Source organism: Columba livia, chromosome 1, assembly GCF_036013475.1.
Source record: "Columba livia isolate bColLiv1 breed racing homer chromosome 1, bColLiv1.pat.W.v2, whole genome shotgun sequence".
In the NCBI taxonomy this organism is placed as follows: Eukaryota; Metazoa; Chordata; class Aves; order Columbiformes; family Columbidae; genus Columba; species Columba livia.
This window is the reverse complement of record NC_088602.1, coordinates 81,877,870-81,949,958: the sequence shown is the minus strand read 5'-3', so window position 1 is coordinate 81,949,958 and position 72,089 is coordinate 81,877,870. Positions and strand designations below refer to the sequence as shown.

Genomic DNA, 72,089 nt, shown 5'->3' with positions numbered 1-72,089 from the left:
GCAATAAATCCTGAGAATCAAAATAGGTTTGAATTAATGTCTTCCATGTTGGAGGATCACACTGAGGCAAAACCATCCAGCTATAACATGGATAAATATCTATATTATATTGCATATGTGTGTGTGTATTAGTACTGAAGGCAGAAGAAAAATGAGAACAAAGGCCATTGGTCAACACCTAAATTAGATTTTAAGAAATCTACTCCTTTTTCTTTTATCCCATTCCTTTCATTTTTTCTGTCACAATCCTTAATGATTCCTTTCAGGTAGACTCACACAGAATAAGACAGATGTCATGAATATGTGGATGAAAGCATTTGCTTCCTAAGCAACAAAAGCCCAGAAACATCTCTTGAATTTTCTCTTTCCTTTCTACACTTCTGAATCCATTTGTAAACACAGTTTTATGTCAAAAATGGAACTGTATCTTCTTCAGTCTACTGTTCAGGTTGGAGACATGGGATAAAGCATTTAGCAGCTTGTTGTTTAAAACTATCTAGCTATCAGGAACTTTCTGGCCAATATGATCCCTGCTGCTTATCATGTCTCAGGAGGTCTCATGCAGGGTGAAAGAGGGGCAGGGTCCAGTGTAACTCTTAGTTTGAACTCACTGTACCATAGCATGTTTACAAATTTTTGTATATCAAAGCCACAGTTTATTTTGAAAGGCTCATCATCAGGATTTTCTGTAATTTTATTTCATTCTACACATAAGATTTTATGCAACAAGGGAGTGGAGCTCTGCTTAGCCTGCACAGTACATCATTGGGACTGCCCCAGAGAGAGATGCCTGACAAGTTGCTCCAAAATGACTGCCTGCAGGGTTTTGCAAGGACCTTCTGGGAACAGTGTGTTTCTTGCAGCATTTTTAAGTATTAGTGGTATATATGTTGATATATTAGCAAGGCGTTATTCTAGATCAAGAATTAGGGTCTTAAATTAAGCTGATCTGACCTTATGTAAAACTTCAGAGAAACAATAATTTCTATCATCCCGTAAATAAGTAGTCAGAAGCCTGCTTAAAAACATAATGCCAAAATTATTTTTTAGTAAACTTTCAAAGGAATACCTTTTTTTCTCACTTCTTGATTTAAAGAGATTATTGAAATGCAAATGTGCTAAAGAACTAAGTTTTTTATTACGCCTCATGTTATAGTCACTTGGACAATTCAGCAACTAAATTAATCTTTTGATAAAAATTCAACCATACAAATTGAGTTAGTGCTAAGATACGTCAGTATTCTGTAAAAAGACTATGTGAGCTTTACACAGTCCACAGAAAATGACAAGTGTCAATTAAAGAAGAAATTCTGTTGCTAAGAGATTAGACTCACAAGAAGACCCAATAAAGTTTCCTCATTTTAAATAGTAAATGGCTTAAGAAATAATAACTATATATTAACAAGAAATAAACCCAGGTAGGTCAATGAGTGGTTTTGTGTGAATTTATGGAAAATTCAATGCAAATGTAAAACATTTGGATCAAACTCTCTTTTATGCTTACTGCACCTGCATATACAAGTAAATACAGTGTAGACAGCAGATCCATCGTCATGTGTTGAATCTATGTTTTGATTTATATTATACCTGGCATTAACATCTTCAAAACTCTTATGGAAATGCAAGAGCATCTGGTACACTAAATTTATTACATTTTCTTATAAAATATAATAAAAATGAGAAGAAGAAAAATATTTCCCATTATAGACTTGGAAAAGTAGAACTAAATTTTACATATCAAAGTTAGAGATTCGCCAAAAAGGTTATTGTCTACACAATATTCAACATTTCACAACAGGTGAAAAAAGCGACTGTATAGAGTAAAGAATAGGTAATGTTAAATCCAAAAAATGTTATTGTCTCATTCCATTATACCATTTTGCTCCCATCTCACTTCCTTTAAACCTATCCAAAGTGCTTCAAAAAGCATTATTTTTTAATACAAATTTCTGCACAATCTCTTTTTTCCACTGTCTCTAAAATTTGTCTTTCCTTTTGAAGTGTATCTCAGCTTAACTTTAGTATCTGATTCATCTATTCATACTTACCTTCTTAATATTAGGTCCTAGCTCTCATTCTTCCATTTTTATTCTAACACTTGTTTTTGCTACCTTGATATCCAAGTGGCAAGAGGGAGAGTTCTCCTGAATAAAATATTGGTAAACCATGGGTTCACAATCTAAAACCTTTGATTTTGCCTGTGGAAAATTTTTAACGTTAACTGGAGAAAGGTATGTCATGAAAAAAAAACATATGTAAAAGATTTTACTATGGCTCTCTGCTGACAGCCATTTTGTGCAAATATTTATGCTTGCATTTCTAATATGTATGGTAGAGAACATATACTTTTTAAAAAAAGTTTGGAAAAGATCCCTGGAAGTCATCTAGTCCAACCTTTCTCTCTTAAGGAGTCAACTGCAACAGGTTGGGCAAGAGTCTTGTCTATTATTGGAAATACTTGCATTTCTGAGTGAAATTCAGCTTTCATTCTGTGGGAAATTCCAACATTTAAAAAAATGTTTTGTTTTTCCCAAACTTTATTTTTACTCATTTGTATACAGAACAAAAATTAATTTAAAAAGTCAATTTTGAACATCTGATTTAATATTTTCCCTATGTTAGTAACAGCAGAAGGATGCAAACACAGATAAGTTCATATCAGTGGGTCATTTACAAGAGTGCCTGCAATATCTGGAATACAGAAGCACCAAGAGTCTTCACCCTGAGAGCTGGGACCAGGGCTTCGGGAATAAGGAAATTCTTGTACAAATTTCTTGTATTGAGTTGAATATCACCTTGGACCAAATCCAGGCATTTGTAATATTGATGCTGCATTTAAATAATTACTTTTATATATTTTTATTAGAGAACAATTAAGGAATAGTTGAAAATAGGTAGGAACAAAATCCAAAATAATTGATGATTCCAATACACAGACCTGGCTATTGCACACTACAGTTACAATACCAATGTTTTTTTTAAGTTCCTTAAACTATGTTTATGCATGAGAATTTTTTTGTGTGTGGCCTTTGATCTTTTTTCTACTATATATCTGGGTTTTATAACTCATCCGTATGTGTTGAATCATGGTACAGTAACAAACTAAACACAGGAGAGCATTTATTGGAGTTCTGTCCATCTGGAAGCTTTTTGTGGCATGTTATCGCAGTTTGTAAATGGACTCCAGCATACATAAAGCATTTTGTCTATGCAAAATGACGTCTGTATAAATCATGACTCCAATAACATTTTACTCCTATATACCTATATCATTATACAATTTCATATTTCCAGGCCTTTTGAGATGTTTTTTACTGTTACTCATAAATCCTTTTGTACTGCAAAATGTTATGAATTTCATGAAGTAAATGAATGCTAGTTTTATCAAACATCTAATTCCCACTGTAGTAGTTTTACAGGCTCTGAAAGGCTCCCATATTCTACTCTATATTTTTTCTTTTCATTTTAAAACATGCTGTGATTTAGTATTCCCCACCCATGCCAAACTCATTTAAGGGAGAGCATTCACTTCCCCTTCTTCCCCTCTGAACTCTTGGTAGGGAAATACTATTCCAATTGATTAAAAAAAAAAAAAAAGTCTAGTCTTTAGAAGAAGCTGAAAAAATTATGGGATTTCAGAACCAAGTTTAGGACATGAAGATTATTCCATAGAGAGGGATCATCAGCAACAAGCTGCAAGCATCATGTGTTTTCCAATAACTTCATGCAGCTGACACAGTCTCGTGACTGGGATGTAACACAGAGGCACCTTGACTGATACCAGTTGTTCCTTACAATTGTGCATCATATCAGAGCTCAAACCCAACTTAGTAATGAATGTGAAATTAATATAAACGAGCAAAAGAGTCTGATATTACCAGGAAGAGGAGATGTACATGCCCTTGAAATATGGACCTGTTTCTATTGGAGTGCACTGGCTTTTATGACTCTGTGAAACTGTTACTGACAGAAATAACGATGTCTCCTGCTCACTACCTTGCCTAATCTGTTACTGCTATCTTTGATCTTCTGGCCATTTGAAATTTTACCCAGGTTTACACATATTTTTTAGTTTTGCTTATTCCTATTCAAATGTACTTGGTCTTTTCTAATGTTATCCTGTTTCATGGTACTTTTACTCTTGTTAGAATATATTTCTGATGCTTAGGGACTCTTGTAACTCCCTGATACCATCTCTGTTGGAATTCTTTTTTCCTGTAGAGCTACCCAGAACATATAACAGTAAGTATTACTTTTAAAATTTCACTTTACAAACTAGTAAAGCAGCAAGCAAGTGCAGATCTGTGGTGTCATCAATGTGGAGAGGACAGAACAGTCCAGCTCTCTTCTGTACCTAGTAATAGCATAAAGACACATTTGCCATTTATTTCTCCAGATTTAGCAAAGAATGAGCCTTGAATAAGATATTTTTCACAATAAACAAAGATTGCTAATGAAGTTCAACAATAGCATGCATACATGGCATGATCCTAACTCTTTTTATAAACAATATTTATTTTTTTCCAAACTTATTAAGTCTTGTATCAGCTATATACTATTATACATCACACAGGGCCAGGTGTAGGGAAGGGAAGATTCAGTCCCAGAACTGATTCAGATTAAAAAGTTTGGGATTGAATACCTGGATCAGGCAAGACAGAGAAGATTTAAACTTGAGTCTTCCACTTCCCTGAAGAATACGTGGTCAATTAATTTGTTAGGTATTCAGTAACAGCTCCTGCTGGGGTGTTTTATTTTCCTGTGGGAAAACCCATAAGAGCCTCTGGCCCATCCTTGTATTAGTGAGTGTTTTGAGGAGGAGAGTGGGGAGGACATATTTGCTACAGTGGTGAGTTGAGGGAATTTCTTACTCATATTTCAGCTTGAGAAGGCTCCAAATTTTTCCCAATATCAAGAGCCCAGAGAAGGAGAGGCAAGGAAGTGATGGGAGGAGGTGAAAGGCAATGGATAGTCACTTAGTTAAACTTCTGCTGCTGCAATCTGTGCAAGGTGCAAAATATGCCTTACTGTGCTAAGCCTAGCTGTAAGGTGCACGATTGGAGGAGCTCTTTAAGCAAAACCTGGCCTTTCAGGTGGAAGTCTTCCTTCCCCTCTAACCAGCTGGACAAAAGGATTGTGGATTTTTCTGTTTGTTTAAAACTCCATTTTGCTTCTAAAATGGAAGATGTGGTAAGGTAAATGGTTGCCTCACAAATGCAAACTAATTCACTAGACAATATCAATAAACTCTGTAATTTACTTCCTTTTTGAACATTGAGATTTACTTTCTACCTTCATCACAGATACACGGGTTCATCATGGTCAAGGTAGTAGTATTTCCCCTTAGGCAAGCTCTACTAGAGAGAGGTTGTGGATACTTCTCACTTCTCTGATCTTGCCACTGATTCCTGCAACAATGGCTTTTATTAATATTTATATCCCATCCAGTGAGACAACTTGTATTTTAGGAAAGGTGGTTGCAGTGAATAATCATTATTCATCTGAGCAGTAATTCACATCCCTTGTCTCTGAAGTTCAAGTGAAGAGTTGAAGGTTGAGTAGTAGAGGTGGTGTCAGCCTGAGGGAGTTTATTGACTTAAAAGATATAGACAGTTCCCATTTAAAGGGTAATTTATCCCCATGAAATCTAATTTTACTAATACATCTGAGGTCAAATAACATGTATTGGGTCAGTTTACATTTATAGGCTTCTTCTGACAACCTCAAGTGAATCCCCAACAGAGAAAAGCATAGGCTATGCTGGTAAGAAACAGCAAAGCTCTAAAGCAAATGATTAATAATTTACACAAGAGTTTATTTGGGGTTTTTTTACCTTTTCTAGTAAGCATTTTTTTTTTCTCCTGTTGACTGCTGCACCTGATGTATTTCCTGTATTGTTAAATGTGAGAAAGGTTCTCGGTAGTGTGGATACCGTGTAGTTAAGTACTAGATTTGAAAAGAAACATAGATGCTTTTGTTTATTAACAGAAGAGTAGATTAAGGGAACAGTATTTACTGTCTTAGTCATATGCATTATGGTTGTAGGAGTATAAAGCAATACTATTTACACTGTAACAAACAAGCAGAAGAATTTGACAGAAAACTGGCATTTTGATAAACCCTTTGTTTGTAAAAGTGGATGACATAATGCAGTATCTTTTTCCTATGACTGTGATGGTGTCTCAGGAGCTAAAATCCAGAAAGCCGTTCATGAGGATGAAACAAAACAAAAGACAATTTGCAACTAAAGCTTTCTAAATCTGTTGTGTATTTTGAGAATGTTTAATCTATCTGATTCTGAAAATGCAGTTCCTTCTAATTAATGCAACTGGTAGATAAGTCAGGCTTTGTATGAACATAAATTTAAAGACGGATGAGATAAAGAAGATAAATCAGATGCTGCTTTATATGCTGTCAGAATAGTCAATAAAACTGAAACACAACATAATACAAATTGGAAAAAAAATCCATTTTGCAAAACATTTAATTAGTCTGTCAAATTTGCTGCTGTGAGAGAAAGTTAATTACAGAAGCTTAGTGAGATTCAAAAGAGGGTATTTGCATGGATAAGGGAAGCATTTTTTGCTAGAGATGATGGAAAGTGGTAACTCTGTCTAAGAAGTTAGTGACTAAATGCCCACTACAGGACTTTTGACACCTTTTTATTCTAAAAAAACCCCACAACTATAAACTACTCTATCACCTAAAAAAATGTAAGTACCTTTATAAAAAATCTTATTTCGTTAAACCTGAGTTTCTTAGTAGAAAAATACTGTACACAGCAAGAAGAGAAAAATTTGCACTTAAATTAACAAATTGAGTCTCTTAGAACTACTGTGTATCTATAAAACTGACTAAAAATAATGTCTTTACCAGAGAACAAAAGATTACTTGGAATATGGCATTGTTTTTTGAAGTATTTTAATCTGAACAGCCTTTGCCTCAGTAAGTATATATTTAAATAAGACTCAAAATGCAATCAAAAGGTTTTTAACTTCTTGAATCTGTCAGTAGACTATGAAACAAACAAACAAACAGAAATCACAAAATAAACCCATAAACACGCCCAAACAGATAGCTTTTGCACATGAGAAGGTACCATCTTCCCTCTTCCCCTCCAATGGCACAATGGTTGCTTTTCTTTGCCTTTCTCCAGTAGAGAGAAAGAGCATCTGTCACATGCTATACCTTTAATGTCCAGAGTTTTTCAAGCTGTTTCATTTCTCATCTAAAAGATACTGTTTGAACAAATAAATGCTTGCATATTGTTCTGAGAATACTGCTTTCAAATAAACAACTAATCCAGCTGCCATAAGGCATTCTTTGGTTTCCCATCAGACAACTCAATTTCTGCTTAGTTATTGAAATCTCATGAATTAATAGAGTAAACCAATTCAGAGATAGCATTTCTGTTATTGTGCTAAAATTCAAAGTACTCATTTTGTGATAAGCAGTGAACAGACCAGGGTTGCAAAAAACTGTAGCCTGGAAGTATATTTGTAGGTTTTTCTCTACCAGAGGTAATTCTTCTCTCAGAGGACTCAGCTACGACTAGAGGTTTTGTCCATGAACTACAAATTATATTGGTTAATTTCTGAGACATTCTCAGCCAATACAGATAGAGTCATGCCTTCCAGATGCATGACGTACTGTTGTATTAATTTATGGCTATGTTTTCTAAGCAGAAAGTTTGCTTTGAATGAGAAAAATAAATAAAGGAATTAAGACAGTAATAAGACTAAGGATTATTTTCTCTTAATATGTTTATAGAGAGAACAACAACAACAAAAAACAATCTCCTTCCAAAGGTTTTTTTTCCTCTCTAAAAATGGGATTGGTTCATTGCAGTCTTTTCCAAGATCACAATCTTTGCAATAACAAATGTTTGAAAACCAATTTCTGGAAACAGATACGTATCTATCAACCCCTCTGGAACAGGATTGAAATGGTCTTGATTTTAATGAAAATCCACTGAAATTAATAAGCTTCTCAGACTTAGATGATGAGTGCACTGAAAACACGCAGTCATCTTTCAGGTGGTAAAGTCACCTTTCACACTGACAGAAATGCTGACTGGTATTTTTTTAGAACGGTTTACGCAGGACCGGGCAGGAAACCCAACAGGCTCATTTTATGTTTTTGCTCTTCTCTTTCTCTCAAAAAAACCCAAAAGACAGTAGCAATAATTTTATGAGGCTCTGCCTTGGAGCCAAATGTGAACATTTCCCTCTTCTGCAATCCCAAGGACACATATGACTAAAATCACATTTGAATATGAGATTTGAATTACACTCTGGTTTGCATAGCAGAACATTGATCTAAGCAGTCTGTCTATCTACACAGAAGTCAAAACCTGAGGTGTGTAGAGAGTCATCTTTTCTTCTGTTGAACAATGCTCTGTTTTGGCCTTTTACATGCAATGATAAAGGGAAGATCTTTGTAGTTATGGTGAATAAATAGAGGTCACAGATCTTCAGAGAAAACGGTTCAGCTGACCCAGTGAGTAGAGCTGGAAGATATCCAGCATCATACACATGTTTATATGGAAGCATTGGCCTGTACTTGAACATTCAGTTTTATGTCATTCCTATATATTTCATTATGTGGGTTTTGTATAGGGTTTGATTTTGGACTTCCAATGAAGAAGAGAAAGCTTTTATAATGTGTCGATATGTACACAGAAACAAATGAGTTTTTTTCATTCTCATTTCATTTTTCAGGTCTTTTAAGACTAAAAGAGTACTGTAGATGCTGCAGCATGGGATCTCAAAAATGTAAGATAAAACAGCAGGCAAGCAGGAAAATAAAATAGAAAGCCTGGCAAAAGTGGTTGAATATCCCCTCTTGGTCTGGAGGTATTTTTTTTTAAACATTCAGGCTTTTATTCTTTTGAACTACTGGCAAGTCACTGAAAAAGGTCCGTATTCAAAGATTGAAGTCGATGGAAAAATTGTCATTCACAATGAGATACCTCGGATTTGATTCTAATGACAGTATTCTGCAGGCAAACTGGTCTAGAAATAAAGACTACTATACAAAGTGTAAATGAGTTTCTCTTTGCTAAAATTCCTGTCTGACTTTGTCCAAGGACTTTCTTTTGCATCTGCAAGGTTTGCAAAAAAACCCCTATTTTTTATTTTTTTTTTAATCTATGCATACACATATCAGCCCTTCTGATCTAGTAATGGAATAGGTAGCCATACAGATTCAATTTTAATGAAATCTATTTCTTTCTGGACTCCTAGAACGTGTTTGTAAAACATATTCACCATTCAGCTTTCAAAAGCTATTCCATAAGCAGAGAAATGTGTACTTTATTAGAGTGTCCTTGACTGCAATCCTAACTCTAAGTGGGTAAAATATTATTTTTTTTTCTTCAAATTTGTCCTTTATTCACCAAAACCAATTGCATCTCTTATAACTGAAAAGCTAGTACAATTTTAATGTGTTCAATAAAACCGAGCGTTTTTTCAGTACATATTAAAGAAGAATGGAATTTTTCCTCAGATCTGCTTAAGTTATTTAGAGGAAGCAGATTCCCTACTAGGGCAGTATGTTCTCAAAGTCCCCCCAGAAAGTTGCCTTTACCTAAAGGCTATGCTGTATATACCCTTAGTAGCTCTGCAACATTTATTTCCTCAGACCAAAGTGCCAAGTACAGCAATGGGGAAACCATACTATCAAAGGCATTCTTGGTTTGAGGTGTTTTCTGATATATAGATCTGGGAAGGAAAAAGGAAAATGAAGAATGTTTTCATAGACATTAAAATGATCCTGAGCTTACTAGCCACTGGGTTCAGATAAAGAGATCACAGTCCTCTCTTAAGTTCAAAAAAGGCTGATCTGTACAGCTGACCCATACGGCTCTGGCTGGCATATCAACTTTTCTTAGGATATTTGGGTAGGCATGTTGACAAAATTAAATGAAATCAATTTATTGTGACTAAGCTCTATCTGTTCTCTGAAATAATTTACTTTTCCTTCTGAATTTCATCTTGAATTAGTATTAAACTTTATCAGTGTTTACAGTGAAGTATTTTCTACAAACCCTTCTTGCAAGTCTATAACGGAGCATGAAAAAGAGTGTTTAATGCTGACTTTTCAGTAATTTTTTACTTTGACTAATGACTGTTTATCCGGTCTCAGAAGAACAGATGTAACTTGTGTTACATGCTACAGACTTTACTGCTTTATTGTGATAACTTTGAAAACTTAACTAAAAAAGGCCATTTCTGTAGGGCAGAGATACTACAAGGTGAAATCAATCTTGCTGCTGATGAAAGGAATTGTATGCCACACAGTTTTCACTTTAAATTATTTAGAGCGTTAAGGCTTCCTTACCAGCAGACGTAATTGATTTGAGAGTTGTTTCACTAAAGACTAGCAAGATGCTATGTAAAATTTGCAATGCATTCTGTGTTGTCAGCTCACCGTGCTTCTGGGCTAAAGAAATTGCTTAGAATTGCTTTAATTCATAAAGGTGTTCTGGGCAAAGTCATTGTGACAAGAAGCACTGCAGAAATAAGATGGCCACTAGTGTTCCATGAAATACTGGAAACGGGCATTCAGTCTACTCAGTAGATTTCATGCTCACAACCATCCTTCAAACCACTGGCAAAACATCTCACAGATGCAGCTCCTGGAGCTAGAAGGAAAAGTCAGGCAATGATCTAATGAAACGGAATGAGGTCAGATATTTCTCTCAGGCTCATCCTGTCAATCTAGATGACTGGAACACTCAGCATGCTGTAAGTTATAACTCTTTTAAATTATTTCCTGCTTATAAAATTATTTGTCACCTTTTCTTTCTCATACCCCAGTAAGCTAGATGAAAAAAAGCATGTTAGTTCCCAGAAATCTAAAATAGCAAATGAGTTAGTCTTTCAGTCAAAAGAACATACTAAAGCCTAGCTGGTCACTCCAGCCTTTTGCTGATGAAAGTTTTCCCGTCAAGTGTCTGAACCAAGTGAAATAGAAACAAAGCCTGAAGACCACTCCTTTCATTACATTCACAGTACCAATCTCTATCTGTCTTGCCATGCAAGAAGGCCAAGAACATGTATGTTCTGTGACTTCTCAACAACTCGTATATAAACCATTTGTATGCTTGCCCGTGCTCTTGGAGCTGCTGCCATGTATTTGGCCCATCGAATCCAGCTGAATAGATTTCTACCCAAGAGTAAACAATTTAGATGAAAATAGTTGAAATCTAGTTTCATATCTTCTGACTGTGTGCTCATCAGCTGAACCATGCTGTTTGAAGACCTCTGCTCTCCATGTAGGAAAAAAATACATTTATCATTCTTTATTAAGAGGGTTTTCACTAAGTAGTCATGTGCTGGGCATGGGCTAAAACTATCAGTATTGCCCAACACTAGAAAGACAATAAATTATCCATAAACCAGTTACTCATTATTAGTCTGCAATAAATGCCATGCATTTAGGGAAGAAAACAGAACAGTGAAGACATTCAGTGCAGAAGGTCAGGTCTATGCATGGGTTCAAGGCTTAATGAAAGGCAGCAAAGCATTTCATGTCTGAATGAAGACTTCAAATAAATAATTTACTTATTTGTCCATTCTGCCTCATTAAATCTTCCTTCTTGTCTTTTCCTTGTGACAATTTTATTACTTCCACAATTTATTGTTTTTATCTGTCAGTCTTTATAATTGTCTTTAATTATTTTGACTGTTTTGCCAAAGTAAAACATACTGTGTTTTTTTCTTTAACAGTCAGCTGTATCACAGTGTTACTGGTGTGACCATCAGGTTTTTAGGTTCCTGCTTGTTCTAAGCAAAGTAAATTAACAGTACTTTTGAGATTAAAATGTAGCTTTTTTAATCAACCAAAAGTAGGAAGTAGCAATTGAAAAATGAACAGGTGGCAAATAAGACCTCTCCTTTGGTCAGTTAGTGTAATCTTGACATGTCGAGTTCTTAGAGGTCTGCTATAGGCATGAAGCACTAAGCTTCAGCAGGAAATACTGTTTCACAGCTCACAGGGTAATGTAAAGTGACTGCATCTGAATTTCTCTTTCTCATGCACACAGATATTCACATCCACATGCATACATACTCCAGCTAGTAACAGAAATTGCAAAAAGTGCTGCCAGAATTAATTAAAATAGTGTTGGCTGCATGTTTACTTTTCTGAATTATTTAATCATGAACTGATATGTTGAAAGCTACTTTAGTCATTAATTGCTGATTATCAGAAGTCAACCAAGGATATTTTTTTTTGCATTATTTATTAATTAACTACAAAAGAACATATGATGTGAATGCTGTGATATTTTTAAGGAATCTGACTCAGGTATATTTCTTGCCTTCATCTCTGTAACTTTAGGATAGAACTAACTTCAAGTTAACTTTTGTTGCATATCACACTGAGACCAAAATCCTTGCTTTAAGCTCTAATCTTCTTATTGTTAAAATGCAAAAATTCAGCTTTGGGCACCTCTACCTCACCTTCCTCTCCAAATGTCTCTGAAACCATTTGAATTCGTCCACTAAGAGTCAAATTTAAGCGTAATTGATAATAAAAGAGTTACAATGGTGCAAATCTATTTTAAACACCCTCTTTTTAATTTTATTATAGATCCTTTATCTTTCCTACATTGTCTTTCCTACCAAAGAAGAAATGAAAAGTTTTCTGAATTTATGCTGCATTATTTTTAATCCATGTGCATTTCTCATTTTGTGTGTGAACTTGTAGTTATAAGTATTTAATTGAGCTAATGATGGCCAAGGGACAGGCAAGAGCAGCGGGAAACAGATTCTACTAGCACAACCCGTTATGATTCAGTGATCATTTCAGATCACTGAAATGATCTGAATAAAAAGTGCCACTTAAAATTAAAAACTAAACCAAACCAAAAAAAAAAAACCAACAAAAAACAGAGACTAGTACGTATTGTGTTCAAGTCAGTCTTGTTCAGTTTAGAAATCATTGAGATGCAGGATTACTGTTTTCCTCTTACTGCTGCTGGAAGGGAGGGTCCTGGTTAGGCCACCATTCATCCCTTCACCCCGACTCTGCACAGGTCATGATTACTTTGAACGAATTCTCATGCTCATGGGACCTCTCTATGAGCTAATTTCATTAGCACATTGTAAAATTTACTTAGTGGAGTAACTAGGTAGATTTCTGCTTGGCTAGTGAGTTAGTGAGAAAAGACTCATGAGTGCCAGAGCTGGAGCAAGGCAGAAGTGTGTGTTGCTACTCTTCAGTAATTCATCTCGACTGCTCTAGTGAGCAGACTGGATACAGTGCATCTGGAAAGGGGAGACTACATAATCCAAAAGCATTGCCTAACTCACACCAGTTTTCCTGCTGCCTTGGAAAAGGGGTCTGACTCCTGAGCATGGACAGCAAAACTGGTATTTCAAGGACAAACGTGTAGTTACATTCTACAGCTGTGGATTAGTAGGGAGAACAGAAAGGTCTATCACAGAATTCAGCAGACCATTTTCTATTCTGTATCATCTGTGTCTGGAGGCTGAATAGCTTTCTGTAGATCAGGCAAAAGATAATGTCCATATAAGTGCTGCATATGTAATAGAGGAGAAGAGTTCTGGTAATGACTCCTGTTGCACTTGCCAAACATCATAGACATAGGACACCACTGAGAAGTAAAGGAAAGGTATAGGTTTTTTGTTTTTTTGTTTTTTTTTGTTTTTAAAAGGAGTACAAAAATGGTCAAAAGAAACAAAAATAAATAGATGTAGAGTCAGGGAAAGGGTGGCAGAAACTTAGTGCTAGTGGTGAAGCACAGCAGCAATGCTAATTCAGAGAAAGGTGGAGTAAGGATGCAAAAGCCTAAATTCTAAATCCCCCCTGCAAAAGATATTAAGAGAAAGGACAGAGAAAGAAATTTAGAAACCCATAGCCATGTTTACCTTTCTTTTGCATGATTTGTGAGTGTTTTGATCCTGGACTTCAGGTATTACCACATCTCCTTTCATGAACTGTTCTGTATCTTGAGGACTGGAACTCCATAGTGTTTTTTACACTGAACATTTTAGCTACATTTCTTCCAGTTGTTTTTGTCGGGAAAACAATAGAATCACAGAGACTTGGTTTTATAAATTAACCTTAGAGCAGATATCAATCAATTTACTCTCTTTTTTTTCATTGTGAGGCAATCATTCCTTATTAGGGGTAATTTCAGCAGGAAGACCAATTTAGGAAACCCTCTGCAGCTCTCTGCTCCATGCCAGGCTGTTCTTCCTTCCCCTTCCACACAGCACCCACCCATTTCACATGTACAAAAACTTGTTCCCTGAACTGCAGCATGAACAAGATAATGGAAATTATCTGAATGAAAAGGACTACTTAAAATGTGCAGCAAAAAAAAAAAAAAAAAGTAGGAAGAAATTATTTTTAAATCAAAGTTGTTCATCAATCAGGTTCATAGCTTTGCTCAGCAAGCCATGGTGCCATGCCTCCATATTGGGGAAACAACAGGCTACATCTCAGCTTATAATATCAGTGAAGATTTTGAGTTTCTTTAGGAAGCGCCAGGAGAAATATAGGAAAAAGAGGAGACTTTATCCTAAATAATAGTTCAAACGGAGTTTCTTCCAAGATTGACGAGGTTGGTATCTGCAGATTATTTGAAATTGACTTCTAATATACATGAAATTAAAAAAAAAAACAACAACAAAACTCAGTCTAAAACTGAAAAATATAGCATTAAATTCTTGTTTTCATAAAACAGAATCATAGAATCATTTTGGTTGAAAGAGACCCTCAAGATCATTGAGGCCAACTGTTGACCTATAACCAGCACTAAACCATGTCCTTAAGAAACTCATGTATGTGTCTTTTAAACACCTCCAGGGATAGTGACTCCATGACTTCCCTGGTCAGCCTGTTCCAATGCCTGACAACCCTTTCTGTGAGGAATTTTTTCCTAATATCCAATCTAAGCCTCCTCTCGCACAACTTGACGCCATTTACTTTCCTCATTTTCCTTATATGTTGTGTGAGTGCTGGTAAGAGACAGAAGGTGTGGGAAAGACACAAAACCTGTGTTTCCTCTTTCCCTAAGGCAGGTGAGAGATGATGTGGAGCCCGTGCAGCCCCAACCTCCTGCTGCCCCAGGGAGCTCCAAGGAGGAAATTGCCCTCTCAGGGGATCACACCTCTCACTGCTAAATAGTTTTGCGTGTTGATTAACACATATTTTTCACTGATGTCTATCCTTTTCCCAGAAAACACCTGTTAGGCCTGTCATCATGAGCCTCATACTACCTCACGCTACTTAGTTCACTATGGTGCACGTTTTACCCCTTTTTTTTTAAGGCAGGCATTTTCTAAGAAAGTGTCTGTTAACAGCTAAAATTTCTGAATGTGTAAAGGCTTCATAGTGATTAAGGACAGAAAAGAACATGAGATGATCTGGGCTGCTTTGCTATTACTCTTGTATGCTTAGGCCATTGAATGTCAGCTTTATCTAAAATCCAATAGTGTATGTTTTATTAAAGTATATAGTTCAGGAAGGCCCTGTCTGATTATGAAGCCATTGAAAGATGAAGGGTGCAGACCTTTCACTGTTTAGTTACCATCACTGTGTCCTGGTTTTGGCTTGGATAGAGTTAACTTTCTTTCTAGTAGCTGTGTTTTGGATTTAGTGTGAGAAGAATGTTGATAATACACTTCTGTTTTGATTGTTGTTTTGTAATCAAGGGCTTTTTTGGCTTCCAGTACTCTACCAGCTGTACAAGAAGCTTGGAGGCAGCAAAGCCAGGGCAGCTGGCCCAAGCTGGCTGAAGGGGTATTCCTTATCATATGATGTTGTGCTCAGTATATAAACTGGACTTCACCATGGGGGCAAACACTGCTGCTTGGGAACGAATGGGTTATCAGTGCTGCAGGCAGTGAGCAATTGTATTGTGTATTGTTTGTTTTGTGTATTCTCTTCTTCTTCTTTTTCTGATGATGATTATTTTTTTATCTTCATTTGCTGTCCTATTGAACTGTTATTATCTCCGACCATGTGGTTTTTTCCTTTTCCAATTCTCTCCCTGATCTCTCCATGAGGAGGGAGTGAACATGGAGCTGCATGGTCCTAGCTGCTAGCTGGGGTTAAACGTCAACAATTGTTATACATTTTAGATCACAATTTATAAATTATCTTTGTTGTGTAGGTTAAAGAGCTCATTAATATCATTAATGTTACAATTGTTTTTTGTTAGAAATTACACAGACTGACATCTTCCAGTCACTCACTAAACAGGCTTTTTTCCCCTGGCCCTGAATTTTTCTTCTGGTTGTTACCCCATAGTCGCTATTTATGGGGATCAGAGTGGTGTGTAGCGTTACATCATCTGTCTTACTGATGCCACAGACAAGCTAAAATCATTCCCCCATCCCTCTCATTACTTGGTTTGTATATCTGTTCATCTCTATTCCTTTGTGCAGCCTTATTCCACTGGGGAACTCTTGTTAGTTACTGCCTAACCCTCACCACCCTTAAATCCTTTCCAGGGTAATTGCTTCCCAGGATAGCGTCTATCTAGTTAGACTTGATGATCCTCGTGGGTCCATTCCAACTCAGGACATTTTATGATTCTATGATTCTCTATTTCTGTATGAAGCTACATTTTTTATGCCTGCCACACCTTAATTATTTCCAATTTATTTTTGTTACAAACAGTTTTTATTGCTTATTAATCATATACACTCAGATCACCACAGGAAGAAAAAGATATCAGATCCACTAAGCTCAATTAAAAATGCATAGAGAGGAAGGAGGCTTTTTGATTTCTCCACTTAAAGGCTTTTTACATGATCTCTCTGTCAATTCTTAATTCTTCAGCAGATGTTTTAATGCTATTTTAATCCATTTAGTACTACTAAGTGGAGCATCAAGTGACATTGAGATTACATTTTTCATTACATGCTGGCTTCCAAAAAATTTGAGATATTTCTGAACTTTGTTTATTTCATTGATACAGTTCACAAGGACCAATCTCAGAAAAAAAAAAATAAAACGAGGAGTGGTTAAAAAAATAGACAGAAAATAGTAAGTGGGAACAAGAAGTAAAGGGACAGAAAGGTGAATAATTTCATGCTAACTTTGCCATAAAATGCAATACAACAAAAAAGTGTTCTCCTCAAGTTCATGGCTGGAATTAATCGGATTAATCAAGTATCACTGTTTTATCAGTAACAAGATCATCCTTCTTGTGTCTTTTGAACAGCACTAGACATTGTTCCAATTTTCAGAAATATCTCTAATATTTCTTAGAGATAAACAACTACCATAGATAGTACTTTTACATCTTTGGAGATAAAATTATTCATATTTGCTAAGTTAAATATTTGTGTACAGAAAACCTTTCTTTTTTCTTGTACATATTTTTAACATTCTCTTTGATTACTAATAAGATGAAAAGTACTGAATAATCCTCAGTGATTAACAGTACAGAAGACACATATTTATTAAGAACTCCAATCATTCTAGTATCCCCATTAAAAATATTTTCATTTCCATGTAGCTATGGGTCCATACAACACACAATTGTGAGAGCAACTCTCATCCTTAAGTCCTTATTTTGCCCTGCCAGTGATGTATTTTTCCATGCTTTTGACTTTCCTTAGCCTAGTTAGGTACTGCATAGGCAAAAATCAATATAAATAAAGTGCTAGGTCCTGCTACTTTTTTTTTCCTTTGTTCTTTTTTACTTTTTATTCCTGAGTTCTGCTGCAGAGAGAAGATGGAATATTAGTCTCAGCTATTGTATTTGTCTGTGAATTGTGGGTTAATTGTCATCTAATTTGTTACTTTTTAATGAACTCCTAAATTTCATTCACTTTTTTCTTATTCATTTGTACACTATTGAGTATCAACAGCATCTCAAGTGTTCTGTAGAGGGGAAACAGCTATTTCTTTGAATAAATCCCTATCAGAACTTGCTTTCAAACAATTTTGTCTCTGGATTCATCACTTTGCGCTGGAGACCTTCAACCCACTGAAGGAAATAAAAGAAATGTGATCTATAAGGATAACAGAAAGTAAAAGGAGCTCTTCTGAAGGGATTGATTCAATAATGATCGTATTTTGCTTAGAACGATGATGCTATAAGAACACCTAAATTTATATAACAGAGGAAAAGAAAAACGACGAAGTTTGTTTTGATTTTGGTCAGCTTTCAATTCTTAAATATGTTAAAAAATGAGGAAAAGCATCTCAAGCTCAGCCAGCCATTTATTTGAAACATAAAAAAAAATGCAATCCTAAAAGTTAGCATTTCGTTGTCATTATTTAATAACTAGGAATAAAATCCTTAATATTTTAAATTGAAGTTTAATCAGCATTCAAAGTAAAACAGATCTCTGTTTTCCTAGATTAAATTCAGTTCTTTTTGGCTGTGTACAGAATTTGCAAAAAAGTGGGAGCATTTTTTTTCCTTTTTTTTAAATTCAAGACTTCACATTGTTTAAATTTAGCAACAATTTCCTACAAACTAAAATTTCCTTTAAAATTTTCTTTAATATTTTAATCATTAACTTCTGGAAACCTCAGAGTCCCCAGATTCCTGAAGGACTGTAGGCACTAAGCAGATTTAAAATTGGCATTGATTGGCAGTCTCTGAAAGTAAATTGCTCTATCTTTGTAAAAACTAGAGTCTATTTTAGGTTTCACTCACTTTGTATGTTCTGCTAGCCAGGACAAAAAACAACAACAACAATGACCAAACAAAAAACAAAAATACAAATCAAAATACAAACCAACAAAACAAAGAAACAAAAACCCAAACAAACAAAAACAAACAAACAAACAAAGCCCCACAAAACTAAACAAGCCTTACTCTAAATTACCTTTGGAAAAAGAAAAAAAAGAAAAAAGAAAAAATAACTTCAGATCACATTATTCTACGAGACTTGAAGGTGCTGGGGAAAAAAACAAAACCAAAAACCAAAAACCAAACCAAACCAAAATAACAAAACAAAACAAAAAAAAACAAACAAACAAACAACAGAATTCATTTGAAATCAAGAAATTACAAGACATTCTGCATATGAAAGAGAAAGTTATTCTGAAATATATCACTGGGTAGCTGGCAAAAATCCTGTGCTACTCTGTGTCACCACAGGGATCCACTGAATGCAGAAAGGTATAGGTATTGCGGTGAAGACGACATTGCATGCTCCTTCCCAAAACAGTGTCATAGCTGTGTATGAGTTAAGGTTTATGTGTACTAGAGTCTAGTACACATGTGTGTACTAGAGGAACAGTGATGTTCCTATTGTTATATTCCCTATTGTTATATTCAATTCTGGACTGATTTCAAAGATCATCGTAAAATATGAGCTGATTGTATAACAGTCAGGAACATAGAATCCTAAAAGAACATAGGTTGAAGGGATTTCTGGAGGTCACCTGGCTCAAGTCATATCACTATCAAGTCATAGCAGGTTGCTCAGTGTCATACTCAGTCAACAGCTGAAGATGGAGGTTCCACAACTGTCCTGGGCAACCTGCTGCAGTGTTTTGTCTTCCTCAGTGTGTGAATTTAATTTTTCTAATATCTAATTGGGTTTCACATGGTTGTACCTGTAGATTTGGAGATCCTAGGAATTTGGAAGCTAACGAGAATTTAGAGGAAAAACATTTTTAAGGAAAAAGCTCAGGAAAGAGCAAATTGATTATAAATAGAGAGCCACAATACCTAGTCAAAATCTGCAACACAGCTGCTATAGTTTTCCAATAAGTGGCTCAGGATCCATTAAGAATGAACACAGCACCTGGTTCCCGTAAGGACAGTATTATGAGGAGTCACAGTTCTTATAAGGGGTCATGTTACCTTTCCCTCCTTCTTCAGCGTGAGCTCAGGACTAGAGAGGACTCCTGAAGGGAGAAGCTCAGTTTTCCACATTTAATATTCTTGAGACCAGTATTTATATCTGTTTCTTCTGCAGCTGGAATACCCTAGAAAATTTTCTTTATGCGGTGGTTTGGGGATCCTGGAATATGCCATTGGTGGATAAAACCTTTTCTGGTCTTAGCATGTGAGAATTATATGGACCTCACACATCTTCTAAACACATCTCCATCCATAAGGAAGAATGCTTCTGTGAGGTAGGGAAGTGACACCCTGGCCCCTGGTCGATATCAGAAGAGTAGGCAGACTGACCCCTCCTCTGCTCGGGCACAGATTTCTCTGCACCTGGCTTCAAGGTATGGATCCTGTCTTATTATCATTGGTTAAAGATAGAAAAATAAAGCGCTGAGGGTGTTGTGTGGGTATTTTTATTTTTGTTTTTTTCCTGGGTTAACGGATAAAAATTCTAATGAGGGATCCATTTTGTCTACCTTTTTATTCTGACTGAAAAGGGAGCCTTGGTAATTAGATTTAACTGAATGTGTAATTTTTAGAATAACTTTCTTGTAGAGATTAAGGGTCAGAGACACGATGGTACTTAAACTTTCAGGTCCTTTTTTTAGGCAACTATCTCACATTGATTTTACTGACAGCTAGCTACCTGAGTAATTTCTGAAATTTGGATCTAATTACAGTGTAAAAATCACACGTGAAGTCTGTGGTGGGCCTTAACAAAGCAAGTATTTCAAGAAACATTACATATTCTCTTGGCTAACACCAGCAATGTTTTTAATGTCTGCTTCATTATTGGGATATAGTTAATGGAAGAACCCACTTTATGCTTGCATATTATAAAATGTTTATAATTTTTTAAAGGTATAAATAACAAATTTTTAAACCTAAAGTACTGTGAATTATTGCACCTTCCATGTCATTGTTGAAGGGAATGTTCCTACCCACCTTTCATTTATATTAACAGGAACCTATCAATAAATTAATAAAAGGTAATAAGTAGATACAAGGAGCACAAACTAATTTGTGTAACATTAGTTACAAACTCAGGAAAGTGCTTAGACACATGATTGCCCTTAATATGTCACAATTTTAATCAAATTTGATAATGTTCTTATTAAATCCATTTTACCAAATTAAGTCTGTAATTATATAATTTTAAATGTAAGTGACAAAATATTACATGTACTTCATGCAAGACCATTTCAACTTGTCCCACTCATTTTTAAAATTATATATTTTGAATATTAATTTAAACTCACTTTTTTGTGAATAAAATTAATCATTTACTCATTATCAAGTTAACTTGAACTACAAAGACAAGCCTACTTTAGCAAGTGCTATCCCCTACTGATTCTTCCTATTATATTTTACAAAAGCTGAGAAGCTGCTTCTAATGAATGTGAATGCAGATACATAAAAGTACACTATTTACACCTTTACAATAATAATTATTTCCCTATAGACTGAATGGTGTTTTGTTCTTTGTTTAAAGAATATAAATATCTTGCTATTTCTTGAATATATTAAGAGAAAATGTGATAAAAGGATAATATTCTTTAACTCAGTAGACATTCTCATGGCATGTGTCTAAACTAGTAAAACATCCAAAGTTAATTCATAACATATGTATGTTATTTAATAGTGATAAATTTGGTCCACCTTTTGCCTTTCTCAACATCAGGCAAAAGAAGATTTGTAAAAAGTAACCATCCAGCTTTGGAGATTTGTCTCTATTAAAGGGATTCCTGGAGCATTTTGAGTTTGGAAGCTGTCTGATTTTTCAGTGCTTTTCTACAAGGAAATTAGTGGCTTATGGTAGAAATACATTTATTAGATAAATTGTAGTGGCAGGTGAAGAGACTACTTTCCTCAGTCTCTTCGTGTTCTTCTGACACAGGTCTCCCCAAATGAGACTGCAAAAGACTTTTATCTGTTTCTTTGGCAACCAACTTCCTAGGCCAATTGGTCTTCAAATAGGAAGTAAAACCCTGTAGTGACAAAGATCAGAGGAGGCCTCTGTGGAGGGATGAATGACCTCTTGAAACAGTGAAAAATATCTTAAATGCTGAAAGCAAGCAAAGAAGTCCAAGGACCATCACCTTCCAGGGCCTGGAAAATTACAGCAAGTTCTACAACCAATTTGAAAGTTTGCTGACTCAGATGTTAATTTTGCACACTTCAGGAAAAGAAACATCGATTTAGATAAACAGACAAAAAATCAAACCCTCTTCTTTACTTTCAATCTGAAAATAAATCTCTCTGATTTCACTCTGTGTGAAATCTAAATTCTGCCTCTCACCACTCTAATAAGATTACCATATTTGCATATTTTATTAATCATGAAAACTTATTTTAACTTATATGGCTTCATTCACTTCCTGAATTAGTTGTATGATGGACTGTTAAAGTGTTCGTAGCTGGTATCGTCTTTATTAGGGCTTAACAGAGACAGTGCGTCAGAGACACAAAACGGAGAGGTAGAAAAATGGAAGAAAAGTGGGAGTCTGTACACTAAGACAATGCTTTGCTATCTTCGCTCCTGAAGGACTATTGGTAAGCATTCTGGACTTGCACAGGAAGAGACATGGAAATCAAGAGAAAGTTATTTGTGATTTGGGAGCATGTTCAGTTCTTACTGTATACTAGTGATATTAAGCTGTTGTCTCTTAAATGCTCTTACTAAGTTGCCCATAGGAGCTAAGTCACATTGTCCAATAACATCCTCTTCTGTGGAACACAGATTCAAAGTATTTTATTTTTAGCTGAGAATATTTTAGTATCAGGGAATTTTAAATAAGAAGCGTTTAGTCTTAGTTTGTAGTGTGATTTCTATAACAGCATAATTATAGGAAATATGTTTGCAGAAAACCTTTAGAATATTTTATTTTCTGACATGCTTACCCAAAAGGCTTAGAATGCAGTGGCTTCAAAAAAAAAGAAGAGAAAAGTGTTGCTATGCACAAGAATAAAATAAGGAAGTTAGAACAGTGCAATATCTATTGCTAAGTCTAATAACTGAAAACTGGATTGTCCACCCACATGTGAGGTAGTTACTGCTGATCTGCTGAACTTTAGAAAAATGGATATTAGACCTGTAAGGGACATCTGAAGGGCAAATATTGTAAGGTCATTTGGAAGTGTTTATGCTTCAGCTGCCTTAGTCTATATGGGAAGACAGAAGTCTTGGTAATCCTACCCACTTAACCCAACGAAGTTTCTCTAAATAAGTAATTAAAGTTGTTGGGTTTTCTTTCATTTTATTCATGGGAAAATGAAAGCACTGTTTAAAAATTAAAACCCATAACCTCTTACCATAAGTTATATACAAAGAGATAAAAGTTATCTCATACTATCATCCAACTTAACGCAATACAGAATTTAAAGTCAAATAGATTTTCCCTCCCAGAAAAACCTTAAAAATGTGATTAGCTTTCATTAAAATGTACTAAATATCATTAAATACCATTAATTAATTGAATTAAGCTTGATTCAATACAGTTTGATTTGACTTCAATGTATTTTGAATTAGCATCTTAGCAAGTTACAAGACTAATTTATAGTACCTCACTGCATGAAATCCTGGCTCTGCTGAAATAGGTAGTAAAACTCCCATGGACTGCATTCAGGTCAGAATATTATTGAAATCATCTGCATCAAAGTAGTGCTCAGCACACCTGTGGTGGACGTGAAATTCAAAGGCATCTTTCCAGCAGTAACCTGAGCTCTGATATTACCTGGGGGTTCAAACCACTTGGGTGAGTTTTAATTCTTGTTTCTGCTTTAAAAATGATTAAATAGAGACTAGGTAGAGCTGGAGTTGTCTTGCAGAGGAAAAATAATAATAATAATTAAAAAAACTAAAGGGTTTTGGGTTTTCTTGGTTTCAGATTTTCTGTGTATTGTTTGATAAGCACTTCGTTTGCAGTTGTGAACTTTACAAAACCATGAGGGAGTTTGCTTAAAGTCAGAGTTGTGAGGTCAACAAACTATCAGCATTTTAACCGTGTTATTTGCCTCTTATTGTCGTGATATTTGTTTTCATACATTGCCGTGGGTTTTATACTAACCTTAATCTTTATCAGGAGATAGCTGGATTCAAATGCATAAACAAAGAACTCTCTCTGTGGCCAAGTGCAAGCCAACTTTGTTCCCAGAAGCCTGAGTGATGTTGTGTTGTTCTGGATTTCTGGCTCAAGTAGTGTTGATAACACACTGGTGTTTTGCCTGTTGCTAACAGTACTTACAGAACATTAAAGTTTCCTCTGTTTAGACTTATCTGTGTCCTAGGCTCAAAAAGCTCCATTTCACCTCTGTGGTTTGTGTTTGGTTTTGTCTGTTGTTTGGGGTTTTGTTGTTATTTATTTGCTGTGTTTGTTTCAGGGTGGTGGGATTCTTTTTCAAAATAGAAAACACAAATTAGTGTTCTTTTGATATATAAGCTGACTGATTAAATGGAAAGTTCAGTTCTGAGGTCTCTTATTAGGAAATTAAAAGTATAGGTGTCTGGTATATAAATAAATATCTGCACATATAGGAACGCTGGTTAGACAGTATTTGCTGGATTTATTATGAATTGTATTTCTTGTTTTCATTGAGCTTTAATTTCACTACTCAAGAGATGTATGTTTGGCTGAATAATATATTGCTAGGTCTGACACTGAGCAGCAGTACATGAGGAATAACCTATGTAATTAATATTTGTTCTGTCATTCACTCAGTTCTGGGAGGCATTTGCAAAGTAGTGTGCTACTTTGTTTTAATTTTGTTTCTGTTACTGTTTATCAGCTGTGCATTTTGTTATGTGGTGTTTTGTAGATGGAAGTTGTCTAATAATTTGCTGTGTAGACATGAGTCTGTTATATTAGATATAATTAAATTCATGTAACGGTCTTGTGCGCATCTCTTTTTTTTTGAAGCAAAGGGGGATGACGGAGTAGGGGTTTGTATGCGAGAGGAAAAACTAGGGTAGAGGAGATTTGAGAATTAGAGTCTAAGTGCTCCCACTAAAATGAAATCTTCAGTCTGGGCTCAAAAATCCCCTAATCCACTTGTGTGTACTGATTGCCCAGCTGGGAGGCCAGGTTCAGCAAGTCCATCCCCAAGCTAGCCATAGACCTGGGCTGTGACCAGAAGGTAACAGCTGGTAACCAGGGAGAATTGAAGGGTAAAGATGTCATTATGGTGAAGAAGGAGAAGGTATGCTAGGGAACAAAGGCTGAAGCTGAAAATGCTATGGGGTTGAAATTCCCAACATTAGGAAAGGGACAGCTGGGTGTGCTAGACTGGAGTTGCATACAGAAATGTAATATTCAGGTTAGTGGAGACCCTGAGAGTCCTGCTGCTCATGGGACTGCTTAATAGGGGAAAAGTGCCTACTGGTCTAAAAGCTGCTTTGGGATAGAAGTTATACAAAGACCTGATGTTTTTGATTGTCAGCCAGAAAAATCCACAACTAAGAAAAAAGATTTAACTAGTCAGAGTGGAAAAAGTCTTTTTCTGTCTAAATAACTTAATGTAAGCCACTTATTTTGCAAATGTTTTCGTTACTGTTGTTTTCTTATTTTACACCAAACTGATTTATATTTTCAGATATTTGAAATATTTTAATAGTATCAAAACAAAATGCTTTATTTTTTTGACTTTTCTCTTGTTACTTGTTCAACAAAAAAATATAGTTTCTATTGCCCGTAAGTAATTTTTTGAGAAACTCATTATTCAACCCTCAAACTGTTTAGTTCTAAGCCAAATTCCATTGTCAAGCCCTTCTAGCATTACTAGGACTTACAATTTTTTAATAAATATTAATTCATTCTATGTTGAACAACTACACAAACTTAAACACAAGAATTAATAACTCTTTTTTTCTCTCGTTTGGCTGGTTTTCTTCAGACATTTCTGGGGAAGAGTGGTGTATGTCACTGAAGTACTCATTGCCAGTACTCGTTGTCTAATTCTTATGCTTGGATTCTTCAGAAACTGATATTTTTTAAAGTCTGTTACAGCTGGAACTGAAGAGAGTAATAAATGGGATCTGATGTGCTAGGGCAATTCTCTTTACCCTCAGAAACTGATTTGAACCTTAGACAGGCACTGCTGACTCCCTGACAACAGAACTGGAATTTTTCATTTTGTTAGTAGGAAAGCAAACCAATTCTGTGATGAATCCTCATTTGAAACACTTTTTGAAATTGCTTTTCTTGAAGGAAAGAATTAAAATTCCTGATTGTTTCTGCAGATAATTGTGCCATAGATTTGCACCAGTGCAGAAGTGCTGATTTTGCTGTATTAAATGCCTACTTCTGTAATTAATTCCAAGTGTGATGTACCTGAGTAGCAAAATTCCCTGATGTAGTTTATTCAACATTTTTCCCCCTTCCAGCCAAGTAGCTAGTTTGCCAATTTACAGTTTGGTAAGCATAATATCATGTAAATTGAATCTTTTTCAGTGGGACTTCATTTAATTTATCATGATTGATTGAGAGGAGTAAGCCAGCCAAGAGACAGTGTAAATCTGACCTCTTACTGACTTTCTTTTCACTGCAAACAGAAGATTTTATCTCTTGTTCTCAGACCTAGTTTAATGGTTTCTATTTGTGGCTAAATGTTAATCTCAGGTCAAGCTCCTCAGGTAGCTTGGTCTTGTGTAGAAGACTTCTGAAGATGATCTTATTTAAGTGGAACCACAAAAAAAAGTTTTTAGTGACAAACTCAGACACAAAAGGAAAGCCTACAGAAGGCGGAAGCAAGGACAGATAGCCCAGGAGGAATAAAAAGAAATTGTCCAAGTAGCCAGGTTAAGAAAGCTGAAACCTTGATAGAATTATTAATAAATCTGGCCATGGATGTCAGAGGCAACAATAAAAGCTTTTACACGTACATCAGTGATAAGAAGACGACTAGGGAAAATATGGACCTCCCCAGAAGGAAATGGCAGACCTAGTTACCCAGTATATGGAGAAGGCCGAGGTACTCAACAACTTTTTTTCCTCGGTCTTCACCAAAAAGTGCTCTAGACATTCCGCCCAAGTCACAGCAGGCAGAGACAGGGACTGGGAGAATGAAGAACTGCGCACTGTAGGAGAAGATTAGGTTTGATACCATCTAAGTAACCTGAAGTTGCCCAAGTCCATGGGACCTGATGAGTTGCATCCACAGCTCCTAAGGGAACTGGCAGATGAAGTTGCTAAGACACTGTCCATTGCATTTGAGAAGTCATGGCAGTTTGGTGAAGCAGGGAAACATAAGTCCTATTTTAGAAAAGGCAATAAAGGAAGACCCAGGGATCTACAGGCCAGTCAGTCTTACCTCTGTGCCTGACAAGATCATGGAGCAAGTCCTCTTGGAAACTATGCTACAACACATGGAAAAGAAGGATGTGACTGGTGTCAGGCAGCATGGCTTCGCTAAGGGCAAATTGTGCCTGAAAAAATTGGTGGTCTTCTATGATGGGTTTACAGTGTTGGCAGATAAGTGAAGAGCAACTGATGTCATCTACCTGGACCTGTGCAAAGCATTTAACAGTGTCCCACATTACATTCCTTGTCTGTAAATTACAGAGTCATGAATTGGATAGATGGACCACTCAGTGGATAAGGAATTCACTGGATGGTATGATGTAAAAAAACTTAAGATGTTATTTACAATGACTCAAGCCTTAGCTATAGACATGTTATGGTAGGACCCAGAACAGAGATTTCCTTAATTAAAACAAACCAAACCAACCAACCAACCAAACAAACCCACAAAAAACCAGACAAACAAGAAAACCGATCAAACAAAACCAAAACACAAAACAAAAAAAAGGTAACATTAGAAAACCTTTGTAAAAACAAAGGAGAACATTTGTTTAATTTCATTATAGGAAGTAGTACAATTTTATTTCTGTACTATATGATATTATTTCAAACATCTATCTGCATGAAGACCTGGAGTCCTGAAGTAGACATTTCACTTGCTTTCCATACATTTTTTAGGAACTTATGAACTAAATATAGCAAAAATAAAATATCTTCAGCTGTATTAGAAGAATTTCAGCTTTTCTTTAGGTGGAAGAACTTCAGTGAAGTAGGTGTTACTGTCTTGACGTTTCAAAACTATGACAGTTTCTTAAACAAAATAAACTATTTGTATATAATTATGAGAGGGAAAAAAATCTGATTTTGCTGCATTTAGGTATACAATATGTTTCACCAAGACAAATATTTTATTTAAAAAAATTAAGCCTTTAATTTATTTCTGTGTTTAGAGGTTTCTGTGTTAAGGACTTGGGAGGCTGAGGAGCACATTGAGGCTTAGGATACCTTTTGCATCTGGATAAATTTTGAACAAAAAAGAAAACACGTATGGATGTGCTAGAGAGAACAGTCTTTCCAAATAAAATTAGATTAAATTTAAAGTCTGTTAGAATATTTGCAAACAGTGATTAGTAGAATGGGCCTGAAAAGATCCATTTATGTCCCTAGGGATCTCATTTGAGCTCAGTGTGCCTTGAATCAGACTTAAAAATTTTCCCTGAACCATATTCTGAGGAAAAATGTTGTTTATTTTCCATAGTGGTTTTGCTAGAGAAATCTGTATAAACCCTAAATACAACAATGATGCAACAAGAGGTCTCGCCCATTTCTGGTGGGAGCTTTCAGGCTAAAAGGTGTGATGGAGGCTTGGCAGGGATGGGTGTAGATGGGTGAACTCTTGCATTTCCTCACCAGCTCCTGGTTCTCTTCCACAAGAGTGCTTAGACTCCCTCCTAAGCCAAAACCTTTTGTCCTCAGTGTCCTAAATCAGGGCACTGCAGACTGAGTTTACATAAGTTGCAGGCCTTGCATGTAAAATAGTTCATAGGTATGGATTATATGACAATTCTGCTGTATCTTCTGAAGAGTTCTGAGGCATAAGTACAAGAAAGATTCCTTCCCCCTGCTTGTCTCTGTTGAACACTTTAATAATTTAAGAAAGAATCTCAGTGGAACTGGTAAACTGCATTTTGTGAATTTGAGGCTGTTCTTTTCTTGTAGATATGAAATGTGATTTATGCATAGCAGGTTCTGAAATTTTAATTTTTTAAAATGAAATAAAATTATTATATTGTTTCAATTCACGTTCTGCTTGTACTGAGACTAGCAAATTCCAGCAGTCTTGATATCCTTTTAAGCGTGTCCCCAAAAATACAAGACTCTTTAATGTAAAAATAAATAACTTCAGTGCCTCCCACATACAAACATGTGAAAAATATCTTTTCTGACAAGTATTTGGATTTTGGCTTGATGAATTGCATTTCAGCAACATAAAAATAAATAAATAAAAAAAATCCGATACTTGTATTCTCCTACGGAGTAACATAACAATATAAAATTTTCATGTTTCATTTTCTTCTCTCTCTTAAGGAAAAAAAAAAGGAAGAAATGTTGAATGTTGCTAGCGTGTCAGAATTGTATAGCAGGTTGTGGAAGTATTTCAAAATATTTACTTTCCTAATAAAGGATGCAAACAAATGTCAGTGCTTTTTGAAAGTAGTTTCGAATTACGTGTTTTTTAAAATAACTTAATCCATTTTTTGCTGCTTCATTATACCTTCTTTATTAACATATAAAAGAGCTAAATATAGCTTATACAGTGGAAGTGGGGAAAATTCTACTAGAATATCATAGTACCAATGAAATTCTACTAGAATATCATAGTACCAATGATGTTGGCCAGCTGCACAGTCCATTGTAGATGCTGTTGTAGGCATTGACTTTGTAGGTCAGCAGGTGAGTTTTAAGCATTAATCCCCTTATAATGTGTACATGACAGCAAGGGTAGCATTTAAAGGGCACTCGATATCTGTCTTCAGAAGCGAATTGGAGAGTTTACCATTTCTGTCTCAGGGAATTCAAATAAAACTAAACCCCTAGGCACAAAAGCCTGCCTTAAAGGTAGAAAACAACAGACATAACTAGGTCTCATTTGCAAGGAGCTGAACAACTTCACCCTCAGCATCATTTATTTGACTCTGCTTAAATTCAAAGTGCTGCCTTGAGCCAAAACTGCTGGTACAGTAACTAGCAGGATAGACTCCACAGGCATGTTTTCCTAGCCATTGCTGAATAGTAATGAAGATCCTAAGTAAAACCACAGTTAATGAACTATATAATGCCTTTCCATTGATATGTGCAATGTATCAGAGCACTGCAGAACAAGTAGGAAGGGCTGTATGTATAGATTTGTCTTGTTTACCTTAACACGTTAATGGTTCTTGCCAATCTACTGCAGAGGCCAAAGAAACAGAGCAAATAAAGTTGTACAATCCTGTATATAGTTTAAAAAACAAAAACTATAGAAAAAAAAACAACACAACCAATGAAACAACAACAAAAAAAAAAAGAAAAAAAGAAATTTTGAGCCACAAGATCCTACCATATACATCCAAGCTTAACTTTTCCCTGGATATGGGATTTTTGAGTGAGACACCTGATTGCCTTTCTCCACCTCAGTCAATCAATAGTGAAAAATGTACTTAAGACTGACTGAGTAGGAAATAGAGAGTGTGAATCTCAGCTGACCTTTCTTTATTACCCTTATTAGCAAAAGTGAATGAAACTGAGAAATTATTCTAGCTCATAATTTATAAGAGGCATCTCAAGGAATCACTTATTTCAGTGTTAATAAAATGACAAGAAATGCAGTGGTAAATGTGGGGGGGTTTTGTTGGTTTGTTGTGGGGTTTTTTTGTTGTTTTAGTTGTTGTTTTTAATAAAAAGGGAGCACTTACGGAAGTTTAATTGGTAATGTGACAAGAAATATAAATGCTACCCTATTAGTCAAGAATTTTAGTGAATATTTTTGCTTCTAATGTGCTTATAAATGTGTATAACATAGTGGTCTTTCTGTGTATTATGAAGACAGCTGAATTTATGCTACAACACTATCATAGAATTGACTTCCTCAGTTTATCTTAATATAAACATTTAAATTACGCTAAACATCACACAAGTAGCATTATAGTCCAGGAATGATCTCTAGAGTCATAGTATTAGCTAACATGATTTTCAACGTATCTAGGTCACAGACTTGCTTTCATAAAGCTTTTCTATTTTCCTTCTGAAAAAGCTGATGTGCAAAAATAAGGCTTTTGCCAATTGCTGATCTATAGAAGCAGTCCATACTTGTCCCTGCCCCAGCATAGCCCAGGGCAGCTCTGGCCTGCTTAGGGGGACTATCACCAGCTCCAACTGAGGAATAAAAAACACAGGTTAGGCAAAACTCCATCCAGCACGGTACCCTCCCCTCCCTCCACAATACCCTCATATAATGACATTTCTGCTCAGATGACTTCCTGAATCAAAAAAAAAAGTATATTTTGTGGACATCCTGAACTGGGCAGGGTATATTTATACCCTGTTAACAAGTTGGGACAGATTTATTTTTTTTTTTTTCCCCATGAGTTTGCAAATATGCAAAAGGATGAGTTTGCATACCAGCACAATGTAATGTCTTTGTGTGTTTGTGTATACATGAAAAAATCTAACCTATTTAAATCTTCAGCATTAGCTTTAACTTATAAAAAAAATTCCCTGTGATCAGCCTCCAAATGTGTAACCAGTATCCAGTCTCACCAGTGCAGTATATGGGCAGCTGCCTAAGTATGTTGGAGAGCAGCTTCCTTTGAACCAGGTATGTCTTCTGCTGGAAACTTACTGTAAAAATACCACCCCTTTCTAACACCTCCATGCCTAGAGCTTAGGTCCTTTACTTATACAGAGAAAGGTATGCTGAATGAACTTTCTAGATTCAGAAACAGACTCTGAAAATCCTGACGAGCACCAATTTAACTGCATGTACAAGTTTTCAATATGCTTGTTTTGTTCTGTGTTTTTCCTCATGGCTACGACTTATTTAACTTAATTTACAATATGAATAATATCATTTTGGTCAAATACAGCTTTCCCTTTAGCTGAAAAATCAGGCACTAATTTTGTCATATAATGAAGAGGCCCCTCTGTGTGTGGGAGATCCTCTGTAGACTCCCTTTTGGAGCCAAACAGAAGAAGGGACAGGATAGAAGTTCTTAACTTATAGTCAACTGAATGGGTTACTATAATCTGGTTCATATCACTAAATGTCAACGAGATCCCTACAATTTATAGTTCTGGGAAGATTTAAGAAATCTAGTTGCCAATCTACTTGCCATGCTATTTTTTTTCCCTCTAGGCATGAATAATATGGAGGAGTGGGAATGAGGCAAGGAGGGGAATGTTTCTGGTAGGTGTTTGTTGTTTGTTGTTGTTTGTTGTTGTTTGTTGTTGTTTGTTGTTGTTTGTTGTTGTTTGTTGTTGTTGTTGTTGTTGTTGTTGTTGTTGTTGTTGTTGTTGTTGTTGTTGTTGTTGTTGTTGTTGTTGTTGTTGTTGTTGTTGTTGTTGTTGTTGTTGTTGTTGTTGTTGTTGTTGTTGTTGTTGTTGTTGTTGTTGTTGTTGTTGTTGTTGTTGTTGTTGTTGTTGTTGTTGTTGTTGTTGTTGTTGTTGTTGTTGTTGTTGTTGTTGTTGTTGTTGTTGTTGTTGTTGTTGTTGTTGTTGTTGTTGTTGTTGTTGTTGTTGTTGTTGTTGTTGTTGTTGTTGTTGTTGTTGTTGTTGTTGTTGTTGTTGTTGTTGTTGTTGTTGTTGTTGTTGTTGTTGTTGTTGTTGTTGTTGTTGTTGTTGTTGTTGTTGTTGTTGTTGTTGTTGTTGTTGTTGTTGTTGTTGTTGTTGTTGTTGTTGTTGTTGTTGTTGTTGTTGTTGTTGTTGTTGTTGTTGTTGTTGTTGTTGTTGTTGTTGTTGTTGTTGTTGTTGTTGTTGTTGTTGTTGTTGTTGTTGTTGTTGTTGTTGTTGTTGTTGTTGTTGTTGTTGTTGTTGTTGTTGTTGTTGTTGTTGTTGTTGTTGTTGTTGTTGTTGTTGTTGTTGTTGTTGTTGTTGTTGTTGTTGTTGTTGTTGTTGTTGTTGTTGTTGTTGTTGTTGTTGTTGTTGTTGTTGTTGTTGTTGTTGTTGTTGTTGTTGTTGTTGTTGTTGTTGTTGTTGTTGTTGTTGTTGTTGTTGTTGTTGTTGTTGTTGTTGTTGTTTTTAAGAACTTGCTTCCTGAAAGTAATTTTGTTAATGAACAGCAAGAAAATAGTTTTGTAATACTCACCTGATCTCTTTAAGCTAGTGTATGCCACCTGGGAGTCTGTTTCCATCAGTTTTAATAAGTTCCAAGTTTCAGTTTTTTGAGACTACCACCACACTATGTGCTGAGACATTTTGATGAGATGTAACATAAAACAGCATAGAATAAAATATACAGAAGTGTTAGAATTTCATTCAAGCAAAACTGTAGTTTGAACTACAGGTTAAAAAATGTTGAAGTACAGAAAGTACTATTTGGGAGTGTGTGAGGCGATACAACCATAAAGAGACCCTAAACTCTCCCATGACTAGAAGATTATACAATAGAAAAAGACCTTTGGATATTTACTGCAGAAACTGTCTGTTTCAAAGTCTAAATGCATGGCTAATATTATAGTTTTTTAATATAGTTTGCTGTGAAGAAATCCCCCAGAGCTTAAATCTCTCTTACTAAATTTTTAGCAGTTTGTTATAGGCTGAATACTGAAATAATCAGGCATAATCAGTGTTTGGAGATAAAAAATTGAAACTGAGAATTCTTCATTTAATTTGCAGACAAATATACAATTTTATTTTAAGATTTGAAATGTCATGATCTCATTTCTTTTTAATAAGGTCAGGAGTTGATTAAACTATGATCTTCAAGAAATCAGAAAACTGTGGTTGCCCTCCAACAAAATAAAAGACACTTTCCCAAGTGGGAATTTAGGTATTTCATTTCTAAGAAACTTTAATATTAAAACCTCATTGTATAAACATAAGCTATTTTCCATGTTAATCAGAACATTTGTCTTGCTAATGACTTCCAATGATATCCTAATTAGAGGTGAATAATCCACTGAGGTATGAGTAGACTTGAACTTATGACTTTTTTCTAATCAAAATCCTTTTTAATTTTGCTGTTATAAATGACTTGCATTCTTTGTGTTCTGCCTGTAAAAGGAAGAAAAATTTATGCGAAAATGCTATTTTCTTACCTTTTTCTCATTTGGTATCTAATCACGTGTGGCATGGAAGTTTCAAAGATGCATGTCAAGTTGATCTCTCCAGTCCTAAGGTATTAAGATATTTTCCTGATTCTCTCAAATGCACTTCCAGTGTACACCTCTTAAATTATTACCAAATCTCCATTTAGGTGGCAAAGTGGTGCTGTGCTTCAAATATTTTACTTATTATACAATGACTTGGGGAAAAGATGATTTAATGAAAAATGGAACTGTGGCCCTGTAAACCTTGCTATCAGGTTGAAGGGACTGTGAGAAGGTTTCCCTTCCTTCTGCCTCTCCATCCCACCTTACCTGATACACGTTAATCTTACAAAGTTTGTTTTTGCAGCCTGTGTTCATATGAGAGCAGCCAATGAGTTAGGATGGAAGAAGTTAGGGGGATAAATATAGTGCAAAGTAAGTTTTAATAATGCTGAGGAGCTTGTCAAATAAACGTTGGGGTTGCTTCATCTTATGGGCTTGGCCTTTGGACCTACTTTTTTTCCCCATAATAAAAAAGAAGTGAGAAATTGCAAAAGCATCACTTCTTTATTGTATTCCCTTTCTTCTTCAGCATCCCACACCTTCCTGTTCTTCAAGGGCTGCTGTTGAGAATCTGGTCCTTAAATTGTCACACAGCTTGGCAGCATTTCTTTGGTGGAAATTCTAACATAAGCTGTTTCTGCACTGCCTGCATAGCTGTCTTGTATAACTGTTCATGGGGTGCCTTTTCGTGACTGGGATGAGGTTTTGGCATGTTCATATAAGACATGTTACTATAGCACCATGGTGACCGCTCAAGACAAAAATAGTAAATTTTTAGAGATCTTTATTAATAAGATAGTACACAGTGAAAATTCCTTAAAGAAAAAAAAAAAAAGCCTGATAGAAGTTTTGGGGGTAATCTTCCATGAGAAAAACCAAATCAAAGATCCTGAAAACGTGGGACAAAAATATTCTTAACAAATAATTTTTTTTACAATATAGACATGCTTTTGGCAAAAGATTCTTTCCTTGCAAAAGAAAAGAAACAGAGAGGGTTACTATCCACACCACAGGGTGTTTTGTACTACTTCAGGAATTACATGAGTTTATTTTATTTAAAGGAGACCTTAGAACTTCTGCCTTATTTCAGTGGGTAGGTAGCCAGCCAGAATAAACCAAAACATTCTAGGCAGTTTACAAGCTTGTTACCAGAATCTACTGTATCTTGGACTACATGGTTTACGAGGCTGTACTGAAGTCAGTAACATTTCAACAACCAGGCTGTCTTGCGAGTCAGGACTGGTGTATAGTTTCCAGTCTTTCCTTCGTGAAGATCATATGGCATGTATTAGAAACTACTATTTCATTGGCTAGAATTGTGTTAACCAACATGATTAACTTCTCTTCTAAAGGCATAATTGTTATTCTGTATTAAACTCGTAGAAGCCCATATAAAAAGGATGTATTTTTGGATGTGTACAGGTGCATTTGAAAAAAAAAATAAAAAAATCACGTATCCATGATGCTCGGTCCATTTGGCAGCACTCTCTTCTCTCTGTTTAATTACTTCTTAAGTGATGTTGATTTTGAAGGTTGAATTCTACTATTAGTGGCAAGGCTTCTATAATATGAGTAACCAAAACAGGAAAAAGCATTTTGCCTGTTGTAGTCCCACTTTTCAGCTGAGAATCCAGTCCACTAAATAGGCTTACTCTTATGCAGCTAAGTACCATGGACTTTCAAAGGACTATGATAACACTTTGTCATATCTGTAATACAAAAATCATTTCATCCAATACTGTAATCTTCAGGGTGGAAAACTGCAGCTTTCTAATAACACACAGAAACATTATACAACAATTTTTGTACAGGAAATGAAAAGCAAAGTCTTATCCAGATAAAACTGCAGGGAAAATATAGATAGGCAGAAGAAAATCATCAGTTGTGATTGAATTTGGCAAGGACAGTGAGGATAACTCTGCCCTTGTGAAGAGTGCCATGGGATCCTTAATGATCAATCACCAAGGGACCTGAGTTGGCAGTATTGCCTGATTACTATACAGATAGACTCATTAATGGAAGATTACAGCAATCAAATATACTTCTCTTTTTAATTTTACTAATGCATCTAGTCTCCTGCCATACATTCCTGTTGTCAAAAATCAAAAGCTTTACTGAGGGGAAAAAACTATTCTTTTTGTTATCTTTTGTAAATTAAGTTTTGTGGATGTTAATTCTGTGCCTCTGGCAGCAGTGCAACTGGAAGCACACATTTTTTTGGAGTTTATCACTCAATAGTGACTGCTTTCCCATAGAGCCAAAAAAATCAATCACTACTCAAAATGCCCATGCAGACAGAAGAATGCATTGTGTGTCTTGCTAGTTAATATGTGTATCTGATGAAAAAAAATCAATACATTTTTCTTAAAAGGGTTGCTGCAAGAGGAGAAAGCATTTTATCTCTCTCTGATTGATGAAACTGCATCAAAGTCAGTTATCCACCATTAAGTTCCATATTTATCCTAGTCACCCTTCAGACTGCTGGAGTTCAGTGTTCAGGCAGTACTTCCATTGTAAGCCAAAGTTGAGAGTACTTGGAAAACTCAAAGAACTGGAAAGTTTTATTAAAATAAATGCTTTAAACAGAAGCATAGAAGTTTTCAATAAATATAAAAATTAAAAAAAAAAAATCAAAGGGCACTAAGGGCCAGAAAAGAAGACTGAACCTCGGCAGGCTGAGGTTACTGTATTTCTCAGGAGATTATATATTCATGTTTTTTTTCCAATACCTGTAGTGTCATGGATGTTATTCTTTTGAATCTAAAACTCACCATTGCTCCAGAGAGACTTGGCATTCCTCATTCAGTTTTTACTGGAGGAAACCATTTACAAACCAACAAATGGATATTAAAGGAAGTTACTTGTACTAATGGTATGCCATTGCCTTAGCTTTAAGCTACATACATACAAATATGTTCTAAGACTTGGTATATAATTTTTATTGTGGAAAATATAAGTACAGGAGAGTTGACAAGGGTGATGGGTCTTTTTTTGAAGGGAAAGTAAGGTTGGTCAGTTGGTTTTAAGGTAAGGGAGTTTTTACCCATCCTTATTGAACACTAGCAATAACCCACCATCAGTAGGCTTCTCAGGTCAGTTCCCTGAAAATATTAATTTCTCAGTGTTTCTTTCTGACCTTCTCTATGTTTATATCAGGGCTGCAAAATCAGCTTCTCTGCAGGCTGTTCCTACTCTCTCTGAACAGAATACTGAGAGGTCTGAAGCTTTTTTTTTTTTTTCATAGGTTAGAAGTGTGGATTTAAAATTTTTTAGTCTGCTACATGTTACAGTTACTTCCCTTTCTTTCCTGTCAATGTGTCAATATTTTCCGTAGTTGATGACTTATGGCAAGTAGTGGTTTAGGTAAATGTTATTTGTTGTTATGTCACCCAGTTCAGCCCTATCTCTTGAAAAGGTGTGCAAATAGGAACTGGTTCAAACAATGTCCAGATTCACCTTTTGAGTGTTAACATTACCTACAACTAGCCAATTAGCCAAGTGAAAATGGGAACTGAATGAGGTCCATGAGAATCGGTTTTATACCATTTCAGAAAACATACAATATTTCCTTTACAGATTTACACTGTGAAGTTTCTACCCAACAATTATGTTGGTGAAGCTGTTATGTGTGTCACTAAAGAGACTGAATTACAGAGCTGTGTATAGGTGTTTCCTCTCTTCCAACAGGTCAGTGTAATGAGAGTTTTATGGTCTGACTCTCAACACCAAATATCTTTTACTGAAAATAAAAAGATAAAACTAAATAGGAAGATACAGACTGTCATTGGTGAATGGTAATGTGCCATTTGCTTGTCAGTTGGGAAGTTTTGCTTAGCTTTTAAAAGTTGATGCAAGCCAATTAAAATCAATGGAAACAACCACAGTAATTTTCACATGCTTTGCATCAATCCTCTATAAGTTATAATTTGCTCCATAGGCTGAACTGACATACAACCAGACCTAGACAAAATCCATTTGCCTTCAAATTCTATATAAAAAAAAAAAACTATGATTGGAAATTTTTCTGAAACTGTCACCTCCTTGATGTTTCTTTGAGAGCTCAATAGCATTCCTATTTCCCAGAAGATTTTGCCCTAATCTTTTTATTGCTTTTATGCTCCTGACATAATTTCTCAAGAAAATCTGGTGTTCTAAGTAGGACTAATGTTATTTAAGAAACCACTCCATACTGATTAGGACTGCTAATCTCCAGTTCAGTGTCTCTTGATACCACAGACCTTTGGACCTTGAATAAGCAAAACTGAGGGCTTTTTGGTACAGGAGGTAATGTAATTGTCAGTTTGTGTAATTTGTCATAATTCATCTGATGACAATTAGATATTACATTTGTTAAAGACTTATTCACATATTCACATTTTTTGGTGATTTGCTATGCAGCAGTACATCTGAAAGTCTGTCTTTTGACCTTTATTTTTTTTTTTTCTTTTTCCTCTGGCCTCCATCCTAATGCTTCTACTTCTTCAGTCAGAGCCAGAAAATGCCTTAATTCACTGTTTTTTCGTTCCTCCATGTTGTTCAGCTTTTAGTATTGTTGAGTGAAATTACTATGTGGAGAAATGTGGGATAGAGCACTATATAAAAAAGTTCTTTAAAAAATAAGTCCTTGTACTGTAAAAGTAGTGTTATATGGGAAATTACTAATAATAATGATGATGACAGGAACCATAAACATAAAGGAGAAGGAGAAAAAAACAAGGAAAGAAAAAATTATCTCACAGATTTGAAAGCCTTCCTGGTCTAGCATGAGACACATAAATGTAAAATTACATAAGAAAATATCATTGCGAACATTGTTTTTAATTAGTAACAGACACATTAATTGCGGTGATGTACCTATTAATCCCTCAACAAAATAGGTAAATCATAAATTCCATTCCTCAAATGCTTTTGTGTGTGTGTGTGTGTGCATGAATAAGCTACCTCCTAATTTATTATAGTTGTGTTAATAAATAGCTATCAGACTACAGTGAAGCTATTTGTTAATCAGAGCTGATATATTATTTAGTTTGTAATAACCATGAGCATTCTCATTATTATCAATCTCAGCAGACAAAAATCTTCAGAGAGAGGAATGCAGTTTCTACAAAACCTTAAAGCCTGTAAATGTTAGAGCTGCCAGCTGCAGCCTGAGCTGTTGTAGTTCCATAGCCCTACAGTGAGGCCAGATTCTTTACCTAGTTGACAAAAAGTTAAGGCCTGTGTTTGTGATCAAGCACTGGAACAAGCTACCCAGGGAAGTGGTTGAGTTACCATCCATGGAGGTGTGGCAGTTGCACTTCCCACCTCCCTGAGAACTGATGTGGCCGTTGCGTGCAATGGTTTCTTTTGTGAGACCCCCAGGGTAGTTAGGAGAGGAGGGGTGGGCACAGAGAAGCCGAGAAGCTTCTGGGGTGCCCACAACCAGATCTGATCAGACTATAAAACGGGGTGCCCGCTGAGGATCCATTTTGTGTGGTCTTCTCTTAGCCGCAGGTCTGCTGAAGCCGAGAGCCCTCCCCTTAGACGAGAACGCCATCTAAGGCAACTTCCCAGGACTGGGAGCACCTCACCTCCTCATTTGGGTGAGTGATAATTTACTAGATATATCCTTGAATAGGTCCTTGCTAGATTCAGGCAAGTGTAATCCTTGCCAGACTGGCAAGCGTAGTCCTTTGGTAGACAAACAAGTGTAAGTCCTTACCTAGCCAGGCAAGTGTAATCCTTGCTGGATCAGGTGAGTGTAGTATCCTGAAGTCAGACGGCTCTGGCTTTGTTTCTTGTGAGTGCATGCATGCACACTGTGGATCATCATTATTCTCACTTGCTGCACCCCAAACATTTCCTCAACTGATATCCGCACCTTTATCTTATGTTATTGGAGTGCTAATTAATTGTATAAAGCCTGTTTGGGTCAGTTTATTGGCTGTACTTTTCCAGCCAGAATAAAGTCTGTTTTGCCCCCCTAAACTGACTTTGGGGTCCCTCCATGACAGGAGGTGTTTAAAAGACATATAGCTGAGGCTCTTAGGGACATGGTTTAGTGCCATTGTTGGGTTAACAGTTGGACTTGATGGTCTTAATGGTCTTTTCCAACCAAAATGATTCTATTATTCTATGAGGTATCTGACCATAAAAAGTAGCTAGTATTTATCAAATAGCATGCTTCCTAGCATGCTTGTCTGCCATCTTCTAGTTCAAAAATCATCCGCAAATGAGTAACAGTCTGAGAGTCCTTCAATCCTCCTACTGAAGTTCTGTTATGAAATGATTAATGCAAGAAGCAGAACAATGGAGCAGATTTGTTTACCAAATGGCCACAGGACATATAAGGCAGTGGATTTCAGACCTTGCTCCAGTTTATCTAAGTAAAAAGCAACTTTTATTTGCTTTAGTTTGTTTTTCCTTTCCTGCCCCATGTCTTTTAAACATGGTTAAAAATACCATGCTTTGTTGAAAGAGTCAGTAAAAGATAATTTGGGAGATAATGTTTCATCCTCAGGAAAGTCAGATGACAAGGCTTTCAGCAGTGACAGGCAATGATTCCAGCACCTCCTGCACAACACATTCAGAAAATTGGAAGTAAGGGGGCTAACACTCTACAGTTTAAGACATAGGATAGGTGTGAGACAGAATACATCTTCTCTGAAAGCAGGATGAGTGGAGATGTGCAATTGGAGGCAGAAAAGGTCAAGGAATGTGAGATGGAAAACTTGATTGAAGGATGCAAAGTGTAGGAGGTAGACGACTGAGGAGTGGGGTGGTGAGTGGGGAGAAAAGGTAGGAAGTAATCATAATGCACTAAAATACCTGCACACAAACATCAGAGGTTGTCTTATATTCAGGTTCATTCTATTTTTAGGGGATTCAGTATTTAATAGAAAATGCAATTTGAGGTACAAATTCTCATTCATCCATTTGAAATCTTTGTTCTCTGTAAATATTGAATTTCTCTCGCAATAACTGCCAGGCTTCTTTTCTTGCACAGGGAATGTGTATGAGGATTTCATCTGTCAGCGGGTATATTTGGGGATATGATAAGGTCAGAGTAGGAAGAGAAAAGGTGGATTTCATATGCAGCATAGGAAATGCAAATAAAGATTTAGGAACAATAAAATAACTTCAGAAGTTATTGCAGGCACATTTGGTAATGTATATAGACACAGTAAATGTTGCATTATATTGGAGCAAGAAAGTTCAGTGTGGCTCTTGCAATAGCAAGTATTTCCAGAGATGATCAAAGGAATAAAAAATTAACACTGATTCTTAAAGACCTGTTGAATTTCTCAGAGCTGTAGTCTTGCTGGTGAAATTCTTTTAGCCTAAAAAGTAGAGTCTTAGAATAGAAAATTGTATTTCCTGCACAGCTATTTGCGTAATTATTGCATTGCTGTGATTCTTTTATGCTTTCCCAGCTTCCCCTGTTTGCTGTTTTTCCTTCCTCCCCATATATATATTTTGACTATGCTGTGATTAGGGTATGGGTTTAATATGATACTTACATATTTTCCAACACATTAAGGTCCCTGTGTAAATAAGGCCTCGAATATTCATTGTTAATAATTCTATTAAAAAAAACCCACAACCAAACAACAACAAAACAAACAACAAAACAAACAAAAAAGACAAAACAAGCAAACAAAACACACACACACAAAACAACAACAAAAACCACCAACAACAACAAAAACCAAACCAAACAAACAAAAACCGCACAGAGATGTTACGCTGTGAAGGTTGCAATGGGATGGGAGCCATTAAGTTTTTGGGGGTGTGTGTGTGTGTGTCTCACATCACAGCGAAGTACCTCTTTGGTACAAATGCTTCTCTACCAGGATCAATTATATATCTGCATAGCCTCACTTGGATATTCAGCAAGTGATGGATATACTCTGGGACTCCTCTGAAACACCTTATTATTGATCTAGAGCAAAAGTGCAGAAAGATATCCTAACAGTTTAACAAACTGAAGCCATGCTTTTTGGTACAAGTATCACTGTGCTAACTTTTCTTGCCTGATTTTAATCTTCTTGCTCCATCACACAGTTAATTGTCTCTCATTTATCCATATTAGTGGAAGATCATATGAAATCTCTGTAAATTAGACTATGAGAGCCTAATTCAGTACATTTGCCTTTGCAAAAACTCATAGACAGACTTTTGTCAATAGAACAGGCTCTTAGCCAATGGCCTGGTTTTGAGCACGACCTGTTTGGCACAGTGTATGTCACACATTACACATTGTTTGTGGTGTTGTTTGTGGTGTTGTTTGTGGTGTTGTTTGTGGTGTTGTTTGTGGTGTTGTTTGTGGTGTTGTTTGTGGTGTTGTTTGTGGTGTTGTTTGTGGTGTTGTACTTTTTTAATAGAATTATCAACAATGAATATTTGAGACCTTATTTACACAGGGACCTTAATGTGTTGGAAAATACAGATCTTTAGAGCAGGTGTGCTGATAGGTGGTTGCACTATGAAAATTTCTGTGAGATATTTGAGAGTTTACTATAGCTTTGCACTTACCTACTTCTTGCCTTCATGAATGTGAATTTCCTGAAAACCAATGTTTTTCAGACACTGTGAACCTGATACCCTTGCCTGGAAACACCCTCAGAATGAGGAAAGGGACAACATTCTCTGTGGTATGTTTTATCTTGGAATCTCCTCCTACGTATTACCCATACTGGACTGGTACTGGGGGGAGCTGTGTGCTAACTGTAATTGAAAAAAACAGAGCATTTGGAGGAAATGTCTCTACTTTCTAAGCAGCACACCAGGTAATTTGGACTAAAATTAGTAGTGTAAATCTGTAAACAAGGTCAGAATTCGACTTCCATGTTTGTTAGGGCATTGTGGTGTTGTTGTTTGGGTTGGTGGTTTTTGTGAGTTGTTTGGTTTGTTTATTTGTTTTCTCCTGAATAGATCTGATTCTGTCATCCTCTTTGCTTTGTAATTTTCTTACTTTGAGCTTGTGCAGACCACTAGTGATGCATTAGTCCTGGGGTTTGAATGTATTTTTTTTCTATCTTCTACTATAAACAGATTAAATATTTATAAACAGATAGTAAGGAATCAGTCCCTTTGATCTTGGTTCTTCCTTTTTTTTTTTTTTTTTTTTGGAGATGAACTTTTCACATTATGAAGCCACTTAACTTTTGCAATAAATACATAATGAAACATTACCTGGGAAGTTAGCATTTCACTCCTGCTTTGCGAAGCATTGTGGTAAGGAATTGGTAGTCCTTTGCCTCATACAAGGTAGAATCATCCAGCTTTTTTTGTACAGTTGATTAAAACCTCCTCCATTATTTCTGTTTTTCAGGACTCATCAGTACCGCATAATTCCTTTATTTTTGGAAGAGGAATTCAGGATATGAATCCCTCTTAGAAGAAGCCCAGTAAAGTGTATTAAATACAACTATTGTGTTCTTTCTTGCATTGACTTGCTCTTGTGATCATGGCATCTCTGAACACTGAATGGGAACTGATACCTTGTAGGAGAACTTCCAGATGGTGCTTGAATACTATGGGACATCAACATCACCTCCAGGGTTGGACATAATGGCTGTTTTGGTCATTGGTTTGGCCTGGAGGACCATGGTACTTCCCACAGTCCCCGTTCCTCAAACTCTTTGAAAAAAGGACAAGTTAAAGTAATTTCCAGGAATTTTCAACCCATACACACTGCTTGTTTGTTTGGATCCAGGCAGCCTGACAGGCGCCATGGGAGCCATACGAGGAGGTGCTTTGCCATGGATCCTGCATCCAGTGTACCTCAGCCACAGGCAGAGGCTGGGTAAAATTAATCCTTCAACAAAAATGAGCAGGCTAATGGGATGGGAGTCCTATTTTGAGTTCTGTATTTATCTGGAGACAGTCATTATACGTTCCACTAACTCTCTCCTGCAGTGTTTTCATCCCATTGTTCTCTAGAGCACCTCTGTATGAAAATGTGAATTTGGGTACCTTTCCTTTCTGGGTGAGCTGAGTTCTCAGGAATGTTGTGTCTTTTTGCTTATAATGGGAGCATTCTGTTTCTCGAGGTTAGGAATGTACTGGCTTTTCTATCATCTTGGTTTGAAAGAGTAAGCCTACTTTAAAAAAAGAGTTGATCTGAGAAAGCTAGAAATCTGATGTGTTGGCTACCAGTGCTCAGGAGCTGGTTGGGGGCTGTAGGCACCTCTGTGAGGAGTGGCCAGGGCTGCCCTGTGCCAGACACAGCCAGTTCCAGCAACTCCAACCCACCCACCGCAGGGCACGGCTGAGCCCCGCAGCCACCATGGTGGCACCTTGGGGACAGTCTGTGTAAGGAAGGGCAAAACACTTCCCAGGGCTGAGGGGAAAATGTGAGAAACAGGCCTGCAGAGCCCCAAGGGGAGGGAAGGAGGAGGTGATCTGGGCTCCTGAGCAGGGATTCCCCTGTAGTCCCTGGAGAAGGTGGTGGCAGAGCAGGTGGTTCACTGTAGCCTGTAGAGATTACCATGTTGGTGCAGATATTCATGCTTCATCCCCTGAAGGAACCCATGCTGAAGCAGATAGACATGCCTTGAAGGAAGCTGCAGCCTGTGGAGAGTCTGCACAGGAGCAGGTTTATCCTGAAGGATGGCAGCCTGTGGGAAACACCCATGTTGGAGCAGGGGAAGAGTGTGAGGAGAAAGGAGCTGTGGAAAGGAGCCCTTATGGACTGACCACAACCCCCAAGTTGAGGCTATCTCAATCCATGAGCTTTTTCATCTTATTTTTCTCCCCCTCTCCTTTTGAGAAAAAGGAGTAAGGGAGCAGCAGGGTGGGAATTTGGCAGCCAGGTAAGGTCAACCCACAAGTGATGTCTTGCAAACATGTTTACGCATCTCAGTTGCATGATAATGCAACCCTATTTTGCTATTCTTGTCATTACCGTGCTTCAAGGTAATTAGTGGTATCAAATTGGCCAAACTACAGAGGAATTATTTGCATACAGAGAATTGATTGTTTGGGTGGGAAAGGAGGGAATTCAGTCTCAAACCAAAATGAGATAATTTGCTACATACATGAAAACATTAATGTGTAAGTCCTGTCAGAGTCAATGAGTCAGTCCATAAATTGTTCCCTTTTCAGACTCTTTTTCCTGAGGAAATCTTGCCTTTCTATAGTTTACCTTTCTGTTCCTCTTTCAGACAATATATGCTTTCTACTGATGCAGAAAACCAGAACATAATGCATGTAATGAAATAGGAAAACTACGAAATTCTCATCGTATAGATTGGTTGTGTAGGACGAAGATGTTCTAATTATACCAGGAAAACTCTGAATAGTTATCTCAAAACAATCAAACAAAAACCCAAAACCCCCAAAAGCTAGTCATTTTCTGTTTCACAACATAAAATTGATGAGAATATTCAGCAATTTGTATCTGTCTACAAAGGTCTGTACTTATGATTACATTTAAAAGCTTGTATGGTAAAGAATATGGTAACAGAACCTGATCTTCAGAGACTCTGTATCAGTAAGAGGCTAATCTCATACAGAGTGGTGTATCATATTTTTTGTGATCTAACAGTAGGAATCAGTACAAAGAAATTAAGTTAATCAGGCAAAACAGTGACCTCTGACATGTCCAAAATCCATTACAGGAACACTACAGAAGTCAGAGCAAGTATCAGGGAAGCAACCTAGTGATTCAGGTATCAGACAGTTGCTTTAGGGTCTGGTGTTGGTTTTTTATATATATATGTATTTTTGTGTCTATGCTCTTAAAGTTAGCACAATTTCAAACCAAGGGAAAGCTAAAATGTGAGGTGAATGCAATATACTACCAAGGCACACCAACACTGATTTGCTGGATTTGTTTCTGAAAAACACGAGGTTAGTTGTATACAGTCAGTATAACTGTAGATGTTAAACTAAATTCATGCATAATTCTGTTAGCTTCAGTTTAGTTAAAAGATTGAACTGGCACATAAAGAATAATGCAGATAACTGTAAAGTGGTGCACATGGGGAGAGCCTATCCTAGCTTCATATATAAAATTATGACCTCTCACCTGACTATTGCCTTTCAAGAGCAAGGTTTTGGGGCTATGATAGAAAATTCCACAAAAAAACATCAGCTCAAATCTCATAATCCAAAACCACAAATTGCATGAAGGAAATTATTAGAATGGAACTAGAGGCAAGGTAGAAAATATAATCATCTTTCTTTATGAGTTGAAGATTTACTCCCATATTGAATACTTTGGGAGAATCTGACCTCACCATTTCAAAAAAGATATAAGAGAATCAGAGTAATTTGGTTTAGAAAGGACCTCCAGAGGTGCCTAATCCAGTCCTCTGCTCAAAGCAGGTCTAAGGGACCTGAGGTTGTTCAGAGATTTGCCCCATCTCATCCTGAGTGCCTCTGAGGGTGGAAATAAAAAAAATTTTCTGGGCAACCTGACCAAGTTAGAGCTAGTTTGGGCAGGGAGGTTTGACAAATTAAGCCACTTTCAAGACTAGCTATTCTGTGACTCTAGAAGGTCCAGTGAAGGACGGGAGCAATTCCATATGAGAAAGATGTGGATGGGCTGTAACTCTTCAGCCCAGCAAATGGATATAATACTTGTCTACAAAGCCATTACTGGCATGGAGAAGGTGAGTGGTGATTGACACTTCCATTTGCTTCCAATACAGCAATCGGTGGCAACCAGATTCAAAAGGAAAAAGAGGAGATGGTCCCTCATGCAATAGATTTGTGGATGATCTCGACAAAAGAAAGTTGTTCATTTATGACGACTCAGGTGGAGATTGGACAAATGCCTGGAAGAAAAAGAGTTTAGAAAAACTACAATAAGCTCAGTGGATGAACAGATGTGATTGGAAGCTGAGAATTATCAATGAGGGAAAGATCACTGTTTATACTTCCCTGTTCTTCTTGCTCCTTAAAGGTCTTCTTTTGGCCACTCTGTATTGTAATTATTGGGCTTTTAGTAAGTATTTTAGTGATGGGAATAGAAAAAAGCAATCAATCTCTAAGCCTGCATTTTCCTCAGGGAATGTTATATATATATACGTATATGTAGCATGTGTACATGAATGAAGAGCTTTGCCAAATTGTGTTGGGGCAGGGAGGTGCAGCATTTTTATTAGCTACAATGTAGCCTCAATTGTGCCAATGTATCTATTGACTGGTGATTATTTTGAGTGTGAGACAGAGAAATTTCCTTACTTAAAGAGGGAGGGGAAAAACCTTAGCCTCTTCCTTCTCAAAAACGAAATGAAACAAAACAAAGCAAATCAAAACCCAACAAAAAAAAAAAAAAAAAAAGCAAAAAAAGTGCTTTATATGAAGTGCCTAGTGTCAGAAAAAGACAGTGGCAGCAAAAGCAAAACTTCATTTTGCTGAGATTTACAATAGTAAAGAATGGTGGGAGGCAGGAGCTCCATTATCTGATACTTCTGTTGAAAACAGTCTCTTTCAAAATGTGACCGTGGATTCTCTGGAGTATGGGCTACAATTGGCTTCTTTGGAGTGTTGAGATAGCGGGCTAGAGGAATCATTCACCTAGCACTATGATTGGCAAAATGGAGCTTCTAAGAGAAAACAACTGTTTAAATATTTGGTGAGGAAAATAATTAGGAATGGCCACTTGCATACTGTAGAACAAAGCAGTGCTCAAATAGAGAACCAATATGTTCTCTAATTGTATTCTGTAATATCTCTCACTTGTTCCAGATTCTACTTTATCAAAATGCTCCTTCCATCTTCCAAAATAATAAAATGAAAATAAATAAATAAAGAGAGGCTATGAGGTATGGGCTTCTTCCACCAATTGTATAGCAGCTAAATACTATAAAATATTATTTTTTTTCTTTGGAAGCATTGCAGGGGCCACAGTGCTTGTTTGTTTGCATATCAGGTAGTTGAACCACTATCCTGTACCTAGAGAAACAGGAAATTATTTTTATGGGTTTTAATGAAAGCAGAGTCAGACCTTACATTTGGCAGTAAAACATCATAACATGAAACCACAATTTAATCTTTCTCCTGTACTTTTTCCTAGCTATGGTTTATTGGAATTCTCCGTCTATAGTGAAATTCTGCTTGATGCATCAAATCAGTTATAGGGTTGGCATTTTTTTAATCTCCATGTCTTCATATAACATGAAATTCCATACTACACTGTTTAAAGCCCTTGTAGCTTAGGGATGGTGTACTAACATTAAAACGCAGATCATTAACCCGGAGTGATTTAATATTCACATGAACTTAAATGAATACCCTAACAATCTTAAGAAGAAAAAGGATTTATGATTTTCAGTATCCATAGTTAAACATGCCGGTTATAATTAGTGTTTAATTCAGGAAAAAAAAAATATTTCTTAATAGTTATTCTTACTTCAAATGCAGCATTTAAGTAAACAAATACAGCAAATTTGTTTTATGAAGTGTAAGGTAAAAGAAGCATTAAAGGAATTCTGCAGAATTCAGACCTAGCCACAGCTCACCAGACTAGACTACTGCATATATTTTGATGCATGTTTTAAAGTATATATCCTCAGATTTTTGAGAACAAACTAATTCTGTTCTTCTTATGTCAGACACAAGCTACTTTTTGGGCTGTGTCTCCCTCCAGAGGCACTTTTATAAGAATGTGTGCCCATTTTTTAATTTTATGAGGCTGAATGAAAAAAGGAAAATTATGTCTAGTTTACAGTGTAAGAGGTAACTATTTATCCAGTATAATATTTTATTAAAATGCTGAGGAGTTTTTGAACATACTTACTCCCTATTGGAAGAAAGAAAAAGTAATTAAAAGAGAAAAATGGAAGACTGGGAAAAGACAAACTGCAACTAAAGGGATAGAAGAAGGTATTTTTTGTGGTAAGGATGCAATAAAGCATCTCAGTTTCTGTGATCTGTGCAGAGAAGTACTCATTTACAAAACTCTATACAAAAACCAGTATATGGTATTCTTTCTGAAGACTGGAATACCTGATTTTAATTATCTTCCTGACACTGTGGCCCCAAACACAGCAAAGACAGCAAGGACCATGGGTCACGAGTGAGCAGCTAGTGAAGGGTGGGGAGTCCAAGATCCACTGGGATAACCAGCTTGGGTACTGGAAAATGTTAACCAGCTCACTCTCAGACTAAGGAGGACAATTTCAGTGGTCACAGTTACTGTCATGCCACTTTACTGGGACAGCAGAGTTATTCCTGGATGTCAAGAATTTTGCAGAAATTTGCAGGTTGCAAAACTGAAGTTTAGCCATATGTTAATAAATTGAGGTCGTAACAGGGCAAAGGTTGTCCTTTCATGCAAGTCCCTTCCAATTAAGTATTGCAATGATTCTTACTCTTGCTCTTCCAGACTTGTACTTTTGTCTACTGAGTCTAAACACAAGGTATTACTTTTTTAGGGTTCCTTATTCTCATGAAGAAGGGTAGAATATGAAGTTTCTTGCTCATCTGCAGGTGTGCAAAAAGGCAACAAAGAGAAAAGGAAGAAACTAAGGGATATACTCCAATATACAGACCGGTGATATGTAACTAATCCTGATCCCATCCCCAGGGATTTTAAAGCACCTGTACAATATGCTGCTTCTAAATCCCTGAAACTTATTCTTTACTTCTTACACATCTCTATTAAATGGTCATATTCTGACTACTCCTGCCCTTCATAGAGAACCCACTTTGCTCAGTTTGCTTGTTCACTAGCCAGTCAAGCCTCCCACAATTTGAAGATGTTTTCCTCATGTCTTAAATAGCCTTCTCTCATTCTGTTTCTATTATTTCTTTTATGCTATTATAATCTAAAACAATGTAACTAATTCCATTACTTCAGTTATTCTAGATCAAGGGGGAAAAAACAGAAAAATAAAGCCTACATCACCAAATATCTTCTGAGTGAAGTACCGATCTTTGTTTCACCCAGTGTGATCAGCTGGATTCCAAATCCCCTTCAAGGATTGTTTTCCTGTTCTGCATCTATGGTAGGTCTTAGCCAGAGAAAGATCCTGGAAATTCCTGGTTTAGTTTAAAGAAAGCTCAGACTCAGTGTGGGATATGCTTAATTATGTTTTATGTAAGACTTGTGAGCATATATCACTGAGAGTGAAATGCTTAAGACTTAAGCTCTCTCTGTGTGACAGACTCCCTGTGTGTCATCTTGTAGAAACTGCATCATTTCTCTGTCTCTTCAAGACTTGATTTTTAGATAGTCAGAGCCTGGCAAGAATGTGTTGAAGGACATCTGCTGTGTCTGAAAGACCTATTTGATCTGTGAAATGGGGGCATAAATGGCTACAGCCTCCTTTGAGGAAGGAAAAAATTGTTTGCTCAACAGGAAAAATGCAAGTCTGCCCCCCAACACACACATCTGTCACCAGAGCAAAGGCAACACTCAACAAGAGAGATTACAAAGAAAGGACTAGAATTGGTAATCCTGTTAGAGATAAATAGTCTAGTGAGCTCTTGCAGATAAGTGGCTTGGTTTCAAAGAGGAAAAGAAGATGGCAGTTGATGGTCAGATGGGCCTAAGTGGCTCAGACATAAAATGAACACAAATTTAGGGTTGAATATGCTGCTGCTTCCAGGGCTTATGATGATTGTTTTCTGATATGAGGACCCATCCCCTCTAATATTATTGTACATCCTGTCTAGTGTTATTGTACTTCAATTCCATGTCTTAGAAATGCAAATAGGTGCATCAGTTTTATATTTTTTTATATGTTCACTTTCTAAAATTTCCACCTCTTATAAAAACAACAGTAAAGATTTTTTAATAAATATCTTAGATTCAGCATTCAATGCATTTGTTTCCTTCAGCAAATGGTCAGAAAATCATAGTTTTCAGTCGGAACTATAAGTAAAAGCTTAGGGCAATGCACTCCTATACATATACTGCTTGGGCATAGGAGGACTCAACAGTTGCATCATGAGTATGTCTTGTTAAATATTTGCTGTCACAGTTGATGTCAGTAAACTGAAGTTTAAAAGCAAGTCTTTCTTACTCTAAATACTCCTTTAGCTACTGGCTTGGTGGCCTTCCTTTTGTCTTGTTCTCCCTTTTTTCTTGCTCTCCTCTCTACAGCAATGTATCACTGCAGCAAACAGCTCATCACAGCTGTCACTCAAAGAACTTTTTGGAATTGTGAAGTTTTGATGTCTCAGCAAATCAGACAGCACTTTCAATTTAGTACATGGCAGATTGCTTTTTAGAAGGGACTCAAGTCTTAGTAATAGAATATGGGGCGTTTCAGCTGCTTAAATCTATTTCAGGTTGATAGTGACAGAAAGTTCATTACCAACTCTGTTGTGAATAAGTGTAGATATCTGGATAAAAGGAGGTCTCTGTTTTTTCTTGCCGGGCCATACTCAGAAACTTGAAGTGTTATCATTAAATTCAGTTATTTTAACATTAGCCAGCACTCGTCTGATTTTCAAGTGTGTTAAATAATGATGGTGTTCTTTCTAATCGTTCAGTTCAGATATGCATTTCTAAATGTCTGGGAATAGAGGAAAGTCAGTTCTGAGTTGGGCCCAAGAAGCACAGATAATATTTCCCTTCATAATCGAAAGGGCTGAAGTCACAGTATAGTTTGGGTTCAGGGAGCAAGTGAAAAATCTGATACACATGTTTGTGTCTGTCCTTGCAAGAGCCACTGCTCATCACTACTCTGAGTACTCTGAAGGTCATTGCATTAATGCCAAGTCATCTGTTTCCAATTCCTTTGATATGTTTTCTTTAGTATATTTAATTCATTTTTCACACTTTGACCTTCAACATTTCCTCAAATTTTGAGGAACTTTGTTCAGTAGTCAAGCACAGAGTTCCTCTTCCTTGCTCTTAACCAGGAGATTGTGGGTTCATCTTCCAGAGTTGTGTCTCTAATAAACTGAAGGTGCTCTGAGTTTTGAGACTACACATGGTATCCTCAAACATAGATGATGGAGAAGAAAAATGAATAGTAAAAATTAAGACTAATGTAAGTTTATTTCCCAGTAAAATCTCCCTGAACATCTTTAACTACTCTTTTCCCAGCAGTGGATACTTAGGTCTGGGAGAAACAAAAGGGCTTTGCTTATCATGAGATTGTGTTGAGCTTCTTTTCAATCCTAAACAAAGATAGTTCTGGAGATTTGTATGAGGCTGACCCAACTTCTGCTTTATGTAGTACTGGCTTTGTATTCATTTATGCAAACATAAGAATGAGGAGTGGTAGTATGAACTCTGCCATTAATGTTCAGGAATACCTACTGTTATTTTGTTGAATTTCCTTTTCTTACATTTTTAGAAATAGTATTTTTTTTTTATAATAGATGTATTTATTTATTTAATAGACCCATACATCTTTGCTGAAGTCACAGGGGTTTCATGAAGTCAAGAATCTCTCTTTATCTACAGTGAATCATCAAAAATGTTTTTCATACACATTTTAAAAGACTATAAAAATATTTGCATAATAGAATCATAAGAGAGCTATTGCATTGTGATCCATCACATCTGCTCTCAAACACTCTCAGCAGGGTTTATACTCTTCTTGCTACAAAAAGAGAAAATTAATTTACTAATCTGTTCTTATCTTCCTACTTGGTGCTAAAATGTACAATATTCATATTTTTTCCAAATCTATGAAATGAAAAGGTTTTTATACTTCTTAAATTTTATTAGTTTTCTTTTCACAAAGTGCTCCATCTGCTGAGACCATCTCTTCACATCTTAATTTTGTGTAGAATGTGAGGAGATTTATGGACTTGATTGATTTTCCCCACGTTCACAGGAAGAATGGAAACTCATAGAAAGACAAATCAATAGATTTCCCCGTTTCCAATGTGAAAATTACTATGACATGTTGTCATTTAAGTTTAGTGCTTTGCCTGGACTCTACAACTTCTTATGATAACAAAGGTAATAACAAGACATCAAGAAATCACTCTTTGTCTTGAATCTATATTCTTTTACTTATTTTTAAAATCGGTAACTTACATTCACTCTAATGCTTAAATATAATTGAAATGTGTTTTTTTGCTTTCTGTTCTGTGCAGAAAGGCCAAAGCAAATGGTGTCATAAGTAAACTATCCTGTGCTGTGCATCTCTCTTGATGGTTTCACCAAACTGTGAACACTAAGTCCTACTGGCTGTTTGTCACAGTGTAAATTGTTACCCCATTTTCTGCCCACCCCTTCCCATCACATATTAAGATGTAGAGTGCATTTCACTAGTTGTTGACAATCATGATATGCTGTTATGAATTGGCATGCCATTTCAACTTAAGTGATAGGCAATTTCAAGTGTCCATATTTACAAACTTTGCATGAATCTTCATAGGTAATTTCACAGCAAAATTACAAAAGAAAAAGCTTGAACATTATTTCTTTCCTCAGCCACTGGAAAATATGAGACTGATTTCTTATGTCTCTCAGCCTTTGGCTTAGGAATGATGGATACATCTGTGGCACTGCTTCCTAGTCTGAGGAATATAACCCTATAGCTGTTACTGTGCACTTTAAGCAGATAGACCCTGAAAAGCAGCAGTGAGGCAAACAGTTACTTTATCACAGATTGAAAAAATATAATCAACAAACTCTCCTGGGAGACCACAAAAATTGTCTATATCCCTTAGAGGAAGAAAGTTTAATGAATGGATCTTTAAATATTATCTCTAACAATTACTACACAAGGCAAGCTGTGGAGTTTGGGAAAGGACTAGTCAGCACCCCAATGATGTCTAGCCCAGAAAGAGATATGAAGGAAACAGACTGAAGCAAAGGAGGTTCCATCTGAATATGAAGAGAAACTACTCTGAGGGTGCCAGAGCACTGGAAGAGGCTGCCGAGAGAGGTTGTGGAGTCTCCTTCTCTGGAGACATTCAAGACCTACCTGGACACATTCCTGTACGATCTGCTCTAGGTGAACCTGCTTTGGCAGGTGGGTTGGACTAGGTGATCTTCAGAGGTCCCTACCAACCCCAACCATGTTATGATTCTGTGAAAGCTGTTAACCAAGACTTACAAAATGGTTTCAGTCAGTTACCCCTCATTGTACTGTGACAGCCTTCTGTTGTAGTACATTTAATATTCAAATTCTGTAGGTTTTGTATCTATTAATTGATAATTTTACTAATCAGTTTTACAGATGTGGTTTATCCATGAGTGTAATTTAAAGATATAATGAAACATAGTACTTGCATTCTTAATATAATTTGCTGTTTTCTCCTGTCAATCATAAACCTGAAATATGTAAAATGTTTAAAGATGCCCTGGACTTAAATGTTTTTTCAGTTACATTTATTACAATACCCAAATTGTATGTAAGATCCAAGAGAGCTTAAGGGACCTTTCAGTCATTTAAATTATGCTCCTGCAAGCCAAGTGACTCTTTTCATTTTATTGAAATTCAGTCTTTGAGGCTGAGATGGCACTAGGTGTCACATCTGCAACAGCACGGAGCTATTAGTATGACTGACCCAGCAGTCAGCCCATTCCCCATGCCTCTGATAATGGAAGTATATTCTTTTTATCCTCTTACTTTCCCTCGTTCTACTTCAACTTTCAAATTTGTACCATTACAACACGACGTAAGATTCCTGCTGGGTCCAAATGTCATGATCGACGAAGACTAAATGCACTGACTTATTCTGGGTGCCACTGTACAAAAAATTGATATTAAGCTACTGGAGAGTGTCCAGAAGAGGGCTACAAAGTTGGTGAAAGGTTTGGAGAGGAAGCTGTATGAGGAGTCACTGAAGTCACTTGATTTGTTCAGCCTGGAGAAGAGGGGACCAAAGGGAGACCTCATGGCGTCACATCTTCCTCACAAGGGGAGAGGGGGAAGGCACAGATACTCTCTGGCAACCAACAAGGGTACTTGAGGGAATGGCAGGAGGAGATGCCAAGGGAGGTTTAAGTTGAACATTAGGAAAAGGTTCTTCATCTAGGGAGTGGTGGATCACCGGAACAAGCTCCTGCGGGAGGTAGTTGTGGCCCCAAGACTGTCAATACCCTCAGGCACATGGTGTGAACTGTGGTGTTGTCCTAAGCAGGGACAGGAGTTGGACTCAATGATCCTTGTGGTTCTCTTCTAACTCAGGACATTCTACAGGTTTTTCATATTCAGCTGGCATCCAAAATCTCTTGATTTAGCAGTGTTTTGGTGGGGTTTTATTGGTTTAACTGAAACTGTATCTGATCAACCACAATGAAGAGTGTAATCAACCAACTGAAGACCTGAAACATGAGATTATAAATATTATAGCATTGCAAAAAATGCTACGAGATACTGAAGATAATACAGTGTGAGATGAAAAGAGACCCAAAGGATTCACAACTCATAATCGGGACTTTTCAATTTCAGTCTTTTAGGAAAACTACAAGTCTTTTCTTAAAGACTCTACCATCCTGTCCAGCACATTCTTTCCTTGACTTCACCATCTCTTTCCAATGCTGACTTGTACCTCAGCTCTGAATCATGACTCCATTTTCCTTTAAACTTGATGAACATACAGGACTCTGCAGGATTCTTTCAGCTGCCTTCAGCATATATGTCTTTTCTTTTCCTTTTGAGAAGTGGTTCCAAATACTGTTGTGGCCAAGTTTTGTATGTGTTCCTTTTGTTCTGAATCAAGCTGTTATGTCAAAGACCTTGAAGAAACTGCAGCTACAAAAGCAAGATCTATTCTGTTGAGAAGATTTGGTAGGCAAGGTTACCTTCCCTTAAATTACATTGAGGAACATCACCTACACTTTTGCTTTCAGTTTCATATTGATGAGTGTTCTGAATTACATTCCTGAATTTTAAGCACAACAGAATATCAGGCTAATTGCTGCAAAAACTTGCAATTTTACAATTTTGGTACTGCATTTGAAGTCCTCTAAATCTCTGGAATTTCCTGATGTAACAAAATTCAGCTTTTGCAGTTTGCTTAATTCTCCTCACTCTTGGAAAGCAGCAGACTGGAATTTGAAATATTTAAGGTTTGAAGTGTTAATTTAAGTAGCTGCTATCTCATACACATGATTTTAACAGGAAGGCATATGACAGTATATTTTTGTGTAGGAAAATGGCCTCTGTGTGTATATTTAGGTATATGCAATGTGCATGTACCTCATACATTTACAAACTCACATGTAATATAACTGTACATGACCTTTTATACGACCTACGGAAACAGGAATTTACTGTCTCATGTTAAAAATACTGCATTGAAACTCAGTGGGTTTTGTCTACTTCTCATACAGATGCCTTAGTGAATATGAAGTAAATCACTCTCCTTATGTTTCTGCTCTCTGTAAAGTAAAGGTTTCATTTACTTTTTTTTTTCTCAACATCTGTCAGTCTCATCTCTATGAATTGCAAAGATAAAACACTGTTTCTTACATATAAGGGGGAAAAGAGCCTTATCAGGAAGGGGTGTTAATCTTGACAGAGATCCCTAAGCTCGTTTCATAGAAATACTTTGTTTTGTATGTAAGATGCAGGCCAAAACAGGCAGTGGAGAACAGTGTGAAATGTTTATTGAAGACTATAAGAAGTAAGTAGGTTTTAAGTAAATTAGGAACAACAGAAGTCTTGGTAAGGATGCAGGTTAATAATGTGGAGAGATTATTATATTCTACCAGCAAAAGAGAAAAGGCAATGTCTAGGATGTTGTTTCCATTGTTTTCAATTATGAAATAAAATATAAAAAGAGAGAGAACTGTGATACTTTTACTTTACAGGAAGAACGAAATAGCTTTCCAGGCTTCACAGTTCATTAATAAACAAAGATGCTAGAGAACAGCTTTACTTGTGTCTCTCCTTGTAAAAATGTCTTAATTTATCCTTGTACTTCCATAATCCTATAGACATTTTACGTTCAAATAATTACTCTATTACAAAGTGAATAAGTGCTAGTCAGATTTTCAAGCTGAACAAAGGCCTGGTCTGCCAGGAGGGGATGAGGACACTCTGCAAGCACCTTTTTGTATAGCTTACCAAGCACCTGGCTACCTTTTTGTATAGCTTACCTTTTGCTGAGCTAGTGAAACTATTTTAGCTACTGCAATACTCTTCAGTGTTGTCTTCTACTGCTAGAGGGAAACTGTGTGGAAGAATTATAAGGGAATCAACATGGTGACTGGGACATTACTGAGGATGGGAGGTGAGAGCAGGGTCTCTGGAGGCCTGTGTGAGGACAGACCTTCCTCATGGGTAGCTCCCAGGAGCTGTCAATGGAACCAATTCTCATGTAGACCTCTGGCTCTGGGATTTTTCCACTAGCTCCATCACAGGTAGTGAAAACATCAAAACATAGTTCTTCTGCCTCTTACAAACTGCTCCACTGAATCATGACACAGCAAATTTCTAAAGTTCATTTCCAGCAAAAACTGACTTGAATGGCCTGCTTCTAATACAATTTAATTTCCCTGTAAGATTTTACAGCCATACTGCACAACGCAATATTTTGTTTTCTCTTTAAAAAGTAAATGCCTTGCTTTGACTTTAAAATGAGAGAATGCTGAGAAAGATGTTTCTTCAAATAATTATCTACCGATTAAAATGGAAAAATTGCTGCAAAGGTGAACAAAATTAGCAGCCACTTTCCAGAGGAAGAAAAACTGTGATTTCCACTCCCTTTGAATTTTAAAATGCTGATGCAGCAGCAGGTATCTAACAGCTTCAAAAGCATGAAATTCAAGCATTAAAATACTGTCTAAGTGCCATATTATTTTTTCCCACTTATCTGACTAGATCAGCCTTCTGCAGTTCTTCTTTCTCAAAGCTGATTGACAAATAAGATAGAGAGAACTCTATTAGCTCTAGAAAAATATACATAGTAAAGCACCAAGCACTGTTTCAAGGGTGAGAATGGGTACTCACATAGACTTGAAACTTCATTTTTCTTATTTTGTTTTCTTTCTGCTATGACAAAGGCATGGATCACTGCTCTCCTCTCTGTGTGATGGCCCCAGCATGCTCTCTGCCATGTACTTAACATCATATCCACCTCAGAAAATCACTGGAGCATACAGCTGGCCCACGGGAGTCAGGCAAGTGGCCCCTTATTAGTGTATTGCATGGATTTGCTATTTTCCTAAAGGTTGCTTACTGAAGCATCAGTCCTGATACGCTTCACTCTTATTTATCACTTCAATTGTTATGTTATTCCTACTAAAAATTAATACAATCAAATTATGTGACTAAAGCAACCATTTTCATGTGCATCAACTTCTATTGAGTTATAAATGATTGGCACAATAAAGACTTCCAGTATGTTTTTTTTTTTTCAGAGGGACTTTGGTGATATTGGAATATTATTTCAGCTAAGTGAACTCCAGCTAACGTGATTAAATAAATTAATCTTTACCATTTGCAAACAAGCCACACAAAGGTCACAGCTTTTGCACAGCTGTTTGTCTTTGGTTGTTTGGTGAATTTTTTGCACAAGTGTTTGTAGGTCTTATATGGGATAATTCTGTAATAATTAGTTATGTCTTTCAAAACAACCCACATATATCATATTGTGTAGGTTTCATTTCCTGATAGGATCTTCAAAGCCTTATAAATTAAAATAGCCTTACACAGGAAAAAAATGTTTTGTCCCGTACACCTCTATCCCAACTTTGCTCTTTCAAAATTGAATACCCTTGCAAGAATGATACCTGCAGAAATTAAAAATCCCAGGTTAACTTGAAAACTTTAATATGGAAGGACAACAACACTTTTATTGTATCATTGAAACTCTATAGAAATCTCATAACTTAGTCCCATGTCTTTTATTTTTTTCTTTCTCAAATGTAAAAGCTAAATGAGATTGAAATTTCCCAGTTCCTCTCATAAGGCTGCTGGAAGCGATGCTTATTGCCTGCAATAATAAACTTTAAACCTGGGCTTCACACAGTTGCGATACCTCTGTGCTCCGTGGGCATAACTCAGTCCAGAAGATCATTACTCCTTTTCAATGCAACCAGAAATATGTAATTAAAGAGAATTTTGATAGCGTTAATTCATATCTAACAATGAGAGTTCAGTTGAATCTGTAGTCTGAAGCAGACCACACTGCTAACTAGATTTTCTATAATACTGACTTCACCTAAACTGAAGTATATTTCTGCACTTCAGCTAAGCTCGTGTGTGCTCATCATTTTGTGTAAAAATTTTATACCTTGATCTGACCTCTTAATTTTCCCCTAAATGCATAAAGACAAATGCAATGGGGGTGGGAGGAACAAAACCAAAAAAATCCACTTCCTTCAGCATTGATTTAGTCTTCTGAGGAAAAGTATACATAGAACATGTATTTAGTGCTCTCTGTTGCTCTTTCTGCTGCTGGTTTTGGTTGTTTCTGGGGTAAAAAAAAAAAAAAAAAAGGAAAAAGAATGAAGTAAACAAATTTGATTTTTCTTATCCTCCAAAGTGCAGGAGGTTATTTTTCGTGAGGAAAACCAGTAAAATTGCGGAACACAGCAGTCAGTTTTATAAGCAAATATCTGACAACTTCTACCCACACAAACGCATTCAGTAAGAGAGCAGAGACATGTTTCCAGCAGTGTTGATTTTGCAGTACATCTTACCTACCTGAAGTCCTTAGTAGTGACACGTATATGAATACTATGCAACTTAGTGCATTTATTGGAGATTAGATATGGAGAGAAGGCCTTTGAAAGAAAAAATAAATAGGATGAGAAAATACCTGTGAGGTTTTTGTTTTCTTTTCCAGATGTGTCAAATTTTCATTTTATTTAACCTCAGGTTAAATGGAATAAGATAGAGGCTTTAAAAAAATAATTGAAATTTTACATTGTCTAGCATTAATCAGTAGGCAGCTCTAGTTATTGCTGAATAAAAGAGAGGTAAATCTGGTCATTTTAAAAATTTCAAAATTGAAATATATATACATAAAAAGAGAGGAATATGCATTTGTATATATGTGGACATCTCATATGTGTTTGTAAACACAAAAATGGGCAAAACTCTTACTTTTTTAAGTCATTGTCTTGGAAAGGAGGGTCAAGGACCAGTCACTGGCTTGGAACCTAGATGACATGGGTTTGTTCACTGCAGATGGTATATGGCTGGTTTCCTGTAGGAAATTTGTCTAAGAATTAGTTAGAAGAGTCCAAAACTGAGTCAGAAATGCTCAGACTTACTCCTGGACTCTTTTTCTAAGAACTGTATATTTCTTCAAGGTGTCCAAGAGATTTCAAATTGCCTATGACATTTAAATCTTAATTTTAGTAATGCAGCTGACATATGCATATAGTAACTTACATATGTGCTAACAGAAAAAGATGTAAGTCTATGAAGGCTGAGCTTTGCAGTATTCATTATTATCAGTACACCATTAACTGAAATAAAATATATTTCTTCAAATATGCTTACGAATACATTTGATTACTAAGGGATAAGTATAAAATCTGTGGAGTGTAGCCACTCTGTACTCTGAAAGCTGTTCAGACATGAACAGACATCCCTATTCACTTGCTATCTACTCTGGAAACAAAACCTTTATTAGCAGATGCCACTCTCTTCTAATCCCATTTTGGAACTGAGATTTGGTTACTTACCATCATTAGCCTAACTATTTTTTTGTCCTACTGCTTGATTTCTGTGGAGAGGAAACTATTATTTCCTTCCAGACAAACATACTTTAGCAGGTATGTTTGTCTAGTTTGGTATGAGTGTGGGACCTGAACTCCCCACAACATTTCCCTGCATCCCAGCAGGTAAACTGATGCAACCTGAGAAGACCAGACAGAACTGATAAAGTCTACAGAAAGAAGTAATGTCATTACTTCAGACATTCAGCTTGATGTTGATAGTATTTTTGTCAGTTACTTTTCTGGATATCTGATCTCAAAATTTATGTTCTAAAGCTCTAGTTGGCATGATAACAGAGTGTGTATTAATGGTATAATTCATATATGCAAACTAAATAATACCTAAGTATTTTGTCCTTGGCTTTAAAACAAGAATTTGACTAGTGTTGTTTTTTGTCTTTTTTTTTTTTTTTTTTTTCTTTTTAATTCCCAAGGAGTTTTTCATCGGCCAGCTAACTCAAAACAAATGAAAATAAGTCCTGTATATATTTTCTTGCAAGCACAATAAATGATGTCTTTTGGTTACATTTTTTCCTTTTTAGAAAAGCTTCAGCATGAATGATTACAAATCACCTCAAATAATAATAAATATATATCTATTTTAAAGCACTCATGATTTACTGCTGTATTTTCTGGGCTTGAAACAGATGCTAAAATGAAGTCTGTTCAATGATGTGTAAAGGTCTTAGGCTGTAAGTATGAATAATACCCTCAAATAGTGATAGGAAAACACCTTAACAGATGTTTTCCAAAACAAGGAAGAAAAACATCCTTGTTCTCATCTCCCAGCAATTTGAACAGTGTTTAAGCTGGTTATTTGTTACAACACCTATGCTAAGAATACATCAGAAAATAAATATTTACCAGTGTTAGGTCATTGTTGGTTTTGGAAATACAATCTAAAATTATAAAACTTCAATCCAAAGTAGTGATTATAGAAGTCACACTTACCACAACAACTTATTCAAGGCTGCTAGTGTGGCACAGAGGAGGGGCAGCAGCTTGTTATTCTAAGATCCTTCCCTTTGCACTTTCTTAATAAGTAAATTGAAGACTCTTTGGATTTTAAACTATAGTTATAAGGAAAAGAAAGCTATTTTGCACTGAGACAAACATAAATGTTTTATTGCATTTCCTGTGCAGGGATATCCATTTTGTTCTTTTAAAGTCAGTGAGTGTTCAAATTGTCCAAGAAATTTTTTCCTGGTGTGTAGCAAACCGGCATGCTACATGATTCCATCCCTCTCAAAAATCATGACACATCACAAAAACAAACTTAGATTTTACTCTGAAAAAAGACATCAGAGCAAAATACGTAATGGCTTTCATGTGGTGTGATCATTCAGCTCTATGAACTGCATAACTGTCATTCCAGGTATGAGATTTCTCCCTTCAAAAACAAAATGACTAATAATATTTTTCTTATTATTTTTGCAAGACTTCTTTCTAACTATTAAATGAATATAAATAGATGTCAGGTATTTGAGTCTAAATCTTCAACTAGAAAGAATAACAAAAAGGGAAGAACTTGCCATTATCGACCTGTTAGTTTGACATTAGTTCTGTAAAGTAGAACATTGTTGAGTATTTCTCTATTGATCAGTTAAGGAAAGATGTCAATGGTGATCATTGATAGTGGCTAGAAGTGCTTCAGGGTTCTTATGAATGAAGAATTAAACACCCTTTGTTCCACCTTTGAATTCAAAAGAAAATAAGACTTAACAGCCAAAGCATTTTACATTTTGGGGTAAAGAAAAAGTGATTTTTATTGCTGACCAGCACTCCTCCCACACTCAAAAGTAAGGGATTTTAAATATGTTTGTGTTTAAGAAAAAGAAATTACCAGATTTTTACCTTCCCTTCTCCCTCTTTTTGCACCCTCACTCCTCAGAAAAGTCTGTGTTTTTCTTGGGGAAGAGAGAGGGGATTATTATTAAGTCAGGCAGAAGGAACAATGTTGTAATGTCTGGGCAAGCTCCAGTTATGTACATTAATGCTTCATAATCCCATTTACCCTCTAGCTGGACTGATACATAGAAACAGGAAAGAAGCTGAATTAAATGCATAATATCTATATTCAGCTGCAGTTCAAGTAGATATATTGATGAAGAACGTCTCTTTAAGATATATTTCTTTTCCCAAAGTGTGCTCAAGAATTCAAAGGCTCATTTCTTCTAGCATGAAATCAAGAGAACTCTTGTTCCAGGCTCTAATGATACTAGTAGTGGGTATTTGGGATTAAACACCTTGGCTCGTTGTTTCTTTTTCGTTTGTTTGTTTAGTTCTTAAACTGAGAATTCTCCCTCCTTAGAAGCAATTTGTTTCCCATGCAAGCTGGAACCTCTGTTTGCCTTGCCACACACACAGTGAGAATCTATAATATGGACTCTCCCAGTTATTCTTAGTAGATAGTCATGAGGTTTGTTGAGCTGAAGAGATGTTGTAAGCTATGACAAGGAATAGAACTAGTAAGTGTTGATGTTTGTGCATCTTCAATGAAGGTTATAGCACTTGTTTTATGTGATTGATGGTCCACTAATAGACATCTGATAGTGGTTTGTTAACTAGTTGGAGTGACAGAGTTTTGATTTTCAGTAGCCAATAACTTCACTTTTGTTATGCAAGATTTCACAGTGATGTAATGTGAGCATAATACAATAGTTTTCAGAAATAAATTGCTTTTACTTTTGTGCTGATAAACAAAAGTAAAAAGGCATCTCAAATATCATTGAGTTTGCTACAGAGATAATGAATCAATAACTAAGAAATAGTTGTTTAAGTGAGAATTAGGTGTTAGGCTGTGAAGACTGGCAGTCTCCAATCCAGATGTCTAGATTGTTATTTTCATGCTCTTGCAAGGCAGATTTGGTGTCATTTTGGGACTGGGACTTTACAAAGCTAAAGCAACATATCAGCTAGGGTCAATACAAAAACTAGACAAATGTGAAATTAGACTTTGAAGTATTAATCTGAATAATGGTTTTACATACATTCAATTTACCTGAAAAGTGTTTTCTGTGACATACGTTAGCTTGCTTGTGACAGTTTCATATTCCAACCTTACATCCTCCCCAGGTGCTCCCTTGATAGAAACTCTTCAGGGTGGTGGCAGTAACATTCTATGTTTGTGAAACAGGGCACACAAAACTCAAGGTAGATGCCTAACTCAGCCTAGGTTAGGTGAACAAATTTTGACTTTAAGAAAAGCATTTCTTTCATTATTCATTCGTCAACTCCATTATTTGTTTGGTGGTTGTCATTGCTTATAGGAGAGTAAACTATTTCCTTTCTAAACTATGGAGACGTTTCCTCGATGGTTCTTCCTGTTTTGCAAAATAATGTGTTTTCCCCACTAAGCACTGGAAATAAATATTTGGAAAGTACTGGATGTATCTTTCAAAGTGGAGTATTTTGGTTGGTTGGTTGGTTGTTTTTGTTTGGGTTGTTTATTTTTTTTTTAATGGAAGAAACTTCTACATTATAATAACTGTATAAATACATTAGGAAACCTATTCTTAAAAAGGAATACTGACAATTAAATTCTACTTAAACAATGCATATAACTCAGGCTGATGAGCTGGGCATCTGTAGTTCTAGGAGGAGAAGAAATCCCAGCTAGTAAACTTGTAGCTTGACACAGGTTAGAGGCAACATCAGAATTCATCAGGGGAACAGCAGGACAAAAGGCGAATATCTATAACCACATTGTCAGGAAGGAATTACACAACTTTGAAACTGATAAGGCCAACCTAGCAAGATCTCAGTTTCAATAGTAGAGGAATGCTGCAAGAATATTTAAGTGTGTTTTACTTTTTGACTGCTTTAACTTTAAAAATATATGAAGTACTAAACTTTTTGGATGTGTGCAGTAACTGTAAGCATTCTATAGTAGCAATCACTGATGTTGCTCGTTATATAACAACACTTTTCTGTTTTTTGTGCCCAACTCTTTTCTTCTTTTGTGGGCTTTCAAGCACTCTAGCCGTTCTGATGGCCAATTATCAAGTTCAGCCTCTTGAAAAATGAATGATTTGAGACTGCTGTTATTTCTTAGTGATGTGCCTGACTTATGTAAAGCTACTTTTGTTCTCTTCTCTGAAATACAATGGGAAAGAGATTTAGCATTCATTATTATGTACATTAGCTCCTTTGTTACCATTAGAGTGGCACAAGCTCTTAGCACTGGGATTTGTTTATTTATTTATTTTCCTGGTGTGTGCTATGTTTGAATAGGTGTTGTGTGATTGCCTGTTGTTTTTGTTTTCTTCTGCTTGGGGACAAACAGATTATTATTTTTTTCTTTTCCTGGTTTTGTGTATTAAGTGCGGAGTAGTGCAATTTCACAGGTCTCTTTTTGGGTGTTCCTCTACATTGCTGTAGCTGGTAGATAATTGCAGGGCAGGAGACAGAGTCAGTGGGATAATAATGGGCATAGATGAAACCCAGTAAACAACATAATTGTTCATCTGACAGCAGTGCAGTCTAGAAGGAGAGAAAATGAACTACTAAGAAAGCAGCTGCTATATCCAAGAAAATAAATAAAAATAGGCTAAGGGAATAAAAAGAGGCAAACAAACAGATTTTTTTTTTTTTATCTGTTAAAGCCAGTCTTTGCTTGCATGCTGGGTTTTTGCCTTTGCATAGTATCCTTTGAAATCTGTCTTCTATTTGTCTTCCAGTTCTCATAAGCTAAATGAACGGTATTCCATAAAACACAGTTTCTCAGGTAGGAATAAAAAAGACATTTTATCTTTTATTCCAATGTCTTGCTACTGTTCTTTTGTCTCTGAAGTGCCTAGTGGTCTTTGGGAGGAGCAGAATACAACTCTGTCTTAGACTTCCCAGGTTTCATTGGTCTATGAGGTAAGTAAAGGTCATGCCCTGAAATTTGAACTTGCCCTATAATTATCTGATTAAAGAAAAGCACTCAATCAAGAGTTTGACAATAATGTATATAAATGGAATATTCCATCTTACATCTGATGCACAGAACCCTGCATGAATGAATATTTATGCTTCAGGCCATAAATCAGCTTTTTACCATAAGGTTAGGAAGAAACCTGTCACATTGCAGAACTACTGATTGTTTGTTTTTCCACTAAAATATTGGATCCTGACAGTGTTCAGAAATATATATTAGTAGATGTAGCTCTTTGATGTGCAAGTTCTTGTGTTCATTTCCAAATTGGGATCAAATGTGCCAAGCTTTTGTAGTGTACCCCTGTTCGCACTGGCAACCACTGTGTTAGCATTCCAGCTGCTCAGCAGTGTCAAATCTTGCTGCCATGGCTGTGATTATCCATTGACCACCATCAATGGCTAAGTCAAATCATTTATGAAGATTATAATGAACAGAAGTTGGTGTCAAATTACATGTCTGTGTAACTTTTTATTTTTTCTTTTTTTTCTTTTTTGGCATGCCAAAACAATATAGGGATGTGATATTGTGTTCACATACATGTCGCAGGCATGTCGCAAGAAGAGCCAGAGGCCACGAATGCATTTGCAAAGTGCAAGTTTTATTTTAGTTACGTCTCTACTGGGGGATCTCTGAAGCCACGCCTGAGCTCCCAGGCAGAGGTGACACAAGCGGGGATGCAGGCACTGGTCAGTTCAGCCCTGTTGGAAGATCACTGGGCCTGCTGAGTTCACCTGTATTTCAAGGCTTCAGGCAGGCGCAGCCTCCCACTCTTTTGCACGACAAAGCAGGAATCTCAGGCATGTTGATAAGGTGCCTGGAGTTTCTCACAGGCCTATGTTATCTAACACAGAGGTTCTACTCACCTAGCACACAAGGTCAATAAAACAATTAGTGTGATGTACGTGCTTTTTCTACAGACAGGTGCAAGTCACTTGAGCGTATTTACATTTAACTAACCTCCTCACCAAATCTTCCGCTATATCCCCATACAGATATAAATCAATGTATAAACTATTGTGGTGGTTTCTTCCCTTGGTCTCAAAATGCAGCCATGTTCTAATAAAATACCAGCATGTATACCAATATCACATTGTGGTTTGGGAAGGAGAATAAAAGAGGCCATATGCCAGTGGGAACAGAACATATAGCTTGCAGTTTCTGTAGTCTTCAGGGACAACAAATACCGAAAGCCTTGCTCTTGCCTTTTTAAACAGCTGCAATTCTTTTGTATTCCTAGGTTGAATAGCATCATCTTCTGAGACAATAATTGCAGTATGCATTAAAAACTGCAACAAACTGTATCTGTTCAAAGCTGGTACACTTCAAACCAGATCTATGTTCAAAGTACCCTTCTTCAAAACAAAATATCTGTTCAAAAGTCTCATTCAAATCTCTCATACTGCCTACTGTTCTCTGAGGATATATGAAGGCTCCATGGTATCCAGTATTTGTGTGTAAGAAAGGATTAAAACAGCAACTGTTTACTGCATTAACATTAATTCAGTACATCAACATGTTACTATCTGATTTCTACAAAAGTAATCAGAAAGTGTCATCATGCGAATTAGATTACAAACTAACCTTTTTGGACAAAGCTATTTTTTGATTAATATTAGTTTATCAAAAACACCTAAACAAAGCCACCCTGAAAACTGAGGACTAGAACTGGCTCTTTGCTGCCTAAACAGATGAGGAACTAGCCTTGAGGAAGCATTTTGTTTACTGTAGAAAATTAGTCTGTGCTGAAATGTTGCAAGAGACAAATGCAGGTTGTACCAGATATACTCCTTTGCAAGTCCAGGTAAAAGGGGAAAAGTATATTTTGGGGACATAGATGAGGTCATAGGTAATATTCTTTTGTTCTCTGAGCAGTTCTGTAACTGATAATTTTTTCCTAATCTTCTAAAATATTATTAGAGAAACTACTGGCCTTCAGTTGGAAATCTCATCCAGAGGCATCATCCAAGATGGACCATGCTGGACAGCTGTGTAAGTGCACACTGTAATGTCACACCTGTTATACAATTCTTTTCCATCTTTTCTGTGGCATATTAACTCAGCTGCAATGTAGTCTTAAAATAATTATAAGGCTTCCAGGTCAAACCTAGTTCATATCTATCCAGCTAAGAGCACAACCAGGTTGGCTTAAACTTGGCTTTACCCCTCAATGTAGTCATAGGGAATAATATAGAAAAAATTAAACTCTGACAAATGTGAACTGTTGCTGCCATGTCTGTAGGAGAGTTTTGGGTGTTTCTGTACATATCATTCAAATTTGAAAGGATGCTATAGATCATTACAGTATCCAAAAACATTTCTGGGGAAGTAACAGGCTTAGTCCAAGAAAGCCCAACAACAAAGATGTGTGACAAAACCACTTTGAAACAGCAGCAGAAGCCATCATTACCTAACTTCCATCAAGAGTTCAGTATTTCCTGCTTACTCCTGCATTTAGAAACCTTGTAACAAAACATGGCATTGGAGAAAGGATAAGTAAAAGGAGAGGTGTCTACATTCCTTCTAAAAATTCCCAAAGTGAAAAAGTGTTTCAAACGGGGACTTCATGGCCTATTTCCTGGCTAGCTTTGCACATAAATAATTGGTGGTCAGGAGGCAATAAATGTGTAGCACAGTCCTCAAGAAACCATCAGGCTGTAGTGGATCTGGACAGTCGGCACTGGGGTAGGAAGTTGACTGTCCTGGCTCCTTGTGGTGTTTCTGTCACTCCCACTTAATTCTTGCTTACTTCATAGTTCATGTTCATCCTGCAAGTTAAAGAAATCAACACCTCCTTTATAGTGCAAGTAAACTAGACAGCCTCTGTGTTTTACACAAAAGCTGTTGTCACAATTTCCCTGGTAATTTCAGGACACTGTATTTCCCAGTGGTGGGCTAAACAATGGCTAAAAAATAATTCAAAATCAATTCAAGTAGGAAAAATATAGTCTCTGGATGCACAGAGAGACTGAGTGTGGTATGGTTTTTGTTGAATTGAACTATTGCTAAATCCTAGAAAAAGCATCATTATATCTGCATTCAGTGATCTATTAAAATCCACTTCTTCATTTGCAATGATTTTCAGACCTGATCCAATTCTGAAGTCATAAACATATGTTCTTAGCAGGGAAATAATATTCGAGAAAGATTTTCATCTGCAGACAGAGAGATACATGAGAAACATGAGAAGACAGAATAACTGGATATCTCTTTGTGCATATTGAGGTGAGATAAATAGGACATTAGTTCATTTTTTATTACTGGTTAAACAGACCCTTTGAGGAGGTTTCTGACTGTCTGAAATATTTAAGGGGTTGGTTTGTTTGTTTGTTTGTTTGTTTAGCAAGCACAAAATCAAACCTCATACTGGAAATTTCTACAGTATCATTATTAATCTGTATCAAAGACCTCCAACTTCTGAAGAAAATAGTTTATATTTTTGTAGCATTTTTTAGACCTGAAGGTTTTAACATCATCATTGTTTAACATCATCATTGTTTAACATCTAAACATGCCATGGAATACATGAAGACATTTAATACATGTTTCTTCTGAGAATAACTGCTGACATGAATGTGGTCCTAAGATTTTATTCATATGGAGAAAACCAAAGCTTATCTCACATGATGCAAGAAGCACCATATGTTGTCAAGTAACACAGCTCGGCTAAAAGACTGTTTAAAATCTGTTTTCATATTAAAGACTCAAAACCTTCCCTAGTAACCAACAAAGAGTTTGCTGCTGAAATGCTCTTGGCTTTCTTAAAACATTTCACTAGGAAGTTCAGACTGATGGAGTGTAAAGGATGGAAGGTAGTGGTGCACATTTCTATGTTTATTGATCTTTCAGGCTGGACACAGAGGAGAATTCTGATCCTATATGCCTCTTTTGTTAATTCCAGTGGTTCTGGCCCCATCTTATGGTGGTATTTAGAGAAGTCAGGTCTGCAGACCCTAAAAACATAGACATGCATAATGAGTTTTCAGCCCACAAGTGGTACAACTACTGGGAAGGGAAGACCTGAGTTCAGGCAGTGTCACAACAAAACATAGAATTAGTTAACACTAGCATAATTATAAACCTCGAATGATAAAGCAAAAACCCCACCCCATTACAGATATGGATGTTTATTTATGAACTGCTGTTAGAGCAAAATAAGGACTCAGCAAAACAAGTCGTTTCAATGTGAATCATGCTAAAGCCATTTATTACAGAAACCAGCCTCCTTATATATGCAACTATATTCTAATCACACGTCCACGCTCCAAGCATGGATTCGCTAAATGAGTATTGTGGGCTGTCCATGTGCTGGAGTCTCACTGATGATACGTCCGATGATTCACGTCACGCCAGGACCCCACTGATTGAGGAACGCCCCTCTCTCTCACAGCAGATTCTGTTCTCAGATTCTCGAAGCGGCCTTGAGATTCCTTTGAGCCTGACTAATTCAGCAACAAATCTTTATCTATCAAAACCCCTCCACAAACTACCATTTATATTTTCAATACAATATAGGATCCAGTATAATTTTTTTCCTTACCTGTCTCCATGACTCCTTTAATTCCTTTCCTTTTGTAAGTTCTTCCCCCTTTGTCTCTTTCAGGTGACTTACACAGTGAATACAAAAATGAGCAATCCCTAGAACAAGAAATTTTGCATGTCTCCCACCCATCTTCCACCTTTGTGATTTGCCTATATGCAAAAGCTACTCTGTGACTACAGGGTCATGTTTTAACCATGCATCTGCTGTCAAAACTGCTCCATCAGTTTAAACCTGCAGAATGTGATCACCAATTCTTGCCACCAGTATAACAAGATTTATTAAAGTAACTGAGAAAATTCCTAAATTTGCACTTAATTCTAGTTCATTTATTAGATTTTGATTTGTTCAACTAAATTTCATATTATATGGATTTTGTTTGTAAGCTTATGATATCATAAGCTTACAAACAAAATCATCAGACTGCTTAGTGAGGACATATTCTAAAAGTTTCCTCCCAAGAAAATATATTTTAAATTATTTCTGAAGTAACAATTTTCAGATTTAAGAGGGTCATAAGAGGGGAGTGGAAAACTGTTGACATACACCGCTGAATTCACTTACTTTCCCAACATGTTCTTAGAACTACTAGAAATTTCCTTATTTTTTGTGCTTCACACACAAACCTTTGTCCTTTCTGAATTGTTCCATATGCTAACATGAGTGAAGTTACAATTATAATGAAACACATATGGTGTGTGTCAGGAACAGAAGGGAGCTGACAAAAGGTAAACTCAGACTTGACACAGGACTTTAAATAGAATGGATCAGTTTTAAATTGTTTCTGGTTATTTTACCATGCAGTTCTCACTCAGACAAAACTACACATAATGCAGTGGAACTTAAACCTCAGTAAAGATGGAAATAAGTGGCAGAAAGATATAGAGTACCATATATGTCATTCAGACACAAAAAGCTCTTTTCATGAAACAATACAGAAGCACATTTCTTGAGAAACCATTCCTGTAATGCATTTTTAGGAGATGATAGTTTTTTCTGTGCAAGTTACACTTTTCTTGCCACCCCTGCTTGTTTGATTGTTGTCGCAACAAATATTTGACTTAAAGAATCTGATTTGAAGCATCTTTCAGGAAGAAATGTTGGTAATACCTTCTGTTTTATATGACTCAGTTTAAAATGGATTTTTTTTTTTTTTTTTTACACTGTCATTTAGCGTATGGTTTCACATTACAGCCCTCAAAACTTTGAGCCATCCCCGGTGCTTCTCTGACTCCATAATGAACTGACCCAGAGAGTTAAACAAGCCAAAAATCAATCTTACAAGAAAGAAATGAAAAGTGCACTCTGCATCGATTCTCTGAATCATGTCATCCTGGGGCCAGCTCTGGTGAAATGGAAATGGCAGAAATACCAGGCCAAAAATGGACCTTTTCAGTGGCAACTAACCATTAGATTATTTGAGCTTTAACTATAAAATGTCAAGGCTGGGGTTATAGTCTCTTTTAGTTGTCTTCATAAAACTTACAGTGAAAAGGATATCTCAACATTTGAATGAAAGTAAAGTAAAAGGTTGTGGCCTGGAGTGAAGAAAACAAATACCAAAGTCTTCAACAAGCTTCAAAATACAAAGAGGTGTTTTTTTAAATGTGCTCAAGGAATAGTATAAATAGTATAACTATTAGTATGAATTAGTATTAGTATAAATTAGTATAAATATTAGTTGCAGAGCTAAAATTGTCTTTATACATCTGTATGTTCGTTAGTAAGAGCAGATGAAAATTAGTAATTGACCCTCCCTTATAAGTTGTTTGAAGAAATACTATATTTGAAAGTGATGCACTGAATACTTGCACCTTTCCAATAACAAAGTTTTCATTCATTGCATTATATTGATCTGAAAGCATCATAATTGGTGCAAACATGCAAAACAGTTGCAGATTCACTTAGATTGTTTATTAGCTTAAAAACTGTCAGTTTCATGTTTTACTTTTTAACCCGAGCTTTTTGTTTTAATGAACTAAGAAGATAAATTACTTCCTGAATATTCTGACAATTGCTTTCTCCTTTGTTTTTTTCTAGTCAAAATATATCTAACCAAAAATTTACCCAGAAAACCATATATAAAGCAGTTTGATAGAACAAGCTGCAGAA

General features: G+C 36.3%; 1 long non-coding RNA gene across 1 annotated transcript; it reads left to right on the top strand.

Moving 5' to 3' along the window:
* Positions 1-17,359: 17,359 nt before the first annotated feature.
* Positions 17,360-43,803, top strand: LOC135579586 (uncharacterized). The gene is made up of 4 exons (XR_010472991.1): positions 17,360-20,187; positions 39,477-39,571; positions 42,555-42,622; positions 43,303-43,803. It is a non-coding gene; the product is annotated as an uncharacterized LOC135579586 (long non-coding RNA).
* The last annotated feature ends 28,286 nt before the right edge of the window (positions 43,804-72,089 follow it).